This window comes from Hetaerina americana, unplaced genomic scaffold (assembly GCF_022747635.1).
Source record: "Hetaerina americana unplaced genomic scaffold, ioHetAmer1.1.p SCAF_7, whole genome shotgun sequence".
In the NCBI taxonomy this organism is placed as follows: domain Eukaryota; kingdom Metazoa; phylum Arthropoda; class Insecta; order Odonata; family Calopterygidae; genus Hetaerina; species Hetaerina americana.
In genome coordinates, this window is record NW_027287316.1 from 33,671,114 (window position 1) to 33,743,202 (window position 72,089).

General features: G+C 40.6%; 3 non-coding genes across 3 annotated transcripts; 2 read left to right on the forward strand and 1 right to left on the reverse strand.

Annotated features, from left to right (window-relative positions):
* Positions 1–4,319: 4,319 nt before the first annotated feature.
* Positions 4,320–4,483, reverse strand: LOC139697009 (U1 spliceosomal RNA). Its single transcript, XR_011702712.1, has one exon. It is a non-coding gene; the product is annotated as a U1 spliceosomal RNA (small nuclear RNA).
* Positions 4,484–23,815: 19,332 nt separating this feature from the next.
* On the forward strand, positions 23,816–23,979 carry LOC139697020 (U1 spliceosomal RNA). Its single transcript, XR_011702723.1, has one exon. It is a non-coding gene; the product is annotated as a U1 spliceosomal RNA (small nuclear RNA).
* Positions 23,980–24,556: 577 nt separating this feature from the next.
* TRNAT-UGU (transfer RNA threonine (anticodon UGU)) lies at positions 24,557–24,629 on the forward strand. The gene has a single exon. It is a non-coding gene; the product is annotated as a tRNA-Thr (tRNA).
* Positions 24,630–72,089: the final 47,460 nt, after the last annotated feature.

Below are 72,089 nucleotides of genomic sequence, written 5' to 3' on the forward strand. Positions count from 1 at the left end.
TATTTAACTCTATATTAGATTTTTTATCATTGAACTTAGTTTATTACTCCCGTAGTCTCAAGGGACGCATTCCAAAACCCGTCATTTACAAATCGTCCGTCTCCAATTCCTAAATTCCAACGATTTCTCCAAAATCACCGAGTTGGCGCATATTTTTGGCAATCAGAACCATGGAAATTTCTGACCCAAAAATTACCCACCTAACCACTTTTATCCACACACCGGAACCTTCGGCGTTATATTTTGCAATTGACCCTTCATTTACTATTACCTCCTTTGTCATTGCTCTTCCGCAGAAGAAGTCAGAAGGCCCGTCGAAGCGTAGGCTTATACTTTTCCATGTATCTGGGGGTAAGCCGATATGGTTTTCATTTACAGGTGTGCTGCCGAATTTGTATTAACCTCGTGGTCGTAAACTCGCTCTCTGAAGGATACTTTGAGAGGTGGGGGTAGATCACCTCGTATAAAGCCCTACGGGCCGTTTCACATGCTCAGGCTAGTGGGACTATTATTCCATTCCTCCTCCACCTGCACTCTCTCAGTGATTCTTGACACCAGTAAAGCCTACCCTTTTTGCTTAAATATACATCTTAAAATGGGACGTTGTAGTCCAATGAGGAGAGCGTTGGACTAATAAATAAGAGGCGCGGGTTCAATTCCCGGGGATGCCTCTTAGCACCCTCAGCTTCACCCAAGCTGTGTGATTTTTCGGGTTCGAGAGCTTCCTGGAAAAGGCACAGGGAAAGAAACTGCCCCCCCCCCCTGATGTGTGATTTTTACCCGGCGTTGAGCTTAGTACTAAGTGAACTCTACTCTCACATATCGAACGGACCTTCAACTTGGTAGCCGTGGTTGGTTAGGAAATATCTTAGAAAAAATCTCTTAAAAATATCTTTTAGCACCGAGAAGAATGGCCTAAGCCCAAAACCCGCCAGTCAACGGTGAAAAGCTATTGCCACTGAGGTACTAAACATGAATCGATGATCATCATATAGGGGCATTCGTGAATTATATACGCTTCCAAGCTTACAGCATGCGAGCGCGAGTGTTTTTTTGTTTCTTGGAACAAATTTTCAAACTTTTGTCATTTTATTTTAATACCCTGTCCCTCTCTGCCTAAGCACGCTTAACTGTAATAAAAATATAGAAAATAGATAAAAAAATCTTGAATCCTTTTCCATAATGAGGTCCTGGTATTTCGTGGTAATATTTTTACAATCACTTAAACGTATGCATGTACATACTGGTACTTGTAAAAGTACTACTAGAATTTTTATTCGATATTACTTGGATGTCAACCAAGAGATAAAATATTTAGGCAGACAAATATGGAGACCATGAGGATTTTTTTTAATTCGAATTATTTATTTAAATTTATAATTTATATATTATTTATATATATTTATATTTAAATATTTATATATTTAGCCGGCCCCGGTGGCGGCGGGGTAACGTCCTCGTCTGCCATTCCAAGGGTCGCGGGTTCCATTCCCGCCTGGGTGAGTTTCCCTCCATCTAGGGCTTGGGTGTTTGTAAATGTGACATTGTTATCGTTGTTAATAGTTCGATGTAAAGGCCAAAATGTGCTGTTTTCGGACTTATACTGAATAAATAAATAAATCTAGCAGATCTTTCCATTCAAAAGATGATCCTTCCTTTGCACTGTTTACCCAATAATGTTCCGTAAAGCGTTCGAACTACCCGTAAAATTTTATTTTTAACTTTCGGAAGAATTTCTAATTTTGGCATCATTATCTTACACTCCCAATCACCGTGACTCCCCCTCCATCATTTTGTTGGGTAATATGCCGAGCAATTTTTTTACATGGCACTTATCTCTATATTGAGGTGTGTTGGTGACGGATGGGAGAAAAAATACCCCCTCTTCCTCACTCTCGAGCAAGGTCCGCCACGCGTCGGATATATGTATGTTCAGCGACGGGGGGTCTGTCATCGCGTCACCCTGGCGCGGGGCGCGTAATTGCCGACTGGCCAATCTCGTTTTCGGTTGTTGCCCTGCGCAAACCGGTCGAGGGGGAATTCGAGAGATCGGGTCGAACGTCAAATGTTTTTATTGCGGATTTTCTCGTCGGTAACTTCGTCGCCTGGGTTTTCGTTATTTTTATTTAAAATTGCGAGGTAAGGGAAATTTTCGACGGCCGAATGGCAATAAATGGGTTGCGATTAAGGCTGGTAATGGTGGTAATCGTGGGCACCCGAAATCGTCAAGGCGGGGGCGGGGGGAGGACGGTTGGCAGGTTTGCGGAGCACTGTTTACAAGCACCGTCGTTATTTTCGACTCGTTGGAAGCGCGACATTTCCATGTCTACCTTCCCTTGGATACGTTTCAGGCTAAGCTAATGAGCTTCCTGAGAGGGCTGTCAGGTAGTTAACATACTAGGCATCTGGAAGCTATTTGAGCAATTACTTGGTGGAAAAATTCCCATCGTACATAAAATTAAAACACTGCAATTCCGCAATTGAATTTCTGTTTTACACTAACACGACCGTGGTTTCACTACTGTGCCAACATGAGATGATGCCACAGTTATTTTTTGCGGAAATGTTCATTTATAATTTTAAACATATCCCTACATGTAATAAAATGTCGTTAATCGCGCGGGCCCCGGCAGGATTATACAGCCACCACTGAAAAAATTATTCAGCTTAAAAATAAAGAGAATTTCTCTGATTCTAAACTGAAATCGAGGAATTAGAGAAAATAAAAAGATTTTCTCTAAAGAATTGGAGTTTTGTTTTCCTTCCAAGGTTTTTTCAAAGTTGATGTAGTGTAGACGGGCTTACAGAGTATGTGTAAGTATTGCTTTTAGTTTGGAAGCTCTCAGGTGCCCTCCAGGTAACTAATATAATCCAAACTCCTTCACTGCTATGCAAACGTTGTACAACATAAAATTATTGGTATGATAATTTCGCGGAAACAAAAATCATTTTCTGACCACGGAGGGGATTCCATATTGTTTTCGAGCGCTTTTAAGATATTAAAATCTCGGAATCCTTGATTAGACAAGGTGTTTCACTTAGTTTTCAAGTTTAAAACATTGGATTCCGAGGTGTTGCAAAATCTCAATGAAGTAATGAGAAATCACCTTGGGGCAGGCTAAAATTCCTGTTATTTTGGTGGACGTCATTACCACCTTTCAGTAAATTAAAATTTTCCCCGGTCTATGCTTGGTTCTCGTAGTTATTGTTATGCTGTTATTGTCTTTTGTCCTCTTTCATGTTTGTTATATTTTTCACTGTAAAATGGCACTACTGCTGTATGTGAATAATGTATTAATATAAAAATATAAATGAATGGTTTTAAAAAATTTAAATTAGTAATATGTTGAAAAAGTAAGCTACAATTCCTAAATGCTGACGATTGTCTAAAATTTGACTAAACAACTCAAATATTAGATTTTTGTTTACAACGACGCAGTGCCCGGATATCGGTTGACTTACATTTTCACTTTAGGGTATTTTCAAAGTAAGGGTGGAATTAATATCCTGATTGTCTAAAAATAGTCTCATAGTGTTTACTTATCCGTTCTTTTATAAAAATTTTACTGTAGCTGAATTTCACTGGAAATGAGATACTAATTCAAATGCAGTTGCTGGATTTTGTTTATCTCTTATTTACTTAGGGACTGGTTGTGTTTTGAGTAAAAATGCGTTCGATAACGGAAATTTCTTCGAAAGAATAATTCAGCGAGAGAGGTAAGACCAAAGGTCCTGCCTCTAACAAGTATTACCCCCTTTAAAGGGACTTTGCTCGAAAGAAAAAATTAATGAGAGTCTTGGCAAAGTATTAATATCACGTCTATGATTTCTAAAATCATAGACGTGATATTAATACTTTGCCAACTTAGGATTGTACAGATTCGCGAAACCGACGGACAGCATTGGACTGTAATGCTCCATAGTCATACACATTGGAATGTTTACAGCGCGAACGCAGTCCCTACTACCAAATATTTTTACGCCCGAGTAGATGTTCGAAATAGGAGCCGCAAAAATGTATATTAACGAAACGAACGAGTCTAAATATGGCCACTGTTTGATCCACACGAGATGATGATAGTATGAACACTATGACCATGATTCTTTCCGAATAGTTTTGGAAATGCAGGCATTGTAACTCGTAAAAATCAATCGTCCTGACCAAGATAACGTCTAATATACGGTGCTAATCGTGTCTCAGGGTGGAAGACTTCATTTACGGCAGTACAAATAAAATTCTCTGCTTCAGGCTACGACCACTGCCGACATGAATAATCGCCGTCTGAAATTGACCTATGGATCGATGGTACCAGTTTATTGAGGGACAGCGCGAACGCAGTCCCTACTACCAAAAATTTTACGCCCGAGTTACCCACATTTGGGGCAATCGCAGGGGTCAGCTCGCCCGGAGTGCAATGGACAAGCCTCACCCTGAGGGAACCACCTCGCAGATCATGGTTCAACCCCTGCGCCAGGTAAGTATGATTCATTGGCCTTGACATCCGACCCAGTCCCACCGCACCGATTTTTCGCATAGCGGTTACTAAAATGTAAGTACCCCAATAATACGGACGATTGACCGCCGGAAATGCATTTATGTCTTCCGTATGACTTAGTTTCAAATAGAAGACGTCTAACGGTTACAGATATCATGTTCGTTTGGCACTTTAGAGTGAATGGTATTCTATTGCAAACTTATTTCTGCACCTGCGAAATAGACAGCTTTTATTTCCGACATCAATGAGGGGCTGAAGAGATGGATAAATATAGCCAGGAATATGTTTATGCCGTTGCTAGTTGGGGAAACAATTGTTCAATACGAAATTCTTCTACATCTACATCTACATAATACCCCGCAAGCCGCCGCAAGGGCGTGTGGCGGGGGGTGTTAGGTCACCAACCGTAAAAAAGAAAAATACCACATGCAAAAAAACAACACGGAAAATTACACCCACAGCAGCGCACACACTAATGCAAAAATCCCTTCATCCAATACTCATGCAAACACATATACCGCAAAACAACTAAAAACTGCACCCCATGATGCAGCACGAAAGACATCCTACAACACGGAAGCCAGGACACAACAAGCAAGAAATTTAACCCCTTAATCGCTCCGGGGTCCATTATACTGCCGAGGCATCGCAGTTGGTAGCGCGTAGGTTACACGAACACGTGTCGAGGGTTTAGCATAGCTGGTAGGCTAGAGCGTAGGTCATATTTTGGGAAAAATAAAGTAGAATCCAGCGCTTTTTGTCAATTCAGTTCAGGTAATGCCTCTCAAATCCCCAAAAATATTGAACAAACAAGCACTTGCGTTAAAACAACATATAACCCACGTAAATTTAATAAAATTGGTGCCTCTACATACATAACAGATAGCAATGCAAGTGAATGTAATTCTTTTGTCTCTGTTCACCACGAATCGTCTCAAAACAGTTTTGTTAGCGTACATAAAACCGAAAAACAAGAAGTTATTAGCCATATTAAAATTATAACATTAAACTGCCGTAGCATTAGAAACAAAATATCGGATATTGAACATATTTTTGTCAGTACAAACGCAGACATAGTAGTTAAAACGGAAAGTTGGCTCACGGGAGATATAGCAAACAATGAGGTTTTTCCAAACGGTTTCACAATTTACAGAAGGGACAGACCAAATAGGTTGGGTGGGGGAGTATTCATTGCAGTAAAGTCACATCTTAGTAGCCAACGATATGAATGCGACGTAGATGACATAGAAAGCGTTTGGTGCAACATTAAAGACTACAACGGCAGAAGCCTATACGTGTGTTCATTTTATAGACCCCCAGATTCTAACACAGATGTCCTACACAAGCTCGACGAACAAATATCCACTATCAGCAGCAGACAAAGCAACAGTATTACTATAATCGCTGGTGACACAAATCTACCGTCAATTGACTGGGACAACTACTGCGTAGGAAAATCTGCCAAAAACAGAGATTCATGCCAAGAACTCCTTCATATATTCACAAAACACTCCTTAGAACAAATAGTTAAATCACCAACACGGGGCCAAAGCATACTAGACATCTTTGCGACTTCTATGCCCGAAATCATTACTAACATTGAAATAATAGACGGAATCAGTGATCATAAGGCTATTCTTGTGGAGTTGAAAACTCAGTTCGTCAAAATAAACAAAGAAAAGCGTAAAATATACCTATACAACAAGGCAAATTTTAACGGACTAAGAGAATATTTAAAGATAAAATTACCGGAATACAAGACAAAAACACTGACAACAAATACAGAGAACACTTGGAATTATTTCTTAAATATTTTACGCGAAGGAATGAAGACGTACATCCCGTCCAAACTCAAATGCGACAGTAAGGAACCTAGATGGTACAACGGGGAAGTCAGATCGGCATTAAGAAGGCAAAGAAAGCTACAGTCAAATTTCAAAAAGAGTTTAAAAAGTGACGATATAAGTTATGTGAATACAACCAAACAGCTACTAATAGAATGTCGTAGTAAGACGAAAAGTATTATGCGCACAGCACTACACTCTTTTAAATCTAAAATGCTAAGCGAATATCTTGAGGAAAATCCAAAGTCATTCTGGTCCTATGTTAGGGAAATACAGGGTAAACGTCCCACTGTTCACTCTTTGAAGACGGAAAATGGAGAAATCATTACAGATAGCGTGAAAAAGGCAAATATTTTAAACCATTTTTTCCAGAGCGTCTACAACAAAAACACAAACGCACCAAACGATCCTCCACACCCACCCGGGGAACACATGAGCGAACTTACACTGACCAAGCAGGGAATAGTACATCTGCTCCGTAGTATCAAAGCACACAAGGCACCTGGTCCGGAAGAAATACCTGCTAGAATATTAAAGGAATTAGCTGACGACATTGCCCCATTTTTACATATTGTTTTTCTAAAATCGATAGAAGAAGGCTCAGTGCCTCGCGACTGGAAGCTAGCCCATATAACTCCCATCTATAAAGGCGGCGATAGGGATAAACCAACCAATTACCGACCCATTTCTTTAACATCGATCTCTTGTAAAATATTGGAACACGTTATTGTCACTAACATTATGAAATTTCTTGATAGTAGGAAAATACTAATCCACAACCAGCACGGATTTAGGAAAAGCAGATCTTGCGAAACACAACTTGGTCTCTTCATTCACGACATACTTAGATCGGGAGAAAACAACACCCAAGTCGATGCAGTATTCCTGGATTTTAAAAAAGCCTTCGACAAAGTCCCACACAATAAATTGTTACATAAACTTAAATACTATGGGATCAATGAGAAAATAATTAATTGGATTGGAGACTTCTTGTCAAACCGCAGACAAATAGTAGTCATAGATGGGTTGTGCTCAACGGAGAGAGATGTAACTTCGGGCGTCCCCCAGGGAAGTGTAATAGGGCCTCTTCTGTTCTTAATATACATAAATGACTTAAGCACACACGTTAGTAGCAATCTAAGGTTATTTGCTGACGACACGGTGATATATAGGGAAATAAGGAGCCAACTAGATCGCGAGCTACTCTCTAGAGACTTAGACAATATCTCGGAATGGTGCAATAAATGGGGATTAACACTTAATATAGATAAATGTGCAGTTTTGAAATTTTGGAATAAAGGAAGCGAGGAACAGGATATAAACTACAAAATAGAGGGTTCAGTATTGACTACGGCAAATCAAGTTAAATATTTGGGGGTTGTTCTAACACCACGCCTTTCATGGGGAGCACATATCAGGACAATATGCGGATCAGCTTTAAAGAAACTTGGCTTCATAAAACGGGTGGTGGGGAAATGTAATGAAAAAGTTAAAGAGAGGTGTTATTTTACTCTAGTTAGACGTCATTTGGAATATGCCGCAAGTATTTGGGATCCGTGGGAGAAAATTTGGCAAAAACAATTAGATAAAGTCCAGAGAAAATCCGCTAGATTCGTTAAAAATTGTTATGATAAAAACACAAGTGTGACAGGTCTCTTAGGGGATTTAGGCTGGGAACCACTTGAAGTGCGGAGAGAACAAGCGAGGCTTAGACTTTTAGAAAGGTTCAGAACAAACGAGTTTAAATATGACACTGAAGGAATTATAATGGCCCCACACTACTTAGGTAGATCAGACCACAAAGATAAACTAAGGGAGATAGATTCCAAGACAGATAGGTACAAATACTCATTCTTTCCCCGAACAATCAGTAATCATAATAGCAAGAAACCGAAGTCACTTTAGAAATATTAAAAACGTTGAATTTACAAGTCGGAACAAAATTAAACCCTATAGAGATGTTAGGTATACTTTCAGGTGCATGTGTATGTTAGTTGGTAGTTTGAGTGTTTGCATGTGTGTGGGGTGTAAGTGTCCATGCATGAATGTATGCCATGTTTTTTTTTTTTTTTTTTATATATGATTTTGTCGTTATTGCATGCGGTTTTTTTTTTTCTTTTTCTTTTCTAAATTATGGGTGGTGACCTAGCACCCCCCGCCACACGCCCTTGCGGCGGCTTGCGGGGTATTATGTAGATGTAGATGTAGATGTAGAAATTGAAACATCACTACCACATGAAAATGCACCACGAAACACTCTACCCCCAAAGAGTCTCTAAATGGCAGGGAATGCGACCCAACGTTGCAGGTAGCAGGAATTTGCCCCCGCGGAGAGGGACGAGGGATTGAAAGGGAAACTTAAAAACAGATGAACAGAACATGAATGAAGTCATTCGGAAAGAATGGGTTATTATAGCAAAACACATAAGGTTAGTGGAAGAGCATGCATTTAAATACAACTAATTATTTTTTAGACGCTGAGGGTGGCAAGTGGAATTTTTGCTATCTATAACCCGGCAGTTGCTATCCCGTATTGTCCGTGGGAAATTCTTTGATTGGCGAAATGTTGAAGAAGATGCGAAAATTATGCATAAACCTTTTTCTTCACTATACATAAATGAACAAACTTAGGTTGATTTGTTGAAAAAATGCTTCAGCAATAGAATGAGTGTGAAGGGTATTCTGAAGGAATTTTATCGGGGACCTCTGGTTTCAGGCAAGCAGAAATTAGGTAAAGAATTAGGCATTTAAAAAGATACAGGACACTTAATTATTTTCACGACAACGTGGGAAATGTTACGGCCCCAAATTTAATATGTTAACTATATTTAAAAGTTATGTACGGCGCGGAAACATGGTCATGGAAACAGGAGGATTGGACGATTTTGTAATCCGGGTATGAAGAAGGATGGAGAAAGTGAAATAGACTGAAAGGAAAACAAATAAGGTGATGCTGAATATGGTGGGCGAGGAGATAGGATTTTTGGGAAAAATCATAAGGAAACAGGAGAACTGGATGAATGGCATATTGAACGGCAGTGGAATGCTTAGGACTGTGATATAGGGGAGAATTTTAGGCAAACGAGGAAAGGGCAGGGACAGGAAGCACACACAGATGAAGAAGGACTTCTTGTAGAGTAGGAGTATGGGTTAGGATTATCAAGATTTGGTCCATCCAACACCTACCTTAACCTGTAGATTACCAAAAAATCCCTTTACCAAACCAATGCACTCAACGATTCCCATACTTGTACATTTTGAGAATTAAATTCGAGTTATAGGTTAATTTATTCGCTAAAGAGAGATTATGTTTTGCAAGCTATAGATAAGAGGAAGAATATATCAACGAAATGATATTTAGTGTACGCCGGAAACATGGCGGGAAAATAATAACTCCCTTTGTTTACGGTGTGCGGTACCTACGTTCGTAAACGTACTCATGCTTCCCGCCAATTATATAAGCAGGAACGAAATTTGTCACATCGTGAGAGAGATATACTGCTGGATCGATTAATTCGAGCATTCGTTTTTTTCCCGCGCATTATTCGCGTCGACAACTCAAGGGGGAATACTAAGACGGAACACTTGGTCCGTACCTACGAAAATAGACGCGCACAAATCATATTCCGTCTCAACTCATTTCATGGTTGACATTCTAATACCTCCCGCCATACGCCCCTGGGCGTATGGCGGGGTGATTTGTAAATAAAATTGTAATTTGAGGCAATTGAGCATTGTCCGTGCTACCTGGTAATTTGATACTCCGAAGCAAATGGGCCCTCTCCTTTTAATGGGTTTTATTATTTGCTTCTTAAAGTATCCAGCGGCGTAGTTACTAGCACTATAACAATTGTAATAGGTACAATGAATATCGAATGAATGGTATGCTTTGCCGCCCGCTTTCCTCGTGCCGGGTTGTCATGTGTTTGTGGAAGCATTGGATCATATATAGTGTGTGTGGCTGGTGTCCTAACACACTCCGCCACTTGTCATTGCGACGTCTCGCGGGGTAGCGTATAGACAAAGATGAACCTTGAATAAACATCGACCATATGGGACCTTAGCCAGGACCTAATTTTTGCATTTTATACTTAAGAGAGGAAAGCACGTCAAAATACATCCAGGTCTTGTTGAAGCTGAGAAATAGGAAATAGTACAGGCTCTGAATTTACGTTGACAGGCCGGACTACAACAAGAATAAGTGGAGTTGTATGCCCTTGACACCTAATTATTTTTCGTGACACAATTCACGACGACAACAGAAGGAAATATATCAAGTATGACAATTCGGGTACTCAAAACTTCCCATTCCCGTCTAAAAAATGCCCTATCAATTTTCAGGTTAAGAGATAAATATGAATTATGTCGTAAAAATATACTTCAAGTGAAGAAATTAAGTTAACCTAATAGTTTATGTCCGCAGCTCACCGCGGTCAGAAAAATAATTTTTTTTACTATATGCAACTTGGATGTTACCACTGACATCAAATCCTTCACATGGTACATAAATTATTTGAATATATGGATCGCCTTAAATAATTCAGGATTAATCTGACGGGTTATAGGAAATACAATGAAAGAGTAAGAGAGACGTTACTTCGCTTCAGTTACGCCACATGTAGAATACGTGGTAAACATCTAGGATCCATGGAAGAACACGCTAATTAAAGAATATAGTTCGAATAAAATCCGCTTGGTTTGCTAAAAATTGCTACGAGAAGTGAGTAAGCGTTACGTGTATGCTAGAGGCTTTAGGCCGGAGGCTCTTGATTTTTCGAAAGAGAACAAACAACACTTGGACGTCAAGAAAATTACAGAGGACCTGAGTTGTCTTCCGTCACAGAGGAAATTATTATGGCACCAAATTATATTGGGAGATTCGACAATCGGGTAGAATAAGGGAGAAAGGCACGTTCACAGACTGATTCAAATACCCTCTCTTCCCTCGTATGATACATGTACACCTACATAATACCCTGCTAGCCGCCATAAGGGCGTGTGGCGGGGGGTGTTCGGCATCGCCCGTAAACAATAACAAAACCACATGCAACATTAACAAATCCATGCAAAACTACACCCACAGTGGCGTGTACATTCATGCAAAAACCCTTTAAACTTACACGCATGCAAATACATACAGTATCAACTGACAAACGAATGCACCTTAGAATATAGTAAAAATTTATCCAATAACGACAATCATTGTACGATGACTAGAGACATGCGTGTGCACGAGTATGTTTTTTTGCTAATATATATTCGAGTGAATGCATTAACTAATAGTTGTTCATGCATGGCTGATGCCCTATCACGCCCCGCCACACACCATTACCGAGTCTAATGGGGTATCATGGAAATGTAAGGTATTAAAGTACGTAACACGCATACCAAATTACAAACACACAGAGACGTAGTTCAGAACTATCGTCGGACAACTTATCGGCAATAGACTTTGACTATTAACAATAGAACTGTTTACTCATGAATTAAGAGGAACTATAATAGTGATAAATCAAAAACTGTCACGAATACACTGGCTCCCTGAAAAATATAACCCGATCCTTTCTTCGTTGACCTTCCAAGTTTCACCCTTCCACGTTTCCTTCCGTTTGACTCCTCAGTTAACAATTGTCTCCCGTAACCCAAAATAATGAAAATACTCCAACATTATTATTTGTAATAGGGTAGACATACCAAAGTCATTTCCTACTAATAGAGAACTCATCTTGGAAACAATATTGGATTTGGATCTTTCTGTATATCTGCGTGAATTTCTTAGATAGACCTTCTTGAACCGGCGATATTCCATTTCATGCAGAGGAGACGTGGTATTTTAAGTTTAACAGCGGTACACGAAGACAGCTTGCTAGAGTTGCCTCCCGCCATGAAGACTAACTCCTCCTCCTCCTCAACCTTAGCACGTTTCCACAAACCACAAATTATGCGATCACAGCGGTCGTGGGCGCAAAAGAAGACAGCGGCAAGCCAAACATTATTTCTCGGGCTCTACCCACATTGGGGGCCTGCCTGCCTGCTTAAATCCGCCAACAAATCTCTCCCGCTCCATCTTAACCACTTATCCTCCCTTTGCCCCCTCCACGGACAACAAACGCCACCACCGACTTTTCGGGACGCCACGGTTCCTCCTTCCCACTCCCAGCTCCGACCACAGTGAGGTCTTCCTCCGGCACCTCCTCATCCCGCCACCCCCATCCCGGTCGGGAATCAAAAAATCTCCTCTTCCTTTTCCCTGTCCCCGCCCCTCTCACACAACACACACACACACACATCGTTCTCTCTCTCTCCCCCCTTTCTTCAAAGGCCAATATCTTACTTCTCCCGGCTACCTATTTCCTTTCCCATGCCGCCCGCCACCTGCGATTCCTCCCCAGCCAGGCGACCCAAACCAGCGACACCCATCCACCCGACCGTGTCAAAACTCCCCTCTTTTATGCTATTATGCTCCCTCCTTCTTCCCACACGCCCGGACAATACCTCTTTCCTTCCCTCTCTCACTCTCTCTGGCCGGGAATCGTAGGGAAATACATGATGATAAAAATATTATGGCTAATCGTGTGTCATACATTAAAAAAAATTATACCAAAATATTTTTAAGTTACCCACACGGACGTTGGACAAAGGGGTTGCGAAACGTGGGTATCTACACGGAAAAAATCACGTTGAGAAGGAAGAGCTTTTATAAACGCTTTTTTTGCATCCCGGGTGTGCCTGGTGGCCCCCTGCGACCATGGAATCCCGATAAGCCTCCGTTTGGCTCGTCATCAAGTTTCCCATTAGCCAAACCACCACAAGAGGTTTATACAATACCATCCCTCTCGTTGGGTTTCGAACCCGGATCTTTTTGGTAATAAGGCAGGCAATTTAAGCGCCAAAACTAGCCGTCCATTAGTGAAAGATGTCGTTTTTTTCATTTGCACTTGAAACTGATCTAGGGAGACCAAAGACTAGAATATATCATAGATATGATTTGCTAGTACATGACCCAGGTTTAGTTGCTGTGAGCATCTTCAGGTGAAGATGAAGCACAGAAACCACACTTGGGTTGTACAGCAGGGATTTTTACGTGGCATTAGTTTTTGAGTTCTTTTAAATCATGAAGTAGTTCCACCAAGTCATTCCCAAAACGATTTCCTATATTATAAGAATAGTTGGATAGTATATGAAAAGAAATTCAAATTTAATGTGAACCATGCTCACACCAAGTTAGAGTTGATGCGTTTTGGAATATTTTGAAGCGGAAATGTTTGTCATTATGTTGGAATGTTGTGGCATTGCCCATAAATATGTCATGTTACTATGCATGACAAAAACTTACTTCGTTGGGTAATGACCAATTATATACATAGATGTTATACTCTACACTCGCACAATCTGTACTTTGCAACCCCAAAAAATTGACGAATTCTCAGTTGCATAAAACTTTTGAAGACGCCCTAAAAAACTCTCTCACCCATAGAGCATTAAACTCTACCTTGGTCATGGCGTCTAAAATTATATTTTGCCTAATTATCAGTTTTATCTTTCAGAATCCATGCATTCGCCTATCTAGGAAATGTTTCGAAAGTTCCTCTCGATTCACTTCATCCCCTAGCACACCCTTATTCGGATTTCCTCATTTAAATTCTTCTTTTTTTCCAAATATATAAAAATAATTTGCTCGTTTTCGTTTGATTTCCCATATTTCATATTTATTCTTTCTTCATGCCCATATTCCATGTCCCCTAACTAGGCAATTAATTAGTAAGTTTTTATAGTTATATCAAAATCATATTATTGGCTTAATAATAAGTTTTGCCGTGGGCAGCATTAACGCAATCAAGGCAGCTTTGAAACATGAGTACTCTTCGTGTCTGCTCCTAACCTGACACTCGGCTTTCATTCCTCACGCATGCTTGGATCCAGGACTCTCACTTTTCCTTCCCTAATCCCACACCACTTCAGAAACTAAATCCTCTCCATTTCTTGATAAGCCATCCTGAGACCCCATTCCCACATCTTCCGCCTGCTATACAACTCTCCTCTTCCTCATGCAGAACTTCGTAATTTATACGAGCGTCGTATGGAAAGAAAAATATCGATGAGGAATGTGTACTCCTGCTATGAACTGAGCTAGAAGTGACAAATGTATTCGCACAAAGTGTTGATCCATGAAAAGTTTCTATTTCAATAGCACATTGCAATCTATGATGAATCTAATGAATGCCCAAGATCCATCAAAACGGTGTGTGGCAAGGGTTGCAGGAGCCAGGGTCGATGGATAAAGGATCGGAAGGGTGCTCAAGTGATTAGGAAAAGGGAAAAAATATTCGATGGAAAAACCCGCAAAGTCGTGATTATCCATTTACATGCTGGAGGAAAAGTTTCCGAACTAGAGTAAATTTCATCCCCTATAAAAGTTCGATTTCGGTAAACGAAAAAGTAGGGAGTTAAAAATGTATCTTCTACTTCTACTTAATACCCCGCAAGCCGCCGCAAGGGCGTGTGGCGGGGGGTGTTAGGACACCACCCGTAATTTAGAAAAGAAAAAGAAAAAAAACCGCATGCAATAACCACAAAATCATATATCCACAAAAAAAACATGGCATACATTCATGCATGAAATCTTACACCCCACACACATGCAAACACTCAATCTACATTTTACATACACATGCACCTGAAAGTATACCTAACAGCTAGCTTTGCAGTGTTTAACTTTGCTGCGACTTGTAAATCCAATATTTTCAATATTTCTAAAGAGACTTCGGTTTCTTACTATTATGATTTCTGATTGTTCGGGGAAAGAAAGAGTATTTGTACCTATATATCACAACCACGTATGTGATAAACCTCCACCATAGCAAGACAAGTCATCGCAGTTTAACTATGACACTGAAGGAGTTATAATGGCCCCACACTACTTAGGTAGAACAGACCACAAAGATGAACTAAGGGAGATAGATTCCAGGACAGATAGGTACAAATATTCCTTCTTTCCCCGAACAATCAGAAATCATAATAGTAAGAAACCGAAGTCACTTTAGAAATATTGAAAACATTGAATTTACAAGTCGGAGCAAAGTTAAACACTGCAGAGCTGTTAGTTATACTTTCAGGTGCATGTGTATGTAAGATGAAGATTGAGTGTTTGCATGTGTGTGGGGTATAAGTGTTCATGCATGAATGCATGCCATGTTTTTTTTGTGGATATATGATTTTGTGGTTATCGTATACGGTTTTTTTTTCTTTTTCTTTTCTAAATTACGGGTGGTGTCCTAACACCCCCCGCCACACGCCCTTGCGGCGGTTTGCGGGGTATTAAGTAGATGTAGATCTAAATCTACACAACACCCGACAAGCCGCCGCAAGGGCGTGTGGTGGGGGTGTTAGGTCACCACCCGTAAAAGAGAATAAAACCAAGTGCAAAAGCAACAAATTCATGCAAATTTACACCCACTGAGGAGAATGCGATATTCATGCGAAAACATTTTTAACGTACACGCATGCAAATACATATTCTATCAACTAACATACACATGCACCTACAAATATATAGCAATCGCGTAGGAGATGATAATAATTGGTAGTGTATATTTTGTCGATATCCTGCTTGTTTCTTCCTAGTAGTAGTATTTAGGGGGGGCGACCGACAGCTGAGGTCATTTGCGCCATAGGGGACGGACAGGAAAGGATGAAGGGTGGACAGAAACCCGGCGTCGGCATTAGCCTACTCTTTACGAAAGGCGCCAAGGGGTCCGCAGTTTAACGTCCCATCCGACGGACGGCGTACTCACTCAAAGTGCCCTCCACAAAGCACCTCAAGTAGGGATCGAGATACCTCTGAAAAATATTCAACACCGCCGGGATTTGAACCCGCGCCCTCAGGGTGGGAAGCCAGTACGTTAGCCCCCGCACCATCTCGATCCCCTTGTTTCTTCCTCTATGATATTCCATTATTTAATAGACCCATCTTTTTAACAGTTAGACAGCATGATTTATTTTTGATGTGGAGTTAAAATGTTTTGTTTTAACATTATTCATTATTAAACAATTCCATATAGTTACGTCTGAAACTATTCATTACTGATTCCTTCAGCATGCCCACACACGCTCATTCTCTTTCTGTAGCAATTTCCAAGATATCCCGTGGATTTCCCCGAACGATTTCCAATTCCTTTGATAAAGTTTTCAAATATGAAATAAAACCCAAATGCGATGATTCATTCCAGAGTTTATCTACCATTACCATATCAATTTCGCCAAGCAAAATATTTCATATTCGAAAATATAAACATCCCGCGACTTACCACAAAGGTCTGTGACTGGGGGTGTAAGCGCCAGGTGGGAAGGGTGAGTGATAAGGGAGGATATGGTAGAGGAAGTGTGAAGGGAAAAATATTCGTTAAAAAACTATCAAACAACGTGCATATATGTTTACATGATGGAGGAAGACTAAATTCAAAACAAGGGTAAATTATAAATGAGTAATTGTTTTAAAAATTATCAACGGCGAAGAGATGCCTCTAGGTAGACCTACATCTACATCTACATAAATGCCCCGGAATCCACCATTTTATGGATAACATTTAGTTTAATAAAAAATATTCATATGCTTGGGTTAGATTTTGTTATGACTCTGTATCGCCAAGCGGAGAGCGAATACTTGAATTTGCCTGCCCCCTTCAATTTTACAATTTGTGTTAAGTGTTACATTCACCAAGTTACATTCATTAAGTTACATTCTCTGCCTGGCTTCTGCCGAGAACAGACGTGCTCGAGCTCGCTCCCTAGAACCGGTTCGACCCTACCTGAGACTACCTGCGTGCCTGCTGATACTTCTGTACCTCTGTGTTTGTTCTTCCCTAGTGAAGTGTAGTTTAGTGTTAGCTTTAATTTTGTGAAATATTTAAGTTTATTTAGTTTTTGTGTTGCTTGTTATTAGTTTTTAATAGTTTGGTGGTATTCCTAGTGGGTACTCTTAGTGGCTTGCGGTGGTTTTTGTCCGTCGAATCTAATTGGTTTATCGGTGAGTGCTTTTTTTTCTTTACCATCTTTTTTCTTTCCCTTCTTTACTATATTCCAAAGCGTAACTTATTGATTGAGCTAAATTTAACTAACCCCTCTTAGAAATTTTAGCGTAGCGTATACAAGTTAGCTTTTGTTGGGAACTCGGTTGTTATTTAAGATGGCTTCATCTAGGTCCCCTGTTGCCATGCTCGAAGGCACTGGCGAATGCGCGGCTTTAAGGGCCCGTATTGTTATGCTGGAGAGAATGGTGCGGGAGCTTCGATCGGAGATCGCTGGCCGGAGGACCCCCCTCAGGAGAGATGGTGCTCGGGGTGGGAATACGAAAACCCGCCACGCCCATATGGGTGCACGAATTCGTCCGAATGCAACACGTGGCTGGGCGATTAGAGACCTACCCCATGTCACATCTCCCAACGAGGGAGTGTCTCACGTCCGTAGGTCGGACGATTGGAGGGTCGTCTCTCGGGGCAAGGGGAAGGTAACGCTGCGGCGTGGATTGGACTCTGAGGAGGCAGATACCATCCCCGTCTCCAACAGGTACCAGGTGTTGTCGGATGTCAGCACCACCGTACTTGCAGCCCCTACCCCTACTCCGAGGGCACTGCCTAGGGTAAGACGTCAGGGAACGGGAAGGGAGGGAATTGTAGTAATAGGTAGCTCGAATGTCCGTCGTGTAATGGTCCCATTGAGGGAAAGGGCGCGCCGCGTAGGCGCCGATCAACGGGTGACCGCCTGGTGTATACCAGGCGGAGGAGTCCCTCAGGTGACGAAGGCGATCGAGGCGGCGGTCAAAGGCACGAAGTGCTCTAGGCTGCAGGTCGTGGCCCATGTGGGCACCAACGACGTCACGGACCGTGGATCCGAGGAGGTCCTCCGTTCCCTTAGGGAACTGAGCTCCGAGGTGAAGCGCGTCCAGGGCGTCGAGGGGGTTCGGCTGGGACTAACGGTCTGCAGTATCGTTCCGAGGGAGGACCGCGGGTCTCTGGTTTGGAGCCGAGTGGAAGGCATAAACCAGAGACTATCGAGATTCTGCTCGGACATAGGAGCCTCTTTCGTCGACCTGAGGCCAACCCTCCGATCTTGCAGGACTCCCCTTAACCGTTCTGGGGTCCATTACACGGCGGAAGCGGCGAGTAAGGTAGCGGATAGGATACTCGACCACTGTAGGCCTTTTTTAGGATAGAGGGCAGGTCACTTAGTGGGTCAGTAACATCTGGGGATAGCGCGTATAATATTATTAATAAAAATATAAAAGTCACCGACAACACTGGCATTGATTTAGAAAGACATGTGACACGCACTTCCCCACAAAGGCGTCCTAAATTACAGTCAGGCACAAATAAGGACGTTATTCAACATCAAAATAATTTAACTATACTTGTTATAAATTGCAGAAGCCTCAAGAACAAATCAGCGGACCTAGAACATATAATCCAAACTCATTCCGCTGAAATAGTATTAGGCACAGAGAGTTGGCTGTGCAATGATATAATCGACCAAGAAATTTTCCCAATAGATTTCAAAGTTTACCGACACGATAGAGATACAAGACCCGGAGGAGGGGTTTTCGTGGCAGTTAAAAGTCATTTTGAAAGCAGGCAAGTTTCATTTGAAAATAATAACATAGAAAGTGTTTGGTGCACCTTATTACGGACCAATCAACCCAACATAAATTTATGCTCTTTCTACAGACCTCCAGACTCGGATTTGAAAACACTTCACACCCTCAACGATCAAATTTACAATTTTACACGTAAATATAATGACAGCATAAACATAATTGGTGGCGACTTTAACCTCCCTGGAATAGATTGGGACAACAATATCGTTAAATCTGGGACCTGCGATCGCGAATCTTGCAATTCCATGATAAAATTGGTTCAAAAAAACTCCCTCCATCAAGCAGTACGCATGCCCACCCGTGGAAAGAACATATTGGATCTATTTCTCACAAACACGCCTGAACGGATTATTAGTGTATCAACTGATGAAGGCTTGAGTGACCATAAAGCAATTAATGTCCACTTGGACATAGAAATAAAAAAGATTGTTAAACCAAAAAGAAAAATTTATAATTACCATAAAGCAGACTTTGAATCTTTTGCCAATCAATTAAACTCTTTACTACCCGAGTTCAAAACCCGCTTAAGTCATGTCAACGTGGAAGAAACTTGGACAGAATTTGTCAATATCATGCAAAAAGGAATTGTAGATTTCATACCTATAAAATACGTTAAAGCAAATCGCGACCCCAGGTGGTACAATAAAGACGTTAGAAAAGCCCTTCGAAAGCAGAGAATGCTACACTCTAGGGTAAAGAGGGCAGGCGTGAACACATCATCCCCTGAGAATAAACAATTATGGGACACATATAGATCCTCTAAAATTGAAACCAAAACACAATTACGTAGCGCTTTACTGGACTTAAAACGCAAAGTACTTAGCGAGCACTTGGACACTGACCCCAAAGCTTTCTGGTCATTTGTTAGGGAAGTACTCGATGCAGTATTCCTGGATTTCAAAAAAGCCTTCGACAAAGTCCCACACAATAAATTGTTACATAAACTTAAATACTATGGGATCAATGAGAAAATAATTAATTGGATTAGAGACTTCTTGTCAAACCGCAAACAAATAGTAGTCATAGATGGTTGTGCTCAACGGAGAGAGATGTTACTTCGGGCGTCCCCCAGGGAAGTGTAATAGGGCCTCTTCTGTTCTTAATATACATAAATGACTTAAGCACACACGTTAGTAGCAATCTAAGGTTATTTGCTGACGACACGGTGATATACAGGGAAATAAGGAGCCAACTAGATCGCGAGCTACTCTCTAGAGACTTAGACAATATCTCGGAATGGTGCAATAAATGGGGATTAACACTTAATATAGATAAATGTGCAGTTTTGAAATTTTGGAATAAAGGAAGCGAGGAACAGGATATAAACTACAAAATAGAGGGTTCAGTATTGACTACGGCACATCAAGTTAAATATTTTGGGGTTGTTCTAACACCACGCCTTTCATGGGGAGCACATATCAGGACAATATGCGGATCAGCTTTAAAGAAACTTGGCTTCATAAAACGGGTGGTGGGGAAATGTAATGAAAAAGTTAAAGAGAGGTGTTATTTTGCTCTAGTTAGACCTCATTTGGAATATGCCGCAAGTATTTGGGATCCGTGGGAGAAAATTTGGCAAAAAGAATTAGATAAAGTCCAGAGAAAATCCGCTAGATTCGTTAAAAATTGTTATGATAAGAACACAAGTGTGACAGGTCTCTTAGGGGATTTAGGCTGGGAACCACTTGAAGTGCGGAGAGAACAAGCGAGGCTTAGACTTTTAGAAAGGTTCAGAACAAACGAGTTTAAATATGACACTGAAGGAATTATAATGGCCCCACACTACTTAGGTAGATCAGACCACAAAGATAAACTAAGGGAGATAGATTCCAAGACAGATAGGTACAAATACTCATTCTTTCCCCGAACAATCAGTAATCATAATAGCAAGAAACCGAAGTCACTTTAGAAATATTAAAAACGTTGAATTTACAAGTCGGAACAAAATTAAACACTATAGAGATATTAGGTATACTTTCAGGTGCATGTGTATGTTAGTTGGTAGTTAGAGTGTTTGCATGTGTGTGGGGTGTAAGTGTTCATGCATGAATGTATGCCATGTTTTTTTTATATATGATTTTGTGGTTATTGCATGCGGTTTTTTTTTCTTTTTCTTTTCTAAATTATGGGTGGTGTCCTAGCACCCCCCGCCACACGCCCTTGCGGCGGCTTGCGGGGTATTCAGTAGATGTAGATGGAAGTAAATGGGAGTAAACAAACCGTGGCTTGCGATTGTAGCAATATAATTCATACAGACAGCGAGGGTAAAGCTAGCATCCTAAATTCATTCTTCCAAAGCGTTTTCTCGAATGATGTTGCCACCGCATATCTCCAAGAAACAATACATACTTCACCCATGGAAAAAATAACAGTGGACCAACAAGGAATTCTAAAATTGCTTAACGAGATTAAACCCAACAAATCCCCGGGTCCCGAAAATATACCAGCTAGGGTGATAAAACATTTAGCTCCAAACATTGCCCCGTACCTTGAATTTATATTTAACAAATCCCTCACAGAGTGCAAAGTACCTAAGATTTGGAAAACCGCGCAAATAACGCCTATTTTTAAAAGTGGTGACAGGGAGGATCCCAGTAATTACAAAACTATATCTCTCACTTCTATCTGTTGCAAAATCTTAGAGCACATAATTGTCCGTTCAATAATGAGACACCTTGACAATATTAACTTTTTAAGTGACAATCAACACGGATTCAGGAAAACCCGCTCCTGCGAAACCCAATTAGGATTATTTACACATGATTTACTTTTATCTGGTGAGAGAGGTAGGCAAGTGGATACCATCTTCTTAGATTTTCAAAAGGCATTTGATAAGGTCCCACATGGTAAACTCATTCATAAATTAAAGGTCGCGGGTATAAACAAGGGCACCATAAGTTGGGTTAAAGATTTTCTTTCAGAGCGGGAACAAAGGGTAGTCCTTGATGGCGCTAGTTCCGACAGCGTTCGAGTCACGTCGGGGGTACCTCAGGGAATTGTGATCGGGCCGTTGCTTTTCTTGATTTTTGTTAACGATTTGAACCGCGAAGTGAAAAGTAAAATTAGGATGTTCGCGGATGACACGGTGATCTATCGGGAGATATCTGGGGATGAGGATCGTTTTATTCTAGAGCAGGATTTAGATTGCATTACTAAATGGTGTTCTAACTGGGGATTGACTCTAAATTATAATAAATGTTCAGGGGTAAATTTCTTTAAAAGATCAACGGGATTTGCTTACAAATTAGCTGGAGGTGACCTGGTAGTAGTTGATACGGTAAAATACCTAGGTGTCACATTCACAAAAGACTTAACTTGGGGGACTCACATACGTAAAGTCTGCGGTCAAGCATATAAAAAATTGGGATTCATTAGACGCATTGTCGGCAAAAGTGACTCGAAGGTCAAGGAACGTTGTTACCACGCTCTTGTAAGGCCTCATTTAGAATACGCATGCAGCGTGTGGGATCCGAGTGAAAAAGGCCTCATTCGGGAAATTGAGAAGGTTCAACGCCGGGCAGCCCGTTTTGTAAAAAATTCCTACGATAAAACGCAAAGCGTCACCGAAATGCTCACGGATTTGGGGTGGGAATCATTGGCTGAGAGACGATTCAATGCAAGATTGAAATTATTAAATAAATTTAGATCCGCATGTTTCACCACCGAGGTCTCGCAAATTATTCGTACTCCTACATACATTGGTCGCTCGGATCATGCATATAAAATTCGGGAAATAGATGCTAGAACTAGCCGACTCAAGGACTCCTTCTTCCCACGGACAATACGGGATAGCAACTGCTGGCTTATAGATAGCAAAAATTCCACTTGCCACCCTCAGCGTATAAAAATAATTAGTTGTATTTAAATGCATGCTCTTCCACTAACCTTATGTGTTTTGCTATAATAACCCATTCTTTCCGAATGACCTCATTCGTGTTCTGTTCATCTGTTTTTAAGTTTCCCTTTCAATCCCTCGTCCCTCTCCGCGGGGGGAAATACCTGCTACCTGCAACGTTGGGTCGAATTCCCTGCCTTTTACAGACTCTTTGGGGGTAGAGTATTTCGTGGTACATTTTCATGTGGTAGTGATGTTTCAATTTCTTGCTTGTTGTGTCCTGGCTTCCGTGTTGTAGGTTGGCTTTCGTGCTGCATTCTTGGGTGCAGTTTTTAGTTGTTTTGCGGTATATGTGTTTGCATGAGTATTGGATGAAGGGATTTTTGCATGAGTGTGTGCGCTGCTGTGGGTGTAATTTTCCGTGTTGTTTTTTTTTGCATGTGGTATTTTTCTTTTTTACGGTTGGTGACCTAACACCCCCCGCCACACGCCCTTGCGGCGGCTTGCGGGGTATTATGTAGATGTAGAAGTGAAGTAAAAGGTTTATGCATAATTTTCGCATCTTTAACATTTCGCCAATCAAAGAATTTCGTATTGAACAATTGTTTCCACAACTAGCAACGGCATAAACATATTTCTGGCTATATTTATCCATCTCTTCAGCCCCTCATTGATGTCGGAAATAAAAGCTGTCAATTTCGCAGGTGCAGAAATAAGTTTGCAATAGAATACCATTCACTCTAAAGTGCCAAATCCCTGCATATCCCATCCAAGGGGCAGCGTGAAATGTTTCATAATGAATAATAACGTCGTGAACGAACATGATATCTGTAACCGTTAGACGTCTTCTATTTGAAACTAAGTCATAAGGAAGACATAAATGCATTTCCGGCGGTCAATCGTCCGTATTATTGGGGTACTTACATTTTAGTAACCGCTATGCGAAAAATCGGTGCGGTGGGACTGGGTCGGATGTCAAGGCCAATGAATCATACTTACCTGGCGCAGGGGTTCAACCATGATCTGCGAGGTGGTTCCCTCAGGGTGAGGCTTGTCCATTGCACTCCGGGCGAGCTGACCCCTGCGATTGCCCCAAATGTGGGTAACTCGGGCGTAAAATTTTTGGTAGTAGGGACTGCGTTCGCGCTGTCCCTCAATAAACTGGTACCATCGATCCATAGGTCAATTTCTGGCGGCGATTATTCATGTCGGCAGTGGTCGTAGCCTGAAGCAGAGAATTTTATTTGTACTGCTGTAAATGAAGTCTTCCACCCTGAGACACGATTAGCACCGTATATTAGACGTTATCTTGGTCAGGACGATTGATTTTTACGAGTTACAATGCCTGCATTTCCAAAACTATTCGGAAAGAATCATGGTCATAGTGTTCATACTATCATCATCTCGTGTGGATCAAACAGTTGCCATATTTTGACTCGTAAGTATCGTCAATATACATTTTTGCGGCACCTATTTTGATCATCTACTCGGGCGTAAAATTTTTGGTAGTAGTGACTGCGTTTAATACACATTTCTGCTGTTCCTATTTTGAACATCTATTCTGAATGCTACGAGAGTTGAACTCCAAAAATGTCTGTACATATGATTTGAATCTATTACATCCCATCTAATATTGAACGTTTGCAACACTTTATTATAAGCCGAAGTAAAGGAACTATTTTTTCAGTGCGTTCTTGCTGGTTTATAATATATGAGAAAGCAACCGTTACAAGCCTCCATAGCTCAGGGGTTAGAGCACTGGTCTTGTAAACCAGGGGTCGAGAGTTCAAATCTCTCTGGAGGCTAAATTTTTCCTCAGGGAAATATGGACCCCAATATTTGTTGACTGTGGATACTATCTAGAGATATAATTACAAAATCGGATTGATGCAATGAACGGGGATTAGTACTGAACCTATGTCTGCAGCTCTGAAATTTTGTGTTGGGCATACATTATGAAAGTTGACACCAAGGCGAATCGATACCAAAATTATTACTATTCAACATCTACATATATACCCTGCCAGTCAACAAAATGTTAGTACCAGGAGGTGCATGCCAGAAGTGGGAAGGGTAAGTGTTAAGGAAGGATTTTGGAGAGGAAGGGAAAAGGAAATGAATATTCAGTAAAAAACTTCAAATTACGTGCAAAATTTTAAACATGCCAGAGGGAGACTTAACTTAAAACAAGAATCTATTTGACCCAATGAATTAGTTATTTGTTATACGAAATAACGGGGGAGCTGGGATTGTGCGGTGGCTAACGTGCTGACTTCTCACGCAGAGGGCCCGGGTTAGCATCCCGGCGGCAGATATTTATCAGCAGCATCCCGATCCCTACTTGAGATGCTATGTGGAGGGGACTTTGAGTGAGTGCGCCGTCCTTCGGAAGGGACGTTAAGCTGTGGGCCCCTTGGCGCCTTTCCTTAAGAGTAGGCTATTGCCGACAACGGGTTTCTGTTCATCCTTTCCTATCTATCCCTGATGGCGCAAATGACCTCAGCTGTCGGTCACCTTCCCTAAAACTACTATTACTACCTCTACGAAAAGAGGGAATAAAAATGAACCAAAACCATCTTTACGACAGACTTCCACCATAACAAGACAGGTCATGCAGAACTGGAAAGTAAGAAGGGAAAATGCAACTCATGGTCTCCGCCCCTAAAGTCACAGGTGACAACAGGGAATGTGACACGCTGCTGTTGGCATTGGACGGCGTGTGTGTGAGAGAAAGTCGATGGATGGAAGAAGAAGCTTGAAAACAACAAAGAAGGGTAGACAATATTATACTAAGTGCTACATTCATTAAATGACAGTCCCATGCGGTAAGGGTCTTTGCCAACACTTTTATGCTTGAACTGCTCGTGATCACGCGATCATAAATCAATAGACGACTATTCACGTGCACTCAGTGCCCGAAAATATAAAAAAATATATGAATAATATTTTTCTTAATTCCAAAATATTATCGTAAATTTGCTTGAGTGCTATTTTCCTGACATTGTGTTGCTGGTGGCATGCAGGGTAATTTCTGTGGATGTAGATTCTCGAATTATTCACCCAATATGGGGCAAACGACTGTGTTCGCCCACTCGGTAATACCAAAAAAGGTACCGGCGTGTGACTGAACTCGGTGGAGATAGCACAGTAGGGAGCAGGACAGGGGGCGGAAGAAGAAGAGGTGGGCGCGAGAGGGGGGTTTTAGATAGGGAAAGTGGCGGATGGACAGTTGGGGGAGGAAGGAGAAAGGGCAGAGTGATAGGGTGAGAAATGAAATCAGAGGATAGGAGGTGCGCCCTCGGGAGTGGAGGGGCAGGGAAAGAAGACCCACCCGACCCCACTTCCGCCACGAGTTCCGCAACAGGTGGCACTGCTTACCACTGAAGACGCGCCGAGAGGTGGGGGGAGAAGGGGTGGGGTGAGGACGAATATGGAGGGGGGCGGGACGTAACGAGCGAAGAACTTTCCGCCTTCTATCGTACCCCTCTCCATCCGCAAACCCTTTTGGTGCCTTCCTCCCCGAAAACAAAACAACAAGCAACCAGCTATTCACTTCTAGTCGTGTGCTCCAAACTACTGCTCTTCTTTCCGGTGAACGTGTCCAACCACGTGTTTGCCAATTTATGCGACATCCTGAAAACCCCGACTCATGGGCAACTATTCTACCGTTGCTAATTCTAATAACCACAGTAATCAACCCGATGGTGGGTGTGATAGTTGAGAATGCTTGGTGTGATGGTTGACGATAGTGGGGCTTAACTCGTTGTGAGAACCCTGTACGACATGCGAAATTCACACGTCGGTGTAGCGGCCGCAGTTTCTTACCCTGTGCTGACTGTGGTTTCCTTAGAAGATCGAATACCCGGAAAAAATCACCTAGATTTGGTGACGCTGAGGATTCCCAGAGTCGTCACCTGTAATAGAACCAGCTCCGCTTGGTCGGCAGCCTAGTACTATAGCAACTGGACTACGCCACTCAATTTTTTTTAATTTTAGGTGCTGCTTTAGATTGTTGAGAGCTTTAATTTGGTATTTAATCAATTGAATCCCGGAAATTAGGTTCATTCGTACAAAAACTAAATGGCAATGCCAATGGTTTAACCCTCATAATCATTCAAGAGAATCGCTTTATATCTAGAACATAATACGAACCCCAACGTACTTAGAGCGGAGGGAACACGAATATAAGATTAGAGAGATAGACTGCAAGACTGACAGGTTTAAATGGTCATTTTTCCCTAGAACAATAAGAGACCAGAATGCTTGTAATCGAAATCTCCCACTAGTCGGCTCGACATTTTCTGTATTAACCTACAAGGTAGCGACTGCGCATGGTTATACGAGTATATTTATATATTTTTTTGCAGGTTCCCCCCACCTTTCCCCATCCATTTGAAAAACCCTAACCCCCTCATCCCTTACCCTTTCCTCCTGGTGCTGCACCCCCTACCACACACCTTTTTGGTGGCTCGCAGGGTATTGATGTAGATATAGATGTAAATTGCTGATTTTCCACATGTTTGTACTGAAATAACTGAAGCTCTCATCATTTTTAGTAGATTGGCAAGCATATCGCTAGTATCTACAATGGATCATGCAGAAGATAATGTCCTTGGATTATTTGTCACCAATTTCTTTTCGAAACCCAGACAGGTTCATTAGCTAAATGATGTAAATGCGGAAAAGATTCATGAATTTAGTGCTTATCGAAGGCTTGAAAGAGAAATGGGCTCAGCTGATTCTTTGAAATGTGGTGTGTCAAAAGAACAAAAGGTCTCATCTAAAACTAATGTGAGCACATCGAAAAATGAGTCATAAATGCTATAGACGACGCCGAAGACTTATTTAATCTACTCTTCCTTTATAGTACTGATACATCGTGCGACCGTAAGTTTTATTTAAGTGGCAAAGATTTTTTTTCTTCTTACATGAAGTTTTTCTTATGGGATACAGCAAGCGCGTCTCAATCTTTCCGCCGTCACAGAAGGATCAATGCTCATATAAGCAGATCATTTCAGTTAAAAATAAAATAATTCCATACTGATCGAATCGACATCGAGTTGTAATCCGAACGAGTCGAGTGAACATAGGATCCGAATTATCGACTAGCAAATTAGGATTCACCGAAAAACGACTTAGCTTTGACTTAAACGAGCCCTTGACTTGAGACTCTTTATCTGAATTGGTCGATTAGCTCGGCATTACAAATACACATACACAAACATTTCGGCCCCGAAAAATAGGGAAAGGCTAAGGAGAGGTGCAAAGGACTTCAGCCGTCGAAACACCAAAAATGAAATACTACTAAGGCTTTATTTTGCGTCGGTGGAAGAAAAATCCCAGCGCCTGGTTACAAGGATAGGCGAGACCACAGGGATAAAGTACATTCACTGCATAGATGATCGATAAAAGAAATTATTTTCCCTTCATATAATTCTAGAGTAGCAGAGAACATAGTTTACAACGACCTAAACTTCCCGAATGCTATTAGTGAAAAATTAATAGTCACTCTACTTAATCGCTGGTAGCCTAATATCCCCTGCCACATACCCTCGTGATTGCTTACAGAGTAGGAAGTGCATGTAAATTTTTAAATTTAATTCATTGGATTGAGTTGTTTTATTCAATATTATCCAAAGAATTCCCACTTAGACCACAGCACTTTATGGTTCTCAGCCTTTAAAATGCCTCTTTAATGTCACGATATTAACCACAGGGATGTCTTTGATAGAACCAAAGGAGGATGTTGTTATTAAATGAGTGGCTGTGAAACAAAATACGGAATTAAGGAATGACTAAGACTCTGCCTATATCATACATGTAGTTCTCTGGTGTGACGCAAATCTTGGAACTGGATAGCATTCTGACATATTTAACATATACCAAGAAACTGCGGGAGTTGTGGCGCCAGTAACTTTTAACGGAGTCATCCGCTGAGTGTGCATTGCAATGCAACAAGTCAGAGTGCAAAAATCATTCGCCTTGACCGGGATTCGAACCCGGATTCCTCGATGTCCAGCCAAGTGCTTTAGCCAATTAAGCTATCGAGGCGTCCTCTTAAACTCGGACATCGAGGGTTCCGGGTTCGAATCCCGGTCAAGGCGAATGATTTTTGCACTCTCAAATTGTTGCATGGTGACATCTTTAGCTTGCTAATCTTTCTTTTTTCCTGGTTCAACTATTTTTAAGTTGGGAAGGTGGAGTGGATCAACAGTTCTTGTTCACTGAATCAGACATTTACTATATGTTGATTTCTTGTTATCTTACCCTCGCAGAGCAGCGTTTCAATGAAAACCAATGAGTTTTAATTGAAATGCTTCCCTGGGAGACGTAAACGCTTCCAGTATTTTTGATAGAACATCCAATGCTGATATCTTCCTCCCATTTTAAAAGCACTTAAAAGAGCATTGCTCTTTTATCCAAAAATTACGTGATCAGTCTAGTTCCCTATCACCCCCGATTTGGTGGCTTACAAGGTTTGATGGATATTGATGTGTATAAAATGTAAGCTAACTTAAAGCAACTACGTCAGGTCCTGCGAGCCTAATTGAAGGCTCATGGTCGATGGTGTTTAGTCATCGGGTTTAATTAAGTTTTTCATGTGGGAGAAGTTAAAACATTCGTAAAAGGAATGGCATACATGAAAGTTTTTATAATGCAATTTTTAGGGTGCTTAATCTTTTCTTGTGGCATGAGGAAAGAACGAGTAGCATCATGTTCCGGTATGGATTTGCATCCATACTCTATTCCAAAAGCCTCGCAAGGAGGTGTGGCAGGGGATGTTAGGCCACAAGACACTCTACTGGTACTCCACTACTTCCACTTATATATGGCACCCCGTCATTCACTGAAAGGACACGTGCACGTCACTGGGCATCAATTATGTAACCTCCGTTTTAAATATTACCAATAGCACACTGTTGAAAGTTACTCCCTTGGCTGATTATATAACGCTGTTAATGAGAGGTATATACCATGCCCAGGATCCCAATAACTCTGTTGATGTTACAGTTAAAGCCGCAAGACCTGTCTAAATATCTTAACTTTCGTGTTTGTAGGGTCTTCCATGCTAGTTCCTACCATATCCCTAAGGTATAGTCGTTTTTATCGAAACGAATCTTGGAAATAATAAAAGGATATTAACTCCCCGCAATACTATTTTGGTACACAATGGAGTTGGAAGAAAAGGAGTTAACATTCAGATGGAAAAAGGATAAAAAAATGAAATAATATATGAAGACAAAAGCACAACCTCACTTGTGCAAGACTCAAATCCTTCGCCCGCAACGGGGTTTACGGTAATTGTCTATTCAGCACCGTCATCAAGCAATCGAGTTTTGACGAAAATTGCAGTTATCTAGTGGACTCAATTTTTTTCTTAAACATCATTTTCTCCCATGGGACACAAATACTTTACTTAATAACTTAAACGGAAATTCTAACATTACTTTCAAATACATTTACCTATGACCTGCATTACGAATCTCAGTTTCCACAAAGAGGACCCTCACGTTCTCCCAATGCGTGTGCTCCATGCTAGTTAATAAGATACACGAGTAAAAGCCCTCCCCAGAAAACGCCCATATTGCCGGACATGAGGGACGTGGAGATTTTTCCAAACGGGAAACGACGGACTTTGATTTTCGCCGGCTAAATAACTCAGGGCGTTTCACTCATGCGTGGTAACAAGGACAGATGACGTCCGGGGGTGTTCATCCGGCATAAGGCTCGGAAGGGAGGGATGGGATGGGGCAAACCCTTTCGCCGCCGATGAGGACGTCCGATGCTCTCGATCGCTCCCCGTCCACCTACATCCTCTTCTGAAATCGGTCCATCACAGCACGCATCCAAGGGTTCGCTCCGTCGCACGACATTTTTTTTACTTGTCCGCCCGCCACCAGATGTCGCGCCGCCTCCACCGAGATGCTGCCACCCTCCCAGGCGGGATGGGGAGACCGGGGGAATGCGCCACCCTTTTGCTCGTCGTGCGGGTAAGTCGATGATTCCACGCGACACCTGTACACGCGACCCTTCATATTGGAGGGATGTTTCGTGCTGCAGCAGAGGCCACGCGTGCAAGGGTGAATGCACGGAAGAGTATAGCATACACGGTACACGCGTGACACCCATATTGGGAGAGATCAACTTAAAACGGGCCATCCACCTACGTACACAGGCAGTCCGAAATTGCACGATGGGGCTACTAATGAAGAAAGATAAGATTGGAATAAAATATTACCCCGTGATTTTCCATATCACAGTTTATCTAAGACCGACCATGATTTCGACTATTATTATCAAGTTTCAATACCAAAATATATGTAGAATACCTTCCTTTCCTCGTCTATTAACTCTTCAATACACTCGCATAAATTTTTTCATTAAACAATTAATAATTACATAAAATTCAAATAATTTCAGAAGACGACATTTCTATATGTGGTATGCTAATTAAATTCTTAAGAAGGTCACTAAGCTACAAGGATTTAGACCCTACTCCTCTCACCCAGTTTTGAGGTATGTATTGTACTATGAAAATGAAATTCATCTGTCAAAGCCCTGGTCGGTCTTTCATAAACTGAGGTGTGGAAATGTACATATGTACATAACGTATCAGTATGCTTAAGCACGGAGGTTTTCCACAAAGTATTGCCTGAAAGGAGTTTTTTTTAATCCAATTATGCAAATAAATTAAACATGTACGAGTACAAAACAACAAACTGGAACATACATTGAAACTGAACAACAAACGAATTTAACGTCCACCTTTTCTTTGAATAAATAATGTATTCCAATGACGACATATTTCCGCCTTAATAATGCATTGTACGAAAACTGGATGCACCGAAATATGACGCTTGGCTCTTCAAACCTGCAGTGAACACTAAACTGCGGGCTCAAAAAATAGGCTACCAAATAAGCCAATGAGTCAGGAGAAAAAAATGGATAAAAACTTGGTTTTTCTGAAAAAAAAATGGTTAACTGACAGTAGTTGCATGGTGTAACAATTGCTTAAAGCACCTAATGCTCTTTCCAATAATTTTATAGACGGATATAAGTCAACAAAAAGTGCTTAATCAATTGAAAAGAAATATTAAACAGTTGAGTTCCCCACAATCGAGTGCTACAGGTTTGAATGTCGAGTACAGGGATAATGATACGATAGATTCTAGAGAATGGAAGTCAATCACGACACCTACGGAATGGTTTTGTGCCAAACAAGTATCCATACTGTCATTAAATATTGCAAATTCAAACAATGAAAAGTTCATAGTCATAAAATTAATATCCACCAGCATTTCATTAAGTAACGTTTCTCTTTTCCATTATTATTTATGTAAGATATCCTCCTTGTTTTTTCCTCTTTCTTATTTATTAACTATTTTTTCGTTTATACTATACATTGTCACATAAATATTTTTTTGGATACTTTCATATTGTTTTTTACCTTGCCACAATAATTTTGGAAATGCACCATTATTATCTTAATTGTATATCCGTTTACTTTTCATGAAATCGCAGGAAATATTCTTGACTACAAATGCATAATTTCTTCTCAGCTAAGAACTTTCAGTTCTGATGGTGTGTTCACTTCACAGCGTTTGGCGTGGTTTTTGACTAAATCTCCCTCGCCTAAGGTATTGTGCGGGAGCTGCGAACCCTTGTTAATAGTTTGGGAAACGAAATGGGAAAAAGCATCTAAGTCATTTATTTGTTTGTCCTGGAGACAGTTGAATATTGATGGAAAACGAATAATTTACGTATTAGTGGTCAGGGGAAAGGAGTTGGTGAACCGGCTTGGCCTTGGAGGAACTCGACGTAGTAAAAAGCACTCGATAAACCTCCACTGACCATTGAAATCAGCACGGGAATTTCACAACGGAAACGGGACAGTGGCAGGTGAGTGACGGGAGCTGAAGATAAGAAGCGACTTAAAGAGGTTGAAGTTAAGGAGATGTGATGTGGTGGAGGGCTCCGTGAAGTAAAAAGTCACATTGAAGTTTTTACGGAGAGCGGGGCCGGCTGGATATGAGGAGTTCCGAAGAGGGAGAACGAAACTCAAATGACTGGAATGACACTGGCAAATACAAAAAAAAGGAAAAAAAAACATCAAGGCATTGAGGTCATTAATGGCTCGACAAAACGATACAGGAGATCTATAATGAGGAAAGCTTCACATGTGATCTCTTTTTGCATAGGAGGATTGTCAGTTTACGTCGGAATAATAAAATGATCGGGATTTTCTACTTCCACGCGCGAGTGCTATATCACCACCAGAGTAATCAACTCGAAGGTTCTCCCAAAAAGGTTTTGCGAAGGAGAACCGGTACTAAGTAAGACAAATTAAAATAAGTCATAGAGACAGCTAAAAGATTTACTTACTTCAAAAGGAACGAAGGAACACCCTTTCTCCCCCGAGTAATGCGTGGAAAGGAGTTATGTGTAAGCAAGCCAATCAGGGGGCAGAAACAAGAGAACCATTACTACGTGCACGAAGAGGCAAATATTGCAATCTTATACCTTACGTAGACCTGAAGACGCTAGTTAGATTGCTAGTGAAACTGTCATTATTACATTCAACGAAAACGGTGAGAACCTCGGGAATGGGCAGAAATCAACTGACCAGCGCCGAGGTAACCCACACATGGATATAAAAACAGAAGGTGGGTTTAAAAGGTGAGGGTAGAGACCATCCCGTGCGCGAAATGGGCCCATGCAGTTAAGAAGGCCAATTCCTTTCCCCATACCATCGTCAGGTTTCTAACGATTTTTTGGTAAATAGAATTTGCATCTCTAGTAACTTTATGGTGCTTTTATAAAATCATCAGCCGAGATTTTCAAGTCAATAGCCAATCGCTATTGTCCCTCGGTTACTATGCAGCCCCCGATTGCACCACAGCAAAGAAATTCTCGTAGATGAGATCCGCGGGAAGCAACTCTTTCTTGCCACCGTTCAGCTTCGTCCTTGGTAGCAATCCCCAGACTGGTTTTCAGTAGCGTTCCAATTCTATTCCGGTTCCTGCCAATCTCTTCAGTCTATCACTGATCCTTCCGCTGACATCTGCATCACTTGCTTCTCATAATTCCCACTTGACCTCCTCCTGTTGTTGTCCTTCCCTTCTATGGTTTCTTCCAACGTTGTCCTGGGAAATCTATTTGGCTCGGAGCGAGCCCTCTAGGTTTTCCTTTCCATTGAGTGATTCACAGACTTCTACTGTCCCTCATGCATTATACGAAGACTTTTATTAGTCAATTAGAAAATTAATAAAAAAATAAATTAGAAAAAAAATCGATTAATAATTATTTGGCAATATTTCGTTTTATTTCCATATACTGATGTTGGGAACGTGGCAACCCCACCGTAGAGCGTTCGACTACTTACTGGAGAGCCCGGGTTCGATTTCCGGGAACGTCTCTCTGTGCACCCTCAACTTCCCTCGAGTTGTTTAATTATTCGGGTACCAAAATTTCCCGGGAAACCATAGGCGGCACAGGGAAAGGATCTGCATTTCCCCCCTCCCCTTCCCTGAAGTGTGAATTACATACGCTGTTGGGCTTAGCATTGGGTGAAATCAATCGGTACATACCAAACCAACCTTCGGGTTGATTACTTTTTATGGTTTTAGTGCAGATATTAAAAATTAGACTTCAAGTGAACACATGACATTCCAAATTTGATCGGGCTTTTTCTTTGAGCTCTAGCTAAATTATACTATATACTCCGCGTTCACGATTAAGGAGCGTACAAGCATAATTTCAAAAAATTAGTCCAACGAACAGGAGATTCGGTAATTAATGACGAGAATGCATTAGAGGAGGGATTTGCAAACTCTTTTTGGCTTGAACTGGACCTTAGATGTTAATTCAAGGGAGTACAGTCCAACACTTTAGGTGGATAAACCCGCTTGAAGTGTCATGGTTTGTCGTCTTCTGATGTTAAGGAGGCATACGTTATTATGATGAAAGGGTTAAGCCACACCAAAGTTGAGTTTTACGAAGGGTTAGCGATGATAAATTTCTATGGGGGACGTGGAATAAAATCAGAGATGCAATCGTCAGATCATTTATTTGTTGGCACAGTAACTTAGTGAAACAGAAAGACTGAACAGAAAGGGCCTCAGAATAAGGTCATGAATAGCATCTACTGAAGAGGTCAAGGAAAACATGAAAGACGAATAAATGGAAAGTTTGAAGAATAAGAGAATCACATCGAGATATGCATAAAATTAATCCTGGGAACGCTGAATGACTATATTAACGAGACTATCAAAATATTCAAAATAATCTGATACTGCATGTAATATACAACAAAGAATTCTGTGAAAAGAATGAATCCATAAGATAAATCGTATCCAAGCTCCTGGGAGAAACTGTGCTACGATCGTGCATCGTAACCATGAGTGGCGAAAAAAACTCTTTATGACATAAATTGCATTTAGAAACCCAAATGACATTTTGAGCCAAACAATCATGTTTTGCTCACGCGCCTAAAAGAATAAAAAAACTCGGGAATATTTTCCTAGTGAAATGTAGGAGTAGTGAAAGGTAGCAGTGAAATTAACCGAGTCAGGCGTGTGAGACAGGTGGTGAGCATGGAAATATTCCTCACCCAAATTAAACCCTAAACGCTCTCTCTTTTTTACCCCGGTAGTACTATCTCCTATGCCTATCCCCTACAGCCAAATAACAATGATGACACAGCGTACCGGGATGAGAGGAAAAATAATCTTTGGCAAGGCTGAAAACGGAGGATCATTCGACGGATTGCGGCAAGAAGCACCGGAGACCGAACAAGGAGGAAGAGGCAGGCGAAAATGGGAAAGAGTGAAGGTGAAGATTAAAAGGAAAAAGGGAATCTGAAAGACGCAGGAGCGAGGCGGAGAGAAGGAGGGAATCGAAGGGGGTCGGTGCCGACAAAGAGGCTCCGAGGGGGTAATACGATCCCAAGCCCAAACGAAAGGAACGGAGAGACAAAAGAGAGCGAGAGAGGGAGGAGGAGGGAAACGTACGACAATCGGGAAGCGTTAAGAACGAAGATGATGGGAGGATGGGGGTAAATCACGCGAGCGCAAGGAGGGAGGGTGTCACCTTCTCGGGAGGCTGAGCCCATGCGGTGGGCCAATGCCCCCTCCGACATCACACAAATGGTGAACCTTCAGGTAATATTATTTTTTTCCTTGAAAATCTGCTTGTCGCAGCATCTCCAAGTCCCCGAAATCCTGCCCGTGAGGATATAATGGACACCTCTTGGCATACCTACCCTTCTTAGAGCGTTCGACCAAGGGCATTTGGCTTGAGGTTTTTTAACGCCGTGATCTCTGGGCCTATTCGATGTAATTACACATATCATTGCGCACATATCAGCACAAGGCAGAATGGAAAAGAAATTAAACTCCACTTAATACAAGTACGATGGAGCAGGATGACGTCTCAAGAACAGACAACTGGCGAACAAAGAATCCTTTTCTGTCCCGAAGGTCTTGATCACAACTTGAAGAAAATAGAGAAGGAAACAAGGGTATATTTACATTTTCAGAATTAATAATCTAATCCCTTATCAATATTATCTTTTCCCTGATTTTACCAATCGCGGTTCATATTCTCGTTGGGAAATGGCTTGATACTTTTACAAACGTAGAAGGCGTCGGTATTATGTTGAATGTAAAAAATGACTGAGACTAACTTTAAAATCGCGCTAGAGGAAAATGTATATTTCTACGAAAAGTGAAGAGTCAGGCGAGATATTGTGGAATCGAGACATAATGAAAACTTCGTTGCAATTTTCCACAGTTAAAACTTTATTGCCGACCATGGTTTCGATACACTGTAGATGATACAGTGTATCGAAACCATGGTCGGCAATAAAGTTTTAACTGTGGAAAATTGCAACGAAGTTTTCATTATGTATATTTCTATTTCCGTTCTAATTAGCTAGTATGCTGTCATTATTTTTTTTTCATAGTTTATAGTCGTTCATTTTTATTATCAGCTCGTTAGATACTGTACTGCATGTACCTGTATTTTTCATTATCTACATAACTGTAATTCTTTTACATATTTATTGCAAATAAATTATAACACTTAATTTTTAATGCTGCACGCCTGGTGTTGCCCCCTGCCACACAGTGGTGGATTACTGAGTACCATTTACATGCAACATGTTTTTCTAAGCCAGCCAAACATAAAAGTGTGCTCCTGCCATTGTTATTTTATGGAACCTAAATTTGGTGATGCAAACAGCGGGAAACAATCAATAAATGCAGTGAGTGTCGGGTACTTGAGGATTGCTTGCGTTACAAATAGGAGCGATAGGGTAATAAAACCATGAAAGAACATGAATTGGACCCGTATGAGACAAGTATGAAAGAAGTGTGCGAAACTAGTGGGATATTATTGAGAGAATGGATAGGAATCGAATTATTAAGCATACAATGCATGAAAAAAGAATAAATGGTAAGAGAAGAAAGCGCAGGCGGACAAATTGGTTGAAAGGGCAGTTCCGTAATCAGAAGAGGGTGCACGAAACGATGTAAGAATTAGACTTAGAGGTGAAAGTAAGAGGAGTATGCACGAATAGGGAAGTATGGAAAAATTCGCAGCATGGATTAAGGTCCCTGAAAAAATCTAAAATCATGGTTTTTTTACTCTTCAGTCCCGCAAGGCTGCGGCTTGAAAATTATTCATGGTTATTATTATTTGCTATTCTACCGTTTAAGATTTGAATGGGCACAGGCCCAGCATTGATACATTTCTTCGCTTCTCCTAACGAAACACAACCTGACACCAAACATTACAATGAATCTTTCTTCAATCCAGCATATTTCCCTCCTCCCTTCAATCCATCAAACAATCCTACCCATTTCCTATACCTTCCTTGTTTTTCCAACGTTCTCTATTTATCAAAGTCTTCAACATCCTAACGCCAATCAAAATGTTCTGCATCAACTTTCCTGCCTCCTTTTGAGTTCTTCCATCATTCCTCTCTCCTCCACAACATGCCAACTACTCCTTCGTTTGCCTACCTTGCTACCCATCGCCTAATTTCTATCATTCACCACACATTTCAAAAGCCTCCGATGCACGCTTATCACCCTGCTTCAGTCACCATGGTTCCGTTCCGTACAAAACTACGATCCATACCAAAGTTTTGACGAGTCGTTTAATAACATCCTTACGGCTGTTCCTGTCATCAATTCTCTCCTCCTTGTGAAAGAATATATGCCTACCAACATTCTTTTCCTTATTCCCCGACTACTTTCACCTTTTTATTCCAAAACACTTCCAAGATGAACTGATAGTTAGTAGACTGTTCTACCTCTAGTTTCTACTACCTACTCTCTAGTTTTCAACTCCATATTTTAACGTTTAACCTAGCTTTTCTTTTTCCTGAAAATCACAATGTGCATGTAAAACTCAAGAGCGGAGAAAATAATTTTTTTTTGGCTTGGAATAAGCTCGATGAATAAAACATTTGCGTTGCGTTTCCATAATGCATTACTCTACTCGTGTTACAGAGCATAAAGTATGCTGAAGTCCCCATGAGCTGAATATAATATCAAAAGTCGGGATGGAATCGGCAAACTGGGTCACTAACCACCGAGTAAAATATCCCTATTCCAGAAAAATGTGAGATGTCATTTTCGGAAATACAAACACGTGCCGAAATACAGGTCGGTCGAGCTCTAGATCTGCAGATTGAGCTTCGTTAAAAATGAGTGCATTACTTTTTGCATAGACTGGTTCGTCTGTATGTACGAGTAGGTTCATTGTATAGACTGCGCATCAGACTAAATTTTGTTTCCGAGCAAAACTCGTCATATTATTCACATGTACCTTTTCTTTACTTCCTCAGAAAGCTTCCTCTGTTTTAAATGACGAAAGTTTTTCGGTATTACCTTTGCCTGTTCTGGGTGAAACTCATTTGCGTTGAATTCATTTATTCAAATTCGCACGAACTCAATGCAGATCCGCGTTGGTAGTATACGAGTACTCCGGTGATGAAGATACCAGTTTGGCGGCTTGAAGGGCGATGACAAGTGGGAAAAGATGGCATCACCGCGCGTTCATCATTGTTTCTCTCTTGGTTTTAAATGCTCCCCAACCCACTACCTAAATTTTTCTCTGAACAGAAGAACGTTGTCTTCTCTCTAGTTAAAAAAATAACGATAGCAATTTCTCTTAAACTTTCATACTTAATGATATAAGCTGTAATAAAGTATGATTTTTCATCGCTTCAATTTTTGGTTTCGATTTTAGATGCTTGAGAACTGATTGGGTTGATCCCTAAGGCAAACGAGAAATCACTCCCCGATGATATAGATAAGTAAATTGAATAATTTAAAGACGACTTTGCCCACCAAAAAGTCTTTTCCCTCCTTTGTATCTTTCTTTGATAACCACAATTTCTAAACAATCATCGTATATAATATGTTTAACCACCATCATTAGCTCCAAAGTGTTCTTCAGGGGTAACTGATGTGCCTGCAGATTGGAGGGCGGGTGACCAACAAGCGCGAAAGAGGGAGGAGATATGGGGTGAAAGAAGTGGGAGGGTCCTTCCTTAAGGGGAGGGTGGAGTCTTCGGGGGCGGGGGGGGGGAGCAGCGCGTGAGAGGGCCCTTAATTTCCCGACCGTGTATTATAATAATTATGTCCTCGCCCCTCGTGGGCAGTAGCGACGAAAAGCCTCGGGAGTCCGTAAATCACCCGTCGAGCACCGACTCCAAAGGCTCGACGAAAGCTACGTTTGGTGTGGCTCCGCACCGCGTTGATTAATGCTTGATCAAGATCGCGCTCTCGACCCCCATTCGCATTCGGCCTCCGACAATAATAGAGATGAAATAAGTCTGTCCGCGAAATAAATCCTTGATGATTGGGAGCACGAAGGAGCCGACGGGGTGCGAATATTTCAATCACAATTCTTTTACAATTAATCCCCGTTTTCGCACACTCCAGCCAACTTTTGCGCTGCCATTTACATCTGCGTGCGCAATTGAGGAACCACCTATCGCGATGCGGCAAAGGGCGAAAACCGACAGAAAGGACGGGAAAAATGAAATGGAAGCGGAATTGGGTTGGGAATGGGGAACTCTTTCGGAAAATACAAACTTTTCGGAGCCTTGGACCAATGCAGGTTGTCATTACGTATTTTTTCGTGGCGAAATGGGTATCCCTAATTCATTTCATTTTCCTTCTTATCCGAATAATTTATCCATGGTCTGATGAATTAGCATACGTTGTAATAATTATGCCTGAATATCGGATGTGAGTTCAGTTGGTATAGTAATGGATAAAAATGTTTAAAAATAATAATATCGATATAATATTATTTCCTTCGGGAATGACATCGTCTCACGTCTTAAAGAATCGAGGCTGCGCATCTTTGAGTACGAATCAGACTATGGTAAACCACTCGGGCTGCGTCAAGCCTTTCCGATTTCAAGAATGAAATTCCGGGCGAGCTACCGCTGTGTCTGGTCCGGGTATTGCTATAGCGACGTTCTTTCTCGAGGTATCTTTAATGTTGATTGTTATTGAGGAGATGTATTTTGTTTTTATTGTAAGATTTGAACATTAAACGAAATGTTAGAGAAAAAGAAGTGATTTTTATCCAATTTTTGTGGAAATGGTCATGCTTTTCTAAGTTACGAGTTAGCTAAGTTCTCGTATGTTTGGTAGGTGCTCATAGTTTCAATTGAATTGTATTTTTTTAAATTCTTGAGTTTTGTTCACAGTTGAATAGTGTAAGCATTTAACTTAGTTGAGTGTTTAATGATTCGCTAAAATGATTCAACTTTAAAATGGTATTTGATTTGGAGTAAGAGCACGTTTTGATACGCATTTATCTAAGATCGAATTATTTATAAATACTTAAAGAAATAATTCATATGGCACTATCTTGTTTTTGTGAAAGAGCTTCACTTGGTTCGGACTAGACTCTCTGAGGCTAATTAATCTTCGTAGTTGGGAAATAACTAACAATTCTAATAGCCTTGAGCACTTCAAGTTTATGGTGGTTCAAGATGCGATAAAAAAAATAAACCAACCACCCGTGCTAACAAAGGAGGCATTTGATGCATGCACATTAAATCATCATTGATTGGACCCATTTCAAAGTAATATCGAGTTGACCTTTGGAGGTAATCATCTAAAAGAAGGCATTGGGGTATTTACGCACTGAGCGCAAACCAATTGGGATTAAATAGGGAAAGTGCAAAAGTGAGGAAGAGGAGGAAGATTGGAATACGGCGCATGAATTACATTACGCGTTGCAGAAAGCGCAGATGTTTCATAAAGCGTGACGTCCCCTGAAATCGGTAATTTAATGTGATTGAGGCTGCCCTCTCATAGCATCCAAGCAGGGGTACAGCATGCATCCATATGCGACTTTCCTCCCACCTCCTCCCCCGCCCGCCCCTCTTCCGCAACCTGATCTGAGTCCAACCTTTTTTTCTTCCACGATGATTTGTCGCGTATGGCGTACCTTGGTTTCGTCTGCCGGCGTAAGAGCCAGCCGACGGCGGCCAAAAGGACACTTATCAACCTGAAGGCTGGTTTGATGGCCGAGGATGGAGCTCACCTGGTGCTAAAACCCTCGGGAGGGGGGGCGGGGGAAGAAATTCACACATTAAGGGTAGGAGGAACCAGTTCCTTTCCGTTTGCCGCCTGCAGTTCCCCGGTCTATTCTGGTGCAAAGGTGATCTCACTGCTAGGATTTATGCTTGGAGCGTACAGAGGAATCACCCGGATTTGAACCCGGTGACCCTCAGCATCCGAACGAGCTACCCACTAGACTACCAAGCTACCAAAGCCGACCGGTGCGTGAAAGTTATCCTTAAAAAAGACCCATTCATATTTTTTCTCACATCTTCTCGACGCAAGACAAAAGCAGTTAATTACGAATTAAACGGGGGCGCCATTGAGGCATCAAAAACAAGTCCTTATTGAGTTCCGAAATTGTCGACATGCTTCCTTCATTTTTCGAAATTGCTTTCTTTGAATGGATGTGCCGCACCGCCTGATGGTCGGTCAGATAGATTGATCATACTCCCTCTCAAAGTGAGCGATGGAAACATCTCTCGCCGTCATCGGAGCGTGAATTTTGCAAAGGTGCCTACCGGTCAAAGTCCAGGCTCCCACTTTCCCCACGTCACATTTCTCGCTTCCGCCTGCGAATGCTGGAGCGCTCGAACTTACCACTCAGCCACCGAGCACAAAGATTGATAAAACCACGTCTGAGTGAATGATTGAGCCAATTGACGTAAAACCATTTCGAGCGTATTCGAGTGAGAAATCTTTATATTCATTAAATAATATATTATTATAAGCTCTTTTTCATTTAGAAAATTCGAGTAAGTATCAAAAACTATCATGGAATTACTTCATTCACCCCTTCGAATTTCTATTCAATTTACCGTGTTGTCGCTAGCTTCTTTTTTTGTCTTTCAGGGTGGCTCTGAAAAATATTTTCTTATTACGTTTCTTAAATTCATCAAATATTTAAGGTCAAAAACGCCTTATGAGTGCATAAAAGTTTGATTTACATCGGTTGATTGATGGTTGACTTTTATATTTTTAACGTTTGGTAAAAAATAATAGGCTGAAGTTTTTCTAATATATTCCAACATTGGTAAAAATATCTTTATTAGCAAAATAGCAGTAATATGCACTTCTGGATGTGACGATGCTCTTCAAGTCTTTCGAAGTAAAAGAGGGAATTGAAATTTTTTCCTCTTCTGAACTACATTTTCGACTAAAATATTATCTCTGCGTAATTACAATATCTAATTTCATTTTATTCTGTTCTTTTCTCGGAAGGAATTCTTCTCTGCCCGTTTTCAACGATTCAAGTCTCTGGCCTTCTCTCTAATACATGCTAAAATATTTAAATGTTTTATGGTCCCAATCCTGGCTGCTCCATTAAAATTAAATGTTTGCCATTAGTATCCTATTCTTTAAGTTACTTTTTGAGTTTATAACTTTCATTTAGATTGATAATAGGACGACAGCCTCTTAGAAGTAAAAAGGAAGAGACCGGTAAAACGAGTAGCCAGTTTCATTCAAGCAAGAAAAGGAATAATGACTAATGAAGGTAATCGATATTTAAGTTATTGGATACATTTGTCTCACTCTTTCTGGTTGTATCTAGAGATGTATGAGCCCTGTGGTTAGGACGTTTGGCTATTAACCGGAGGGCCTCTGTTCAATTCCAAGGGACCACCCTCACCTTCACACAGTTTCCCCCAATCTGAGTGATTTTACGTCTCTTCCTGAGACACTGCAGTCGGCACAAGGAACGGAACCGACCCCCTTATATTGGCTGATCTATGGCTTTCACACTCCATTATAGGGCTTATTACCAGATGAACTCTACCCCACCTAAGCACACCAACCTTCGGGTTGACTTATGTGGTTTTGGTTTCCGTTAGATTTAATATAAATAAGTTTCATACATTTATTTGTACATTAAATACTGATACGTTGACCTAAGGATGGGCATTATGTCAGTCATGATCGAATTGACAACGACAGCTCGTATGATTCGTGCATTTTGTTCAATAATTCTTACAGGATTGATTGAAAGTTTTTTGTATATTTCAAATATTTTTTTCCAAGATTTTCAAGAGCATCAGATAAATTAATTTGTGAAAATAAACCTAATACAAATGTTTTTCAGCAACTTTTTTTTTGTTTTACTTTTGCTGCATGGCATAGTGCAAAATTATCCCAGATGGCCGAATGATGGCAACGCAATATATAATTTAGAGCACCTATATTAAAGAAAAACATAATCCAAAAATAAATCTATTGGTGTAAGTGCACGTGAAGGTATAATGATCAAACAGTGTCCATACGGAATATTTGGCGGGATTAATCAATGGGTTTTGGCAAACAATGTGGTTTGCGGACACTTCCAGACACCCGCTTATCTTTGGACCTCCAAGATAAGACCATCTTGTGTCCTTAAACACCAAGTAAGTAAAAATTCGATCTTGTATCTTTGGGTTATAGGCGTCCCGTTATTCACAATAAAACCACAGTTAACCCGGTCGTGGAGTATTTAAAAACACGAATAGCCTTGAAAAAATGTTCGCCCGGGATCGGTATGTTTCACCTGAAGGTCCATTTGCATGCTGATTGGGTGGAGGGATTGAGGTGTAAGGTCTTGACAAAAACCATATTCGTGGAGACACATTTCTCATTCGATATACTATTAATAATAGTCTACCGAGTTAAGGATGATTTTAATGGACCCAGACACAGATTGCTGTCGTACTTCTAGGTCCTAACACGATAAAATATGCCCTTAAACCCTACACTACGTTTACAACGGCTTGTTCTTTAGCTCTACATACTTTCTATCTCCATTAATTCCGTACAAAATGCCTATTATATTCCTACCTCACTTCCCCAATACTCTCTCATTTATTGCAGTCTCCAGCAGCTGTGGTATTTCCTGAAAATAGGAAAGCAGTTTTTATCCGGCTCTATTTATCTACTAGGTTACCCATCTGGCTCGATTATTTTGGACCGAACTGGCCAAATTAGTGAGGGTATCAGCTAAAGAATTGCGATAGGCAAAGAAGATTTTACAAGGAGGTGGGAATTTAAATTAGGGAAGGTGAATAAGGTCGTTAAGAAAAGGTTAGAGAAAACCTTGATTTGATGCAGGGTTTTGTACGGATCGGAAACTTGACCACCAAAGGAAAATGAAAGGAATAGATTGGATACTTTTGAAATGCCGGTGAGGAACAAAGTTAAACAGACAGAAAGAAAAAAACGAAGCAGTACTAGGCATTGTGGGGGAGGATAGAGAATTGTTTTTAGAATCTAAAGGAGGTAGGTAAGATGCATGAATGCAGAGCATTTCGGTTGGAAATTAGATTTTGAAGAATTTAATAGAGGTGAGAAAGTTAGGCAAGCGAGAAAAGTGGAGGGAAAGGACAGGAGTGATGGGAGGAATGAATGAGGGTTGAATGCATGTGGAATCAAAGAGGGATTTGCTTAAGTGCGGGTTCAGTTCGTGCCTTGGGCGCCCGTAAAGTTAGGTATTTCAACAATAATGGAATAAAGGGTCAGATATAACTGAATTTGACAAACAATAAAAGCAAATATGAGCATCAAAAAATCTAAAACAACCTTAAGGAAAACCTACTGCAAAAAAAGCATTCAAAAGTCTTTTGGCAAAGCCGGTGTTCTTCTCAACTCTCCCGTCCTTGGGCAGACGTCTACGCATTCCAATTTACAAAAGCGCCATTGACCGCTCGCCGACCGGCAGGGGAGCTAAAAACAATTAGCCATTCCAAGTTGTGGGCAGTCTTATAAATTCCTGGAAAGACATTTTCGACGGAAAGCAATCTCAAGAAACGATGTTCATTCTTTAAAGAAATCCGACCGCTCATCTTGGCAACATATATTTATGTCGATTCTCAATAAGGCACGGGTTCGCGAGCAATGGAGTGGGGGAATTGCATGACCGAATGGCCATGATACATACGTGTGCGACAGGAGAATACGCATACGAGTACCTAGTGCGTGAATTATGAACGAGTACATACATTTTATCGAATGATATTCTCCCTTGTCTTAAATCAAGGAGGATAAGGCAATATATTCTCGTCAAAAATCACATCAAAGCGGTCGTTTCATTTTGTGCTTCAAAAATATTTTCTCTCCAGCACAACTTTAAGTCTCGTCATAAATTTTCCTGCTATTTCAGCGATCTCTTCTCGCGTGGGTGTTCATCACAATGCCTTTAATTGATTGCGGACTTCAAGAATCTCCATTTTCGTACACTTCTCTCATCGTAACGTAGGTTATAAGGGTAATTTAACAATACTCCCACACGTTCAATCGAAATGGAGTTGAAGGGGAAGCTTTCCATTCTCAAATCATGCCCCATCGGCAGTGAAGTTGGTGATCAATCAATGAGGGCACGAATCGACCTCTTTTTCTGATTCATTTTCCATCATTAATAATTGTCATGCCCCAACAACGCACGGAGATGTTAACAGCAAATGTGGAGTGGAGTTATATATTTGTTCACGTATTGGCTTAATGGATTTTCTTCCACGGGTATGCAAACAGCTTCCGGTTTTTAGAGAATGCCTTTCTTCAATTCGAATAAGGAATTTCTTCGTTAGAATTGCGTACGTTATCAGTCAATACTGATGAGAAAGTGACTTCGAAATATGTATTGAAATAGGTAACTATGAAATGGGGAATTTTCCGCATATATTAGTTGGATTTGATATTTAAAAAAAGAAACTTCGTTTGATCTCTCTAGTACATTCTTGGTTAGGCTTTCGCGTATGTCTTGTACGTGGTACGATGTCATTTAAGCAGTGAAGGAAGATTTTTCAGTAGCTTTAACGGTGAACAAAATATATACGATTATTTGCAACCTCACGGTAGAAATGAAAACGAGGACAAAATTCTCTCCGGGACTTAGCCGGCGGAAAGAGTATTCCTTAGCAAAACCAAATGGAAACAATTGAAATCAATCCCAACATAATGCATTTGTGTCGTACACCAACATTTTCTATCATTAGTTCAAATAATAATTCATTAGTTCCGCAAATAACTCAAATTCAGTATTCCGATCGAAGGTTTATTCAGTGACAATGTGGATTTTCTCTGGCAAACGTTTCCGTTCCCCTCCTAGTCGCTGAGGTCTAATGCAATAACGAGCAAGTAAATTTCATCACATCCTTTTGTTCACAACGGTCAATTACTATGACCTTAAATGGTATTTTCATTCTCAAATGGGGCTGAATAAATCATATTTGATAAACGTTTTCTACTTAAGTGCTCCCCTCACTCGTAGAATGAAAATGAAAATAACAAAAACTTAAAAGCCCATTCAGGGTTGCTTATTCCCACCAGAGGTGTTGGTGGAGAGTGGTGATAGAGTGAGGCAGCACATCTCCGGGGAAGGGCTTAGCACGGCAAGTTGGATGCAGCGTCATGACGGCATCATAAAGTAGCATATGATGTCTTAACCATCGCCACACTCATTTCGGTAAACAATTGGGCAATTTGATCATATTCATTCCTAAACATGACGAGCGACGCAATAGACATAACTACATGATTGTTCCTTTCATTTCCTCAAGCAGTAACAAAAATGGCGAATTGGAATATAAATAAGTAGCCGACGAGCTCAGTGTAAAATAACTCCAAGGAGAGAGGTGGCGAGGGAATAATTAAAACTCCGCATTATAGGCAAGCTAAAAGAAACTGCGGGAGATAACTGCGACAGTAACTTTTGACGAAGTCCGTAAGGCTCATGTGCCTTAAAATGAAACAATTTCAAATTGTGAAAATCATTCGCCTTGAGGGGGATCCGGATTCCTATTGTTTCATATTATTGATTCAAATTTGAGTATGGCTAATTATAACACCATGATTTGATGCTTATACGATGAAACCCTGCAGCAATAAGCCTCTAGGATAAGAAAGGGCTAAGGGAGAAAGATTTGTCTCCACATACAAATCTTTCAGGAAATCTCTTTTTCACGTGTGGCTGTATACTTGGAGACGCCAAAATCAGGCTTTTCTCGGGATGCATCCAAGGATTCAATAAATTACGAGGGTCATCCGGAAAGTAGTACCCGTTCGTGAAATAAAGACACAAAAGTAAATATTAACAAACATAAAAAATTTTATTTGAAAGAGGATACTTTAAACTACTTCTCAACATAATCTCCAAGCAAATTAAGGCATTTGTCATAACGTGTGACAAGTTTCTGTATTCCTGCTGCATAGTCCTTCGCCGCCAGCTCATTGAGATACGCGAGGGACCCATCTGGCACAAATTTTTGCATAATGCAGATGGTGTTTAACAATTTCATGAACAATTGTTCGAGAAACATTGGGAAAATGCTCACAGATGTCATCAATTGTGACGCGCCGATCGTTCCTCACGAATTCGTCAACTGAGCTCACCAGTTGGTCTGTAATGACAGACGGTCTCTCCGAACGCTCATCGTCGTGTGTGTTCCCCCTCCCCATGTTGAAGTTGCGACACCACCGCCGAACAGACGACTCGTCCATTACATTGTCTCCATACACCTCCTTTAATTGGCGATGAATATCACATGGGCGAACGTTTCTTGCATTGAGGAATTTAATCACTGCCCTCACTTCACAACTGGCGGCGTTCTCAATTTTTTTAAACATTGTAAACAATCACAGAAACAACACAGGCAATGCTAGCGTCACGCAACTTGGCTCAGAGAAGGCAGACAAGCCACTGAAGCTATCTGACCTCGTCCAGCGGCTACTCGCGTCGTCAGCACTTCATGCGGCACGAACGGGTACTACTTTCCGGATGACCCTCGTATGTTCTCGGATACAATTTTAGTACATGCGAATTAGGTAGTGAACAAAATCTGAGTATGAAATACTACGTGTATTAAAATCATTGGAAAGGGTTCTGCACTAGTCAAGGGAGATTCATGAAGTTACCCTTCCCGATTTGTTTCAAATTTTGCACCGTTGGCGAAAGACGTATTAAATTCACGTACGGGCCTCGTATTTGAAATCTCCCGCCCTTCAGAATATTTGAGAAATCTGAGATCAAACTTGCCATAAATCCATTCGCCTTTCTACGCTGAGACCAGACAGCTCCTGGATAGATGCTGCGGAGTTTTTGGGAAGATAACTACTCATAATAAAGGTCTGTTCCTACCCTAGGAACAAAAAAAACGTCCAGAGATTTCCTGGTCTTTATGATTAACTTTATTAACAGAGAAAAATTTAGATGCAAATTTCCCTCATGCAATGAAGTCAACTCCATTTGATGGCGAAGTGACAGTAGTTGCTTCATGGGTGGCATTCCGAAGGGAATATAAGATACGATTTTTAGCTAGAATTTTTTGGACTACTCAGCCTGAAGTATGGCACCTAAAAGTGCAAGAAAAAAGACAAAAACTGGGCACGACAAGAAACATGGGAAAAAAGCTAGGTAGGAAAAGAAACAAACCGCCCATTGGTTATGTACTAGTGTGGCATCAAAAAGACATTTCAGAATTGAAGAAACTCACTACTCGAACGCAGCATTCAAAGTTGATATATATGCGAGTTAGTTTGGAAGAAATGTATTGAATGTAGTATATATTACTCTAAGGAAGATCTTCCAACTTAGAGAGCCATGTATCATGCCTGCCATATACCTGTAAAGTCCCGGGTACAGGAATGATTCTGTTTCGGCATATGTGGTTATTTTGACTTTTAATAGTACGGCGTCCTCTTATATTACCCAAAGGATATACAATTTGAAATTTACCGCAACGCATGAAACAAACTATGGATAATAATATTCGGAGCAGTTGGGATATACAACGCAGCATATCCGACCGCTTTGGGATATACAATTCAGCGGCCTTGCAGTCAGGACGCTGCCTAGCAGGTTATATAAAATAACAGCTTTGTTAATTAGCTATTTAATCAGTGAAATGAATAACTATGTCTTGAAGAAATTTATGTTTCAAAATAAGAATACTGCCTACCCGACTGCCTTAACCAATCATACTCCATAAGGAAGTTTCTGGAAGTGGGAAAGACCCTGGCTGTTTATCTTTTCTTTATTCACTGCAAATGAAGTATCATTATTAAAACAAGGCTATTTAATGCCGAAGGGTATTCATGGGTCATCTGCAATGTGTTTGATATTCATTTTTACTTTCAGATTTTTATATTCAACTAGCCTAAACTCAACTACAATATTAGTTCTTCATCCGTGACGTGTGACCAATCCAAAATTAATTAGTAATCGAAAAGCAAACTCAGGAAATTTAAATAAATACCCAAAGATCAAATAATATTTTCTCACAATGTGAATTGTTGGCACGGAACAGTATACATTCTGGTTTGGACCTAGGCGACACCGCGGCCAACGATTTAAGCGGGACGGTTGCCTCTAGCTCCTTTTGGCCATCGAGAAAGTTTCCTAAACCTCAAACCTCCTCACCGCACAAAGCTCGTATCGCTTCCCATCAGGTGTTGCGACCTTCGGCGAATCTGTTCGGGGAATAAAAGAGAGAGAGAGAGAGAGAGAGAGAGAGAGAGAGAGAGAGAGAGAGAGAGAGAGAGAGAGAGGAAGAGAGGAAAAAAAATTGCGTTTTCCGGTCAGCCATGAAATGAGATTATCTCTACCTTCGGTCCCGACTCGACCAAAAACGATCATCCCTCCCTTCCCCCGCCCCACAACCCGCTTCCTCCCCCTCCACCTGCGAAAGCGACCCCAGCAGTGGGTGGCGGTGGGTGGGAGAAGGGGATGAAATAAAATCCAAGCCGGGAAGGAGATTGTCCACCGGGTGGACGTGGCTCACCAACGAAAAGGAAGACTCTCCTCCACATTCCTCAAGGACATAAACTGGTTGGGGGGCGTTTTTTAAAAAGTCATCTTCAGCCGATTTTAAAATGGCGAAGGGAGATGTTCCTAGGGTAGGGTTGGCGAGAATTTTTCTTCCATGTCTTAGGATATTGTAATTAGTTAAAACGTAGGGCGTTATTCGCGTGCCAAAAAGTGTGAGAAGTTACGTCACATGAAGATGAAGTAAAAAGCTGGGATACAAGGACGCACCTACACCTTGGGGGTCAGAGACACACAAAAATTACCTCTTCTCAACCAATGGGGCGCGCGAATAAATGCAAAGTTCGCTCTTGTCCCGGAGCGCCGCCAAATCTCGCTCTGTCGTTGACGTCAGCATCTTCAAAAGTTTAAAACCCCTCTTTAACCTGCCGGATGATGTATTTCATAATACAGGGTATGCATGCATATGGGTATAGGTATATATGGGCATATACGAGTATATAGGTATAAGCAGGTTCATGTATGGGATATAGGTATGCATACATACCTATTTCCCCTTTAAGCTAGTACATATACGGATTAGCATGGTCAAGAAGTTACACGCGTATTATTTTTTTAAAGAAAACTATATATACCTCCAAAAATCTATTTTCTACGTTCCACTCCGTCCACCCTATAATTTTTCAAAAATATCACCGACGAAATACCATAAGATTCTGATATATGTTAAATTTACCAACATTTCGAAGGATATATCGTAAGGTGAAAAATAACATGAATAAAATTACTAGGCAATTTCCAAGGCAGATGAAGATCGGTGAAAACAAAGCAAAAGTTATGAGGCTTTCGAAAAGGAGGAAGACTAAATTAAAAAAACGAAATGAGAGAATAGCAAAAACTAGAGTAAATGGGACAGTTGACCTATCTTGGCAGTTTTGGACCAAAATGTTCAAATCAGCAGTGGCATGAAGAGAATAATTGCATTAAGCAAAGAAGCTTTCAGAAGGAGGAGAGAGTTGATGACAGGGACGTTTAGTGAGGATCTTAAGAAAAGATTAAAGACATTTTACCATCGGGAGTGGTTTTGGTACGGGGCAGAAATATGGCCATTGAAGCTACATGATAGGCATGGATTTGGGACTTCGGAGATGTAGGTGTGAAGAAGAATAGAACGAATGGGAATGGACGAAAAGGAATACCAACACAGAAATACTAGATTTGGTGGGAGAGGAGAGAATTTTAATGGGAGATGTCCACAGAAGGCGGTAGAGGTGGATGCAGAGTATTATGATTAGCGATGGAATTCTGAAGACTGTGAAAATGAGAGGGTATCAGGGCAATGAATTTGATTTGACAATGGCATCCTCGGATATCGTGCACTTTCCGCAATTATCATTTAAGAACGCAGCCCAATAATTGAAACGCAATTTATACCACAATATCAGATTCATTATTTTACAACAACTTGAAAGGTTTGCATTATTATGTATTTTGTCAATAGTGTTGACACAGAACTGTAGCGTGTAGCTACCCCTCCCCCTCCAGTGCAGTACCGTAGCGTTCGCGGATTGAAAGTCCCAAGTAGCGAGAAAATTTACTAATATTTTGACTCTTACTCTGGTTTAAATGCACCACATTTGTACGCCAGCCTCTGTAGAGACAGTATTCATGGTAATGCAACAAATTCATAGTGAAATTGCTGAAAAAATTAAGGGATGACTCCGTTAAAAGTTACTGTTGCGGCATCTCCCGCAGTTTCTTTGGAAAAAATTATTCATGGTATTATTTCGAAACTCAAGGCAACGCTTTTATTCTAATTCAAGCACGTTACACCGTAATGGTCCAAGTTAAAGGCAAATGGGAGAGCCAACGGAGCCACTGGTACCATCCTTTATTTTGTATATGAAAAAACCGAATTTATTCAACAACCGAGGCCTCTAATTATCAAGAATTAAAGGCCTACCGAAAAATTCAACCAAAAACTTCGGAATTAATGACTCCATGGAATCATTTTTTGAATTAGTTTCGTAAATGATTGATTTAAAATACGTCGAATCAAATTACATATTGAAAATATTTTGTCTTCAATTCTGAGGCTTAAAATTTAATTCACAAGAAAGCCGAATGTGTTTTCTTAAATAATGAAAGTGAAGTGAATGGGACATTTAAAGAGGCGTTAGATCGTTCCGTCCGGAGCACAACGATGGCTCTGGTCAGCCCTAGTTGTTTGATCAACCTAATTATTTCACAATCAAAAATAGAATCAATACGGTAGTCCTATTCTTGACTATTATTATGTTCAGTGATAGTCACGTTAAGGATATACGCGCAGGCTCTAGGCAGAAATTTTCCGTAGTAGGCAGACTAGGTGCAGGTTGCTAATTCCTTCTACACGAGGCAGCTACTTCCGCCGGAAACATTGCCAAGGAGGAAAGAAAGTCCTTGTCGAGAATCTCTACTGCTTTCATCGACTGCAGCTTTCCAATAGCCGCAATTAGCGAGCCGACCTAATGAGTAGCGGTTTGCGAAACACTTTCCCCCTGCTCCGGGATCATTGTGCAAGGTGAGGTGTAGCCTTAAACAAAGACGCCATGTCATCGGAGCAAAACAATGAGTGGACGACGTGTTTTCCATTGCGCTTCAAGGAACAAGTGACAAAAGGAGCTCGACGTGGCGGCGCTCTAAAATCGCAATCGATTTGTTATCGTAGCGGGAGTTGGTGGCGTAAACACTAGTAATGTTGGGTTCACCGGGAGTGGAATGCAGTTTCTCGCCGTTTTTTAGCACGTAGCGATAAGAATGAATTCAACGTTATGGAGTTGCGTCGCAGGTGTGCTTGTACGGGAAGACAGTTTGACAGATGTTTACTTAAGAGTTCTATAAATCTTTATGTATTCACAATTTATATCCAAACAATCATCCCATGATTTCTTAGAAAGGCAAAGAAAGTTGTTTCCCATGAACTGTGTATGAATGGCTTGAATAATAATATTTTACAAGGTTGATTCATTATGACATCAAAGCTAAGTGGACTGTGGATTGAATGAAAATTACGAAATTCAAATGGAAACTCAAATAACAAATAAATAATTTCAATTTTCAGAATCCATTTGTTTTGAATACATTCTGTTTCTCTTGCCTCGGAAACATGGAGGTAAATTAAGAGAAAATATTTTCTCAGGGCTTATATCGCAATTAAACATATTAAATACTCTAAAACAGCATGTATAATTAACGCGAACCATTGCGTTTAAAATTATTTGTCTAGAAGTAATTATTTTCCTTTTGAACTTTCTCGACGTATATAATTATTGCGACATTTTTCTTCGCAGCATTATTCGAAAATCCATCATGGAAAAGAGATAATTAAACTAGAAAAAGGAATTTTTACAGGGTTGATACACGCAATCGTTTCGATGGGGTCTTCGCGAAGACCACGATTCTTACAAAAACGCTATGAATTACAAATGCATATCTCCTGGCTCGGTTATGGACATGTCTATGGTAACGGAGGATATCAAGATTATTAAGCCGTATTGCACGAATCCGTCAGATGCGTGAGTAGTTCACTCGCCGGATATTGTTAATGTCGAGGGTTCGCACCCCGTATCTATTCGAGGTGTGGTGCTCTGGCATTAGTCCAAATCGCTGCCATAATTGTGACTAAATGGTATGCTGTTCACTTGTTCTAGGAGAACAGGAAATATACTGAGGGCATGGCATGTTAAAAAATCGGCTCATGTCATTTTTTTCCTGTTACTTATTCATAGAAAATTTGCCTGTCGAGACACTCCTTAGCAACAGAACTCCTTATCGCTGCTTTGCATTTGTATGGGTACAAATTTTGTGTTTTCTGGCATCTTTGCCCTTGTAACATTCCATATGCTCAGCAGTGCCTATATATATCTTCGACATGGAACGCTCTCCGGCGACGCACAAATATATAAAAACACACGTAGATTTTTAAACCACAGAGACACAAAGAAAGGACACTCAAAATATGTTGTTTTGACGTTTCAACGGCTCGGCCGTCGTCTTCAGAATGGCGTTCTCGGGGAAGAGCGGAGAGGACATGTGCGGGGGAGAGGTGAGGGAAGGAGAGGTAAGGGACCAATAGGAAATGAACGAGGAATGGGTGGAAGAGGATATGTAGGCCATATGATGCATTCGCCCACGTTTATATATATATATATATATATATATATATATATATATATATATATATATATATATATATATATATAATATACATATTGGGTGGATTCAGTGAACAGCTACCAATTAGGGCGATTAACTACTGTTTGCCTACATGGATGAAGATTATTTTAGTATTGACCCTCACTATTTGGTTCAAATGCTGTAATTAATTAATGTTAAAAAATCACCATAAAATATTTTTGGAATATAGTCTAAGTTTAACACTCACATGCTTCCTTCAACGTAACAATTTCATTGGCTTTGAAAATAATAAAGGCGATTGCCAGCGACACTTGGATCAGCCTATGTCCCACGAAAAAACCCACGCTTAGGGTCTCTGAGATTAGCGAATGACCTTTCCTCTAAACTTGAAAAGAATGCCATAAACCTCCAAAAAAGCTGCCTTCATGAAACATGGAATGATGAAAAGTAATAGGAATTGTTCAATAAATGAAAGATAACAAATAAACAAAATCATGTTGGAAGTAGGTACGGCGATTTATCAAAAATTCACAATAACTGGATTTACCAATTAATCATCAGGGCTGCCACCACAGCAGAAGTAATTTTTTTTCAAATTTTATCGCCGTAGCATTGAGTTGAAAAAATAAAATTTGGACTATATTAAACTCTTTTATAGTCTCTCATTCTTATTCCTGACGTATCCATGATATCATTCTACGAAAAATTTTAACACTTTATTAATTATGCACTCAACACCAGACGAGGCAGGTGACAATAGTTAATTGTAAAATTATTGACCCACGGATAAATGATTAATGAAGACAAAATTAAGAAGACTTACGAAGTTATATCCATTAAAATATATCTACAGCAAAATGAGGGGTTTATATGTTGTTAAACAACTGTACTGTTGAAATAAATTTGCCGTTTAATCCACTTTTTTTCCATATTTGGCGCATTCACATATCTCGTATTTCAGAAGAGCTGAAGAAGATTGCCCATTTTATCCGTGGATTTGTTCCTGAAATCTCCATCTACAGACTAAGGAGATGATGGTGGGCTAGAAGTTAAGTATTTGCCATTTAGAATACGTTGCACGATCTTGTCACCTTCTAACTTTATCATCTTTACGGTAAAGTAATATGGGGCGACACGTTGCCGCGGTGTCGGTTGAAAACATCTCATGCAGCCATTTTGTGACACGGGCCAGCAGTATGATTCGTCCCCCATGGGAACCGAGTAGTACTCGGCGTCCCACTTGTTCTCGGTGAATCTTGCAGCATTGACTACGAATGTTTGCTTGAATTCAGATTGATGATTAACAGAGATTGGCATTACTACATGATTACCGCTCGAAGTATCGGCGGGATATGTCTGATAAACCGCGAGACGTCCTTCCAGCGTAAATATATTTCATGATTCAGAAACAGAGCATATCGTGTCCACATAAATACGAAGAAGAATGTTATAAATAATATTATCAATATATGCTTCAACAATTATAAATATAGTAGTAGGTTTTCGGTAAATGAGATTGGTCGCAAAATTACTTTGAAAAGATTTTCAAACTAAAATTTAAGCACAGATGCAAATAAAAATGGACATTGATGAATCTTGAATTAATCTCAACTTAGACAACCGACATAAACATAGCAGTAAATTAGTACACAACATTAAAAACGTCACGCGAGGCGTGATAAAAACTAAAATTACGATTTTCGAAAAAAAAATGGTTCGATTTTCCTCTGAAAAAAGTAACCTGCATGACACGCGCCACGCCCATTTTATGCTGAACCTGCAAAATTTGATGAGTAGAGGGCGCCATGTAAGCCCGTACTTTCCAACTTCAGTATATTCATGGCCTCGAATATTTTATTTTTTCATTCAAATATTCCTCTCCACATCGACGTCCTTCGGTGTTAAATCAGACTCCAATCTGTTTCGAAAGAGCAAGACACGTTTGGGATTTCGGAACATTTTTGGGGTCCCAAAAGAAAGAAGACGCAGGCGCAGGATAATATCGAATGGTAAACATGTAAATACTCTAAGAGAGTAATCTTTGGGCCCCAGGATGACGACCTACGCTATTTATATAACTCAATGTTTCATGGTCGTCATAACGTACTGAAATGCAACACAGGATAGAATTTTATACACTCTATGTACGTTCTTCGGGATGTCAAGTTCAACAAATGGACAACAATTTAGATTTTCCTTATTTTTCCGTAGGTTGAAAACTTCGGAAATAAATAACAAGACTGCTAATGACATCGTGGCGTCACTCGGAATGGCTTTCCTTGAAAATCGAACCGAAGATGGGCGGTGCCCCGGGCAAACTCGACGTACTTCTTCAGCCCAGAGGGCAGCTCCAGGCATGCATCCCTCTTCCTTAATGACCGCGCTGACCTCAAAGGAGAGAGTCGGAGAGTTGCGTCACCCCAAGACACAAACAAGGGAGGGCGAAGAAAGGGTTGGTGATGTCCGCGGGAGGTTTAGCGATGGGGGGTGGAGGAAATCGTCATTGTTGAGAGACCGACGGGGTAGGGTGGGATTTTATTGGCAAGCTAATCTCACGAAATTATTAGAATATCCGGTGGAGGGCGCGGACAAAGGCCATAAGGGCCGCCGCCGTGCGTTGAAGAGACACATGGATATGATTGCCGGAGGAGCGCCATTCTTTTGAGTGATCCTTTCGAATTTTGACAATGGGCAGCTGACCACGCCGTCGGGTGCTTTAAGTCCTCCCGAAGCGATGCGTGAAATGAGGGTCATTTTGATGAGCGCGGCCCTTGGTATTTAAGCCCCAAACCCAATGCGTTAATGTGGCTGGCCATTGAGCGCTCTTGACTATTACATCTTCTATCAATTCAACCTTTATTCCAACCTTTCATCTCAACGAAAATTCTTTACGCTATTCTTTAACTTACGCATTACCAGCACTTTTATATAATATAACTGAGTGAAAAAAACATGCGCTGCCTATTTATTTTCAAGGCGTAGAGATTATACTTTCCTCAATTAAAGTAGTTCTCACTTCGTTGAATTCGAATGAAAATTAAAATGAAATTAAAAATTCTTTTAAGGGAATTTAAACTTAAATATAAGTCGGTAGAGGGTGTCAATTTCAAAGCATTGATCCTTAAATATATGATGATTTATCCTATGTCACCTTTTATTGAAAACCAAGTGGCAAATAATGGAGTTAAAGTAGATGCATCACAGGCACCGTAAGATTAAGTCGATTGGGTATTTTCAAAACTTGAATAAAATTGAAAAAATAATCCGGTAAATTTAACATTTTTCTCCAATGCACATGAAGAAGCTTTTTAAGAATATTAAGCGGGCATGACGCATGGTATCTCTATGTAGCTCGTCAAGAAAAATCGGTTTACAAAATAGTATTCTTCTCCCTCATTCCTTCCAGTTAAGATAGTATCGTCTTGTAAGAAAATTTCTAACTCCCCCTTAAAATCGACTAAAACCTTACTGATTACCGTAGATTACTGAGGTCAACCATAACCTGGGAGTTACACATGATATGATTTTGAATGGATAATAAAATTGAACCCTGAAAAAAATAAACAAGGCAACGGAGCAAATAATAAAAATAAGACTTTCAAAATCCTTTTCTGGTTTGAGTAAGCTGGCGACCGACCGTATATATCCGGGTTTGGCATTCGGGAGTATGTAGCCGCATTAATTCTTTGAAGAATGGGATTGGTGACCTAGCTGTACTGCCCACCAAAATCGAGGAAGGAAACTCGACTCTCTTTGAATGTGATGGGATGTTTTTTAAGCGTTAATTCTCCCCCTCTTACCTCAAATGAATTCTCGTCAAAAACTTGAAACTCAATCGGTATACCTGTCAGCTGGGGCATTTTAATGTAGTATTAACTTCTGTTATTTATTCAAAATAATAGATAGAAGCCGATTAATGCGCACAAAAGGACTCAAACTTGGGTAGAATTCCAAAATTGTTCTGTTAAATCTGCTTTCTAAAAATGAGACGTGAGGACCGAAAACACCAAGTAAGGAGGATTCTAGCATCCTTCTGATGGCAAGGAGGGAGGCATTTGCTTCAGTTTTGAACATCCTAGGAGATTATCTGTAGCACAACAAGGATATGCATTACAAAAGAGCTAAAATTAAAATATATGATGCACAACCAACATCTAATAGTCATACGGATAGTTTTAATCATTGTCATTGTTTGTCAACCGATTAAAATTGCGTTTAGGAGGTCCCGGAAAATTATTGCACATATTCATGGATTTCTGATTGCGGTATTGTTGCATAGCATGTTCGAATTTTGATCAGGACACTCTTTTGCTTCATTTGTCAATACCTTCTATGGACACACATAGCCGTATGCCTATTCTTTTCCTCTCTCTCTTCCCCGCAAATCTAGGAAAAAGGGGTTGAGGATTCTCTCTGATGCCATAGCTTTCAATTTCCCATGAACTCTCAATATCTCTATCCAATAGTTATTTCTGCATATAATACATTATATATATATATATATATATATATATATATATATATATAATATATACATATATATATATATATATATGTATATATCATATATGTGTATGGATATACATGACCACGTGCATCTGAGGCCCTTGAAAACTTACTTGCCCAAACATATCTTTTGTGGCTATATATTTTTTCCATGAACAAACAAGGCGGCAGGATGAATTCACTCAGACCAAGTTTGGAAAACTAATCTCTTCTTCCTCGGGCGCGGCCAAAACTCTCGGACGCCCGAAATCTCTTCTTCCCATCCGGGTTCGTCCGTGCGCGATGCCTCATTATTCGAGTGTGTTGCTCTGATCGGCCGGAGCGATTGCGAGGACGAGGGTGGGGGTTGGGGGTAGAGAGGCCGAGGGGAGCTGCAGGAAAAGCGGCCTCAGCGGTCAAGCTAAGAAGATGGATCGATCCCCGCGGTATCAGCGTATCGATGCCATTTGCTAATGAGTTTTATAGAGCCATTATTTCAACGCGCGCGCCGGCCGCCGCTGACGAGGCGTGGAATCCAGCCCAGTCATTCCCTGCCGTTCTCTTGCCCGCCGCCTCCACTGAGCGATAATGTTGGAGTTGAAACGATTAACCGGTCTCTCTACTTGCACTGGGTCGGTCGGTTTCTTTTGACTGCAATTTTTTTTAACCTTTAACCTTCAATCGTTCACTTCTTTCACCTTGCCTTGTTTTTAACCTCCCTCAGTTTCTTTTATCAGTTTGAAATCTTCCTCTCACTCCTTTTTTACTACCAAAGAATAATAGCATGTAAAACTCGGGCGCCTTAAGTTTCGATACGATGGTTGAAAGTTGTTTACTTACAGCAAACTTGCCAATTACTTACATAGCTTGATTTCTTTAGATTTTGAGGCTAGCGGAATTATAAGGTCGACATTCGACGGCAGACGACTAGGAATCGTAATGACACCCGACAGGAAATCAAAATTTTATTATGAAAAAAATTTGGACTTAGTAATTAAATGGCTTTAAGAAAGTCAGAGTGATTTTATCAACATTACGCAACAAGTATGCATGTATGCCCAATTAATTTCCTACGCCGGTAGTCACCTCAGTCGATGTTCGACAGAAAGGTTCGTCTCATATTTTTTTAGGATTACGATGGTTATCAGACTATGGGAATGATTTGTTCGAATGTACTTAATACAAAATAGCGGCAATGGCTAGAGATATGAATTATAGAGGCGAATCTCAATGAAAATGAGAGTGATGCAACAAATGATTTCGCAATAGAAATTTCTTGCAGAATCTCCCACCTAGGAATCTTTGGTCTTTCCTCGGAGGTGATGAATGTTTCATTGATATATTTTCAATTTGAGAAGTCGGAGGACTTCCACGTAAAGAATTCCGTCCGTCAGCTGGGATGTTAAACTGCAATCCTAATGGAACATTAGCAATCCCAGGTGAAAGTCTATTAGACTTCTACTACTTCTATTCACTAATTCCTGGTTGCGTCTATATGATCACATATTCTGGCACAACTAACCTCATTAGTCACGGCTCAAATTCCACCGCATAACTCTTTGCGTGAAATTTCTGCAACGAAATGTCCATCGCGTTTAAGGTAACGTGGGGACAGTTCATTAACTTTTAACAGCTCATGTAACATAGCATTAACATAAATCTGAGCTGCTTAAATAATATTTTTTTTAATTAAACCGAGCATGCGCATCGAATTTCATCGAGGATTCTTAACTCCTTTCCTTCCTTCCTTCATATCCACGTTCATTTTTCCTCACACTTGAACGGTCATTACTCAACCGCCGTGGGTGTGAAATTTCTTTACTACAGATACACGCGAAATTTTCTTCTTTTGGAACTGGCAAAGGTCACGCGACGGCGACCACTTTGAGAAACAAACTAAGCCAAATGGAGGATGTTTGGGGACGTGCGCCGACCTGGAATATTTCTTGGGGTCTTTGAAAGGTCATCGGAGATTCCGGAATTTAAAAACAAGACCCACAGGAAAGCATAAGACGATTTCACCCAAGCAAAGAAAAACCACAGCGTTATGCCATTAATCATCGCGGAAGGGTGGAATACGATAGTAGTCATAATTTGAACAGTTCGCGCCTCGAAATGCTCTTCTCATATGTTACTACATTGAAATTTTTGTTCACACTCCAAATGAAAGGGAGTCATTTGACTTCTCACTTTGGTGACGCCGCCATATGCTGAACACATGTTACGTACTACCTACCTGTGAAGCAAACGGCAATCTTAATGGCAGAGCTTCGGAAAGTCATGCGCCAAGCTAGTGCCGGCCGTCATCGCTAAGAGTCCCGCTGTGTTCAGACCTCAGCATAGGACGAAGCAACAGGAGAAGAAGAGGATGGTGCGAAAAATGTGGTGAAACGAACGAGAGGAGGAAAAAGAAGGGGTCAAAGTAGGGTGTGTAATGACTCCGTTTCGATCTGAGGTCGATGGAGAACTATGTCTGAATTTACAGAGAGGAGAGAGAATCATGAGGAATTCAGACCAATTTTAATCAACCTTTCTCCGTCTTCGGACTGACAGTCGTATCGTTTCGTAGACGAGGATCAAAATGAATTTTGTACGAGGTATATAAATGTCTGTAATTCAGGACGTAATTCTCCAAAACTCGATGCCGGCTAAGGCGATTTCTGCCTCCCTCGGGGAGGGCGGGGAAAATGAGTCAATCAATGATGAACGAGGGAAAGCGGCAACCTAGAATTTTCACTCCTCTCCTGGCTGCTGCCATTCCGCGATAACACTTAGGTTGCCCGTGACTATGAAAGTGCACTTTCATGACTGAACTGACGTGATCACGCAACATCGTGATTCTTCCCTCGTGTAAAGTTCCTCATTCTCCGATCCTCTGTACCTCTTAATTCTCACTCCCTGTTCCCTTCGAATGCCGGCGCCACAGGCGGTCCACTCATCACCCTCATCCCCCCACCGTCCCGACACACCCTCTGGCCTACGAGGTGTTCCCGAGCGAGGGAACAAAAAGCGCCAAATACCACCTCAACAGCAGAGTGCAGGGAGAGGAGTCCGTGAGGGTGTGTGTGAGTGCGAGCAGCCGGGAAGGAGTTGCCGCGAGCGCGCGCTCGTCTGTGTGTGTATGTCGACCCTGTGCATCGACCGATGCCCCCGGGGCACACCGCGGCCTTGCCTCTCTCTCGAAACGTCCTTCGGAGTCACGGCGGAGGAGTATGAGGAGGAGGAGGTGTTGGAGGAGCAGAGAGAGAGAGAGAGGGAGAAAGGAATAACAGAAAATAAAAAAGAAGAAATTGCGGAGGAGCAAAAAGAAATTTTGCGCAGATGGCGACGGTGGAGGGCGAGAGAGAGAGAGGGATTAATATAACCTTCGGAGCGCAGCGTCTTGTTTGCGTGCGGATGCATTGTGCACTTGAGTCGGCGGCGGTGCGCGACCCCCCCCTCCTCTGCCCCCCCCCCTTGGATATGGACCGAGTGGGAATCAAGCGACGGCGGCGTGAGGGAGTCTCGCAGGTGGGCGGGCGGCCGCTTGTCGCCCGTCTGGCACTCGGATTGGCGGGCGGGGAGGGTGGAAGGGAAATATGTCCCCCTCCTTCATGCAGTCCCTCCTGTCAGGATGCATGTGGGACGATTTTATGGTAAATTCGAGATCTACAACCAAGTGACGGTTCATATAACGAATTCTCGTGCAAATATATGAGGGGGGTATAGCATGGTTGGAGGCGTCAAGTCATAGAGTGGGGGATATGTCAAGATAGCTATTTAAAAATTAAATTTTAATTATTTGCATGATATTGTCATCAGACTGTGATAGTTTAAAAATTATCAATTCCCCGTTTTGTCTATGTTATTTTAGGTCCATTACTCTTTTGTACATCTTTAATGAACAAACACGTGAGGTAAACGTGTATATATCTGAAAAACTATTTGGAAATGATATAATATCATAATTTTCTTTACTCTAGTGATACTATTTACTTTTTTGTTATTTATTCTATGCAATGCATAAACTCTGATTCAATTTATGGCTACTCTAAAATGAGTGCTAATCGTTTGGGTTGGCTAAATTTATTATACTGATCTCTTCAAACTCATTTTCATCTGTGCATGATGAACTTGGATGAAAGAATATTGAAGGGCTCTATTTGCCATCATTCTTAATATCCAACGGGTATATTTAAGCTTAGGGCAGACCTTGAAAACCCTAACACAGCGTCAGGCACTCCATCGGAACAATTATTTTAACCTTCAGCATTTCCGCTTTAAGGCCGGAATACTTTATATTACCTTTATTCCAAGTGTGTATTCTTTTCTTCCTTCTATCTCACTTACTACCATGCTCTCTTCTGTTGCAACCTCTTAATTCCTATTTATTCTTTATATTTTTTCCAGTTACTTTTACTGATTTCACCCCAGGAAAAATATATCTTTTGCTCTGCTCTAGCAGCACATCTTAGTTTGCCTTCTTCTATAATACACATGCATATAAAGGTTATTCTCCACACCCAAATCTCAAAATTCTCCGTTTCATGTTCTCACTCAGATCTTCGTTTGTATTTGCGCTTCCTTTCAGACGACCACTCATTAGTTCTTCCTTATTAGTCAATCCTCCTTCGGCATAAATTATATTCTATTAAATTCGTCCGACAATTTAGCATAAAAATTACAATGAGATTGTTTGGCTAGGGAAAAAACATACGAGAAATGAAAGAGGCAGTGAGCAGAAGGATACAAGGGAATCGAGCGAAATGGAATGAAAGTGTCTAACTTCAAAACAAACAGGCATTAAAACGAAGATCTTTGCCTCTACAAGATACGAGGACATTAATTTTCGCCCGAAATTAATGAAGAATACAAGCTACTGGAAGAATTTCGCCTCTTAGGCCGAAGGATGAGGATGAAGCCAAAGATGGATTAAGCACGGAGGCATTTAGAAGAATATCCCGTGCCAAGAAAGCTTCAACTTTCAGACGTGGAGAACAGGAGCAATAAAAAGAATATTGGAAATGACGGAAATGTGGCGTGACCGAAGAATGATGGCAATGAAACGGGAGGACGGACGGAGTGAGGAATGAGTTCGAAGTGAAGCGAGATAAAGAGAGAAGTCTAAAGGAAGACAATGATCTCGAGAAGAGGAAAATTAATTTGGTACCCCCTTTGTCACACTCATGAATTGAAGACCTAAATAGAGGAGAGAACAAGACCGTGAGAAACCAAAGATGAATTACGAAAAGCAATTCATGGAAAGTGTCGGCACAGGAAGGTAAAAAGTAATGAAGAGATCGACGAGAAGGAAAATATGGAAGAAAATCTGTAATGCAGAACAGCCGAGTGGGCTGATACAGAGCAATTCACGAATCGATAACTTGTGATGATCCTGATTGTATTCATTGAAGATCAGGCATGCTGAGGGGAAATAGAATCGAGAAAGTCATCGGGAGAAACTCGTAGAAGGCAGGGATGCTGGGGATACTGAGAAACTGTGTGACACTGGAAATGCTAAGTAATATAGGGAAGAACGTTGGGAAAGTGATAAAAAGAGATTTTGAGTAAAAATGATAAGAACAACCCATGTACCCGGTTGCTCTGCATTATACAATAGTTCATATCAGACTGATAATGTGCGTTAGTAGCGAACATTTTTCTTCATTGTCGACTTAGAGTATCACCCAAGTTGAATTATTAATTCAATTCATTTAAAATTCTACTATTTACTTAATACTATGTAAAATCAACCTAAATCATTTGATTATTTAATCAATGATAATTTTATTTATTAAGTTTCGTGTGAAGCCTGTCTTATATATGTAGCAGTGTTTTATCCCTGCATCCATCAAAAGCCTACCTTGAGCAGTAGATTATTCGTAACAGTAGGTAATATTTTATTCAATAGCTAAGGAAAACATTTTTGAGCGGGTTTCAGCGATCAAAAAATACTGCGGAAATGTCGGAGATTGGTTTCAATATACAGACAAAATTTTTCTTTTGAGTTGAGTCGGATTGTTGAATTTGATTCGATGAAAATCCAATGTATTTAAAACGAGGCTTAACCGTTCTCGAAGCTACATCATATGAGTACATATTTTCATTGCACCACAGTCGTCGGAATCTTTGAGATGGCTTTTCTCTTACTCATAATAACCGTCGATTTTTGTGTCGCTTCCTTGGCTTAAACATCACATACCTATTTCAGCTGTTATGCTAATCAAATAATTTTCTATTTTTTAAACTATTATATAGTATATCGATACTAATGGAAAAATTCAGCATAATATTCATGATCACATATACGAAGAAAACTGGGAATTTCAAGATGGCAGCGTTGGGAGGGAAAATTTGATAGAACAGTTCACGTGTATTTCTCTTTTCCTTACGTAATTCCTTTAATAATTAAAATGGAAAATTATTAACCCCAACGCCTAGAGTGAGAGGAAAGGCCACTGATCGAATGCAGGACGGCCTTAGAGCGGGGATAAATCAAGGGTCAATAATGATGATCATAAGCTACCGAGTACCATTAGGTCTAGCGCCATTACTAACTGATTTCGAGCGCGTAATCACTTTAAAGAGGCTTTAAAAAGCAATGCTTCTCTCGTATTTTGTCCGTAAAAATAGCTCGAATGCGTATTTGTCTTCTTTTATTTTTTTTGAAGGCGTCTACCTTTGCAGATTATAAATAAGCAAGATAAATTTACGGTAACATTCAATTCGTCTTAGGTGATCATTAATAATTTCTCCGAATAATGCGTCATTCAATTCTCAACAGGCAGAAATAGGAAGACCTAATACTTTTCCCGCTAGTCGTGACGGTGAAAGCATTATTAAAACCGGAGAATATTGTCTCCGTGGATATCCCCGGAGGATTTAAATACGTGCTTCGCGTGCGGATTGCGCAATTTTCCTGTGAAAACGCATCAACTGTTACTCGAGAACTAAATGCTCCCCAGGGGATCTCCCATAATGCCAGATCCGCGCTGAGAGCTCAAGAGCGAGTGCTCCAATAAATTAAACACGCTGGCGGCGGCGTCTGCCGGAGCGAAGGTATGGGAACTAACCGTGATCCATACAGCGTTCGTCCAGCGAGGTGTATCCTTCCAGTAAAGCCCATTAAACGGCAGCCAATTTCCTTGGAACTAGCCTCTGGTAAATCCAACGTAAAAGTATCTTGCACACCTGGTCACGGAGATGTGTAACAAATATTTTCGATGAGAGATTTTTAGCAATAATTACGTGCTAATTACCATGAGGTTTGCGCACCATGATAGATATTCTGGATACTTATTTACATTTAAAACCTGATAGACTCACAAAATGTTAGGGTAATTGGGGAATGGGCGAAACTAATACGATGGACTTTAGAAGGCAACAGACCCTTAACGAAAAGTGGAAGCCTTTTGGCAAAAGTCACCATGTATTGTTCAAATGACATGGAACTTCCTAAGCTAATATAATGACATCAACTCTTCTGATCTGTGTATTTTACAGTCGAAAATTAAGAGTTTGAAATAATTAGATTGACAAAATTCCCGGCTATAGATTGTCTCGATAATTTCAATTTAGCGCTAAATCTACTCTTCGCCAATATTTTCCTATCTAGTTCTTTTAACGGGGTACCTTACACTCTATTGTAATGACAAATGATGAACTTCAATTAAAAGAGTAATCTATATTGAACTTCCTTTATGCCATAAATTAAAATTATTTCGGTTTTGGAGAGCACTTGAAGTGAGTACACCGTCCGTCGGATGGGACTTGCAGCTGTGGACTCCTTGGCGCCATTCGTTAGCCGACGCCGGATGCTGTAGGTCGCCTCCCCTAAAGCCTCCGCTACCACTACTTTCGGTTGTGTTCCATGCATAAAATGGGCGAAATAAATGAATCTCGACAGTATGAAATTCTCTACCCTAAAATCGCATTTATTGAAAATGTGTTGGGTACAATCCATGAATATTTTCCATTATATGTACTTGATTCCTTCAGGATATGTTATCGCCTTCTATAGTTATTCCAAATTACTACACCGAGTCGGATGATTCAAAGTCAACATATTGCAAGATTTATATGGATTAAACAAAACAACTACACAGACTCTTTATTTAATATCAAATTACTACCTAGTAGTTATGCATAGTTCTCTGCGACATTCATCACATCACTTCAAGAAGCATAAAAAATACCAATCCATCATTAAATTACTGTGGCTGTTAGGGCCAGCCACGACATGGAATTAATTTCACTGTTAGCAAGACATGTATTCGTGCACGTTCCTAAATGATTGTGGGTGTGGTGTTTTTGATGCTCAAGTGAATTGATCCCTGGCATGGAATTCTCTTCCTTATTAATCACCCCCGAGTAAACGTTACATGGAATGCTTGATGCATTGTTATAAATAATGAGTCCCCATCGTCATTGTGCCACAATCATGTTTAATGGCAAACGGCCAAAGGAGTTACTATCTTTTTTGATCTCATTGGATCATGAAATTAGGATGACACGCCTTCTACATTCGCTGCTATCACCAGTCCATACATGGTTCAAACATTTGGTCCCATTCCCCACACAAGACGTGCTCCAACGAAAATTCCTGGATTCCGTACTTGTAACACCCTTACTAATCCCACTTCATCAGTCAAGTGTGCGCACCAGAATGGGCGCTGCGGACTGGTCTCTCAAGTTTTCCTACGTGTCTTGGGTTTTAAGGAGAGGTTTTCACCAAGGTGCCGCCGTTGATGACCTCTATTCTTGGAGAAGCACATTTATTTATCTACTTTGAACGGTTTCTGGGCCTCAATTACTGATGAGTCATCCAAACTATACGAGTTTTTTCGTTGTGGATATGTATCCCCCGGTGTTTGTTAATTTCAAAAATTATTGTCATTATTATTACATTGGGAAGAAACGAACACTTGCGGAACAGATTTAGAACTGCAGCATAAATTATTTAAAAAATATATCCAACTAGACGTTCGTGAGATGAGTTTGACACAATTAACTGCTCCTCGATATTTTCGACCTTTATAACACGGCATGTACACATATGCTGAAATAAGGTAATATTTAGAGTAGTGTGGGTGTGACACGCGGACCGCCTCCTCGACATCAATGCTCAGCGTTAATGAAAACTCCATAAGACACATTCAACGAAATCGAGGAGAACAACATATTCACTCTCAAAGAAAATAATCAAAAAGCGGGGATTTCACGTGATCGGTTGCTAAATATTTTCCGAATCAAATTGAGAATAAATGAAAGACTAAAAACCATGATGTATCGGGTGGCAACTGATATAATTTGAAATCACACAGAATCCAATAAGTAGGAATTTCGAATAAAATATAGAAATTCATAGAATTAAAACTGTAAATTATGAAAATAGAATATAAGATAGATGTAACTAAAATAAAATAAAACACATCAAATCAATGACGCAAATTATCGCATTACAGATCATTTAGATCTGAATATGATCCAATACGACTCTCAAGCCTTCGTGCATCTCGATGAAATTTTAAGAAGCTTAACAAATAAACTGAAAGACAGAATGGGTGTGTTTCTCATAATATACTCAACCAAATCAACGGACAAGCAAAAATTTAAAACAGAAACAAAAAACAGTCGGAGTGTAAATCATACCAAGAAAACTATTCAATACGACGTATTCAGCAAGACTTGATATTGCCAACATACGTAATTTAACATTCCTCACTTGCCATCTGTTGGGTTAGATATTTAAAATAAGATGAATGATTACCACTTTGACATCTAGAGTATGAGTCATTTCATGAACAAATCATTTAATATATAATTACTCTGCAAACATTTTTGATAACCTCTTTTTGCCAACAATAATATGTAGCACCAACTCCAAAACTACTAGGAACACTAATTTCTTTCAACTTTTTCCCTGGATAAAATTGCTAGGAATGCATTACGTAGAGATATTAGAAATATAATCCCGTTACAAATTTTTCTGATCGAATCAGCTTAAATTACTTGAATTTTAGTATCATGAAAATTCAATTTCTGGAAAGGTGAGGATGGAATTAGTAACATAAACTGCCGGAGGACAAATAAATATCGAGTCTTCAATCTATATCATTCTTTTTTTTACATGGAATGTCTCATAAATGGTATTATCATTCAAGTTTCTCCTTATAATTATGCTATAAGGATGGGTGATTAATGCATTTAACCTGAAGCGACACTAACTGCTAACTGATTTAGTTGCTCACTTGTGAAATTTGTTCGCAATTTAAATGTTCTGTGGCTTCTCTGTAACGACTCCTTGGAAGGTTTGGAATCACTACCCGGTCGGGATCGTGGAACCGTAATAGAACGCAGATAACATAGAAGTAGACATTTTTTACCACTCATTCCTGATTTCAGAGAATTTTTATTGTTGAATTCTAATTTCTACGGGTATTCATTAAAATGACGAACAGCACGGAATACGTTTACTAATTCCACTGGGTATGACATTTGGATGATCTATTTCGATTGATGCAGCACTGTGATATATTTATAAAACGTTTTCCATTATTGTTTAAATCCATTCCTTTTTAATTTTCTAGTTTCAAATTACTCACCTGATAATCAAATTGAACGATGAAATGACTAACGCATAGGACCTGCGACATGGGAGGTGATGGAATGTCTATGGAACACCCAGTCAAGAAGACAAAGTACGTGAAAGGGAAGAGCCACAGAGAATGATTAAGGATGATTTGCGAGGTGATGGGACACGTCAGCACGAAAGGAATTATGAAAAAAAATAATGGAATTGGCAAGGAAAAGAATAGCTTGGAGCGATGCTGAAAACCAAACCTGTGGATGATTGCTTACGTTGATAATGTCAAAAGTTACAGAAAATACACGCACTACGGTAAAAATCTTGCGAGCATATTTAAACTTCGGATGGCCGTCAATCAAAAATGGTTGGAAACCCCTGGGTTAACTTCTTTTTATTCCTGGACTTCTGCAATGGATACTTTATAGGCCTGACTGCTTTACAGCCGGGGTGTAGATGAAGGTGGAACAGGGTGGGGGGAGGGGCGCGCGGATGGAGAGGAGGGGCGACCGGGAAGGGACCAGATGGAGGTGGGCGGCGGCTGAGGGGCGGATGAGAAGATACAACATCGGACGCGCGTTGCAAAGCGGTCCCTGGGGCATCGGCGAGACCATCTCCATCCGCCGCGCGCTCGCTCCCTCACTCTCCTCCTCCCTCGACCCGCGCCAGTCCGTAAATGGAAAACGCAGTTAAAAGGCCGCGAGAGCCGGCGGAGGAGAGCGGCTGCGGCAGGCGGCGGGGCCCTGGGAGGGAGGCCGATGGCGATCAGCGGCGAAGCCGGAAGATTGAGGGAAAAATCCACGCGTAAAAATCATCGGGAAACAGGAGAAAGCCGGTTCAACGAACGGGACCAAATGCATGATTCTTAAATGATAATCAAAACGAGCGATACGCCATTCGTGCGCACCAAATGGCATTTTAAGTCCGACGTACGGTTTCACACTGCGAATGCTATGGAAGAAACGTCGGTGAGAAATGTATCAGAGGTTTTCTCGTAAAATGATAACAAAACTCGTGTTAACAGAATATACCCATGGATTTTCCATAAGCCGGTGTTCCCGTTTAGGTCATTTTCCAGCGTTATCCGGAAATCGCAGTTCTTTCAAATAAAATATTACGGTCTAAGGAAGAAAGAATTGCTCTTTTCAGGCAACATTGAATTAATTTAACAACCGAGGACAGTTTGATATTATTCCTAATATTTTCCAATATTTTTTTATCCATTTTTCATTCTTTATCATCCATATTTTCCTTTATATTATTCATAATATATCTTCCGGTTTCACGCGGAGGAGGGTCTATGGTAATGTCAGGTAATGTTTTGCTAGCCAAACAAATGCATCGTTGTTCAGTGTATCCATACTAAACCTACCTAAAACGGCAGAATAACTAATAATACCTCGTAACGATTCATCAGACTGAAAGATTTTGAAGAAGTTTATCCCCATTTAGTCGTAATTCTGGTAAAAAAGTACTTGTATTATCTAAGGACTGACGTTTATTTTAATAAATAGTATTAGCAATTTTAGGCACGGGTCTCTCAACTTCATATGTTAAAACTCAATTTAAGATAAGCCGTGGATGTTGGAACGTTGTACGTTTCACGTACATGTATTTACGTTTCAAAGCAGAGTCAGACCGATTGGACAACAGAAAAGACGCAGCCCCTTTGAAACGGATGACCAACTTTATTTAAAGTAAATTGTAAAAGATGAATGACAAGACCGCCGTCAGACTTTAGTGGTTTCGGGCACGACACAATACCCGCTGCTAATGCTTTTATTAGTTCGATAATATTGGTCGCCATTTGTTGCAATTTCAGATTATGTCATGTTAGCTCCGAAGTTTTCAGCTCAAACGAATTTCCTACTATGGAATAAAAGTAAAAGGTTTCCTGTATATGTTTCTGATAAGGACTGAAATCAGTCTGAGTGGCATTTGGCTGGCTGCCAAGGAGAAAATATTTACGGCATCGCCAACTTACGCGCTACCTATAACGGCACCACATTTCTTGCGTTCTTGCTCCCTCATTTTGATCAAATATTTTCATTTTACGATTTAGTATTTTCCGAATGAATATGGGACATAAATGAAGGCATTTTACAGGTATCTTGCCAGTGAGCTGGGTACGTAGAATCTTGGTTTGGAATTTATAAAATCCATTCTGCTAAAATAAATGTCACGGACACTTGATATTTCTTTAATGGACACGATTAGCGAACAGCGATGTAGACATGCTCATTTCTCTTCCTGAGGTATTTTTGCGACAAGTACTAAAAATTGAACAAAAAGCGCGGGATGATTGCAATGAATTCCGATTATGTCGACTGAATAGAATACCGCGAGACTTTAAGTCTTTGTAATACTATGTACCGTAGCACGAATTAAATTTTAAATTTGCGATTGCATTCCTTAACCGCAACACATAGAGATTCAGAGCTTCTGACATCATCTTCTGAGGAATACCAAAGAATGTTATTTAAAATTTCGATTCGCCACTTTGAGTGGAAAAACCCGCAAAACCAGGACTCAAATTCTCACTCCTTTTAGAATTACGTCATTTTTTCCAGTTTTACGGAGAGAAGACGTGAGATTTTCCGTCCCGCTCTGCTCACCTCTCATCAATTCTCATTGAACCACCATCTGCGATCGTCAATACCGAGTTTTCAACGAAAAAGGTCAAGAAGCTTGGTCCTGTGGCTTGGATTCCCAGCATGAG